This window comes from Symphodus melops (genome assembly GCF_947650265.1).
Source record: "Symphodus melops genome assembly, chromosome: 10".
NCBI classification, from domain to species: domain Eukaryota; kingdom Metazoa; phylum Chordata; class Actinopteri; order Labriformes; family Labridae; genus Symphodus; species Symphodus melops.
Window position 1 is genome coordinate 21,333,517 of NC_136700.1, and position 70,717 is coordinate 21,404,233.

General features: G+C 40.6%; 6 protein-coding genes and 1 long non-coding RNA gene across 7 annotated transcripts in view; 5 read left to right on the forward strand and 2 right to left on the reverse strand.

Moving 5' to 3' along the window:
* Positions 1–2,235, forward strand: part of LOC306830023 (alpha-2-macroglobulin-like) — a 14,853-nt gene extending 12,618 nt beyond the window's left edge. Inside the window, exons 30-34 of the mRNA XM_079353240.1 lie at positions 510–634; positions 1,160–1,250; positions 1,329–1,397; positions 1,481–1,586; positions 1,950–2,235. Coding sequence (XP_079209366.1) covers positions 510–634; positions 1,160–1,250; positions 1,329–1,397; positions 1,481–1,586; positions 1,950–2,005 — 447 coding nt within the window. The 3' untranslated portion in view covers positions 2,006–2,235. The remainder of the gene's footprint in view (positions 1–509; positions 635–1,159; positions 1,251–1,328; positions 1,398–1,480; positions 1,587–1,949) is intronic.
* Positions 2,236–13,238: 11,003 nt separating this feature from the next.
* Positions 13,239–52,423, forward strand: LOC306831086 (alpha-2-macroglobulin-like). The gene is made up of 35 exons (XM_079354975.1): positions 13,239–13,418; positions 13,524–13,704; positions 14,269–14,422; positions 14,671–14,723; positions 15,037–15,057; positions 15,379–15,544; positions 15,620–15,704; positions 15,794–15,944; positions 16,166–16,283; positions 16,361–16,470; positions 16,554–16,721; positions 41,297–41,524; positions 41,659–41,722; positions 42,339–42,484; positions 42,561–42,710; positions 42,826–42,972; positions 43,056–43,143; positions 43,257–43,383; positions 43,992–44,217; positions 44,902–45,028; positions 45,272–45,393; positions 45,813–45,864; positions 45,980–46,063; positions 46,720–46,896; positions 47,301–47,376; positions 47,776–47,932; positions 48,176–48,250; positions 49,077–49,239; positions 49,321–49,508; positions 49,822–50,034; positions 50,584–50,708; positions 51,231–51,321; positions 51,400–51,468; positions 51,552–51,657; positions 52,024–52,423. The coding sequence occupies exons 1-35, from the start codon at positions 13,333–13,335 to the stop codon at positions 52,077–52,079; spliced, it is 4,350 nt and encodes a 1,449-aa protein (XP_079211101.1). The 5' UTR covers positions 13,239–13,332; the 3' UTR covers positions 52,080–52,423.
* LOC306829916 (alpha-1-macroglobulin-like) lies at positions 16,858–27,983 on the forward strand (the record flags this gene model as incomplete). The annotated part of the gene is made up of 25 exons (XM_079353134.1): positions 16,858–16,869; positions 17,325–17,552; positions 17,689–17,752; positions 18,385–18,530; positions 18,607–18,756; positions 18,872–19,018; positions 19,109–19,155; positions 19,259–19,426; positions 20,046–20,271; positions 20,721–20,847; positions 21,104–21,225; positions 21,579–21,630; positions 21,746–21,829; positions 22,812–22,988; positions 23,390–23,465; positions 23,849–24,005; positions 24,236–24,310; positions 24,977–25,139; positions 25,221–25,408; positions 25,720–25,932; positions 26,485–26,609; positions 27,130–27,220; positions 27,299–27,367; positions 27,451–27,601; positions 27,928–27,983. 25 exons carry the CDS (start codon positions 16,858–16,860, stop codon positions 27,981–27,983), a joined length of 3,114 nt encoding a protein of 1,037 aa, XP_079209260.1.
* On the forward strand, positions 37,339–40,712 carry LOC306829917 (alpha-2-macroglobulin-like; the record flags this gene model as incomplete). Its single annotated transcript, XM_079353135.1, has 7 exons — positions 37,339–37,441; positions 37,538–37,718; positions 38,301–38,454; positions 38,705–38,757; positions 39,368–39,533; positions 40,337–40,446; positions 40,530–40,712. The coding sequence occupies exons 1-7, from the start codon at positions 37,356–37,358 to the stop codon at positions 40,710–40,712; spliced, it is 933 nt and encodes a 310-aa protein (XP_079209261.1). The 5' UTR covers positions 37,339–37,355.
* On the reverse strand, positions 51,331–56,803 carry LOC306831089. The gene is made up of 3 exons (XR_013780055.1): positions 56,734–56,803; positions 56,494–56,564; positions 51,331–51,414 (listed from the first exon to the last, which is right to left on the reverse strand). It is a non-coding gene; the product is annotated as an uncharacterized lncRNA (long non-coding RNA).
* Positions 56,804–59,725: 2,922 nt separating this feature from the next.
* Positions 59,726–62,528, reverse strand: LOC306830209 (uncharacterized protein). The gene is made up of 2 exons (XM_079353529.1): positions 59,887–62,528; positions 59,726–59,787 (listed from the first exon to the last, which is right to left on the reverse strand). Exon 1 carries the CDS (start codon positions 61,971–61,973, stop codon positions 60,390–60,392), a length of 1,584 nt encoding a protein of 527 aa, XP_079209655.1. The 5' UTR covers positions 61,974–62,528; the 3' UTR covers positions 59,726–59,787; positions 59,887–60,389.
* A 6,486-nt stretch (positions 62,529–69,014) lies between these two features.
* The window catches only part of LOC306830024 (alpha-2-macroglobulin-like), a gene marked incomplete at its 3' end in the record, with an annotated part of 4,794 nt that continues 3,091 nt past the window's right edge, over positions 69,015–70,717 (forward strand). Inside the window, exons 1-3 of the mRNA XM_079353241.1 lie at positions 69,015–69,635; positions 69,741–69,921; positions 70,498–70,651. Coding sequence (XP_079209367.1) covers positions 69,550–69,635; positions 69,741–69,921; positions 70,498–70,651 — 421 coding nt within the window. The 5' untranslated portion in view covers positions 69,015–69,549. The remainder of the gene's footprint in view (positions 69,636–69,740; positions 69,922–70,497; positions 70,652–70,717) is intronic.

A 70,717-nucleotide genomic window follows, 5' to 3' on the forward strand; every position in this document is an offset into this window, starting at 1 on the left:
AATCCTCTTGATGAACATGTGGTATGTTTTATTTCTGTCTCCACTGTGACCCATTCACACAACACTATCTGTCCTGTAAAGGGAGAAAACAAGTTTTAGGTTCACTGCTCCTGCAGCTTGGACTCTGCTGCAGGAGGATTTGTGTCTGGGGGAGCGGGTCTCTTAAATGTGTTAAAAAGTAGACTGAAGATCCATCAGGTTACAGATATTAATAATACTTTTCTGCTCTGTGACGGAGATGTTGAATGTGTTTCTGCCTGTCTTACATCAGGACACTTTCAGGAAAGACCTTCTTAATCTCAATGAGGCTTTACTGTTGAAATGAATCTGATGTCAAATTTCTTTGAGTTATTTTCTGTCTTCAAGTTTATTTAAAGTCAAATATCGCAGCAAGTTTCTCACAGTCACAGCGCCAGTACATGTTTGGCCTTTACATGCTGCAAAGAAAAAATGTACAGCTTCAAAATCAGGTGAGAAGAGTTGAAGATCGTTGTAAACTTGTTTTCCAGATTTCTCTTCACTACAACATCCCAACTCCAACTGCTGTCCGCACGTTGATGGTGAATGTCGAACCAGAAGCTGACTGTGGCAGCGCCTCTAACAGACGCAGGCTTTCCCTGAAATTCAAGAGCTTGTAAGTTAAATTTCTACACAAACTGGAACCAAATTCCAAATAACTTCATAATGGATCACTCGCATACCTACAAACCGCACACAAACACTTTAAGTGTTTGTTTGAATCAGAGGTTGTCTTTTTGACTTTTTTGCCTTTTTTATGAAGCGGGCTCAAAAGCTGTACAATCCTGATTTGTGTATCCTAGTAAAACGCCTTACTGACTACTGTAGTAAAAGGCACCTGATATTTGCAGCAGCACCCAAACGTCCCCTTTTTCCTCGCCTATCACAGGGTGTAAAATAGAATGCATACGTATACTCTGTACATGTATAAGCTGTAATGTTGAGAACAAATGAAAGGACACATCTTGTGGTCAATGACTGATTTTGACTTCCAAGAATTATCTGACAAAACCTACACTGCAGTGAAAACATCAATCTAATGATGTCTTTGTTGTCAGGCCAATAACTGTTGTATGAAGGAGCTCACAGTGCACTGAGTACAGGATAAGTCCCTGTGTAACTAATTTACTGGTGTGTACAGATACAGCGGAGCGGAGAACAATACAAACATGGTGATCCTGGATATCAAAATGCTCTCTGGATTTATCCCAGACCCAGAGTCTTTGAAGAAGGTCAGTTATACCTCATTGTTAACCTGAGAGATGATGATGTCACCATGATGGTGATAATAATTTGCTGTCTCCTCACAGCTCAAAAGCGCCCCGCTAGTGGATCGTGTGGAAGAAAAGAAAGATCATGTTATGGTTTATTTTACGGAGGTGAGATGAGTCAAAGTGAGAAATAAAAAGTAATGCTCTGCACATTAGTTTCAAACATTATTGTCTGTTTTCTTTTCTAATAGTTGCCGAAAGACACACCCATCAATCATGAGTTAGCGCTCATACAGAAGCTCTCCGTGCAGAACTTGAAGCCAGCTGTTGTCAAGATCTACGACTACTACCAGCCAAGTGAGCTAAAATTACAGTCTTTAAAGACAAAGGCTGACTGTCTCCTAAAAACCACAGCCTTTGTCTTTAAAGTACCTTTTTATTTGTAACTCTAAAAAGTCACTGCTGTTCCAGGTTGGATTGGGGAGCTCAAAGCCAGAGGTAGCCAGAGTCTCTAGCACAGCTGTCTGCATGCTAGAAGCCTACTTTTATTTGACTGTGAAGCAGAGTTGTTTAGGCCTGAGAGATAAATGGGGTCTTTTAAGAGATCAGCCAAGATTGGAACAGCCTTCCCTCAATGATCTCTAAATGCAACAAGAAAGCTATCATTTTATTTAATTGGCTCAGTAATTTGTTTTTGATCGTTTTCTTCTTTTCTCTCAGGTGACCAGGCTGAGACTCAGTACATCTACCCCTGTGTTACAGGAAAGGAAGTGTGAGAGCGGCTTGCTTTCCAAACATTAAGTCATCAGATATTTATTCTTAATTTTTAGTTGTTTTCACACATGCACTCTGAATAATTTCCTTTTTTAAGTTTACTTTTTTAAGGCAGGTTGAACCCCAAATCTTCCAGAATTGGTTGTTCACACATGCACCTGTGTGTGAGGCTATCCCTGTCTGATACATCCTCCTTTGACCCCACTGGTCTAAGGAGGCAAGATGTAATGTAAACAGCTGTCAGCTTTTTGATTGTCCTGCTGTCTTTTCATTTGCAGCCTGAACACTGATGTTGTCTTGATGCTTCCAGTAAGAGTCAAAATAAACATGAGTTTTATTCCAAGTCACATCTGCTTGAGTGTATTTATTTTGTTATAAATGTATTTCTTTTTTGACCACTTGATGGCAGCACAATATGCCGTTGTCCCAAATAAAATGAAAAATTCTTCAACTCATCTAAGCAGATTACAAGGAGAAACGTGTAATGAGACTGGTGCAGGGTTATATTTAGTAAAATTATTTGGAATAATATACACTCAACAAAAATATAAACGCAACACTTTTGTTTTTGCTCCCATTTGTCATGAGATGGACTCAAAGATCTAAAATTCATTCCAGATACACAATATTACCATTTCTCTCAAACATTGTTCATAAATCTGTCTAAATGTGTGATAGTGAGCACTTTTGCTTTGCTGAGACAATCCATCCCACCTCACAGGTGTGCCACATCAAGATGCTCATCAGACACCATGATTAGTGCATAGGTGTACCTTAGACTGTCCACAATAAAAGGCCACCCTGAAATGTGCAGTTTTTGCTTTATTGAGGGTCTGGGGACTCAGAACCAGTCAGTATCTGGTGTGACCACCATTTGCCTCATGCAGTGCAACACATCTTCTTCGCATAGAGTTTATCAGATTGTCAATTGTGGCCTGTGGAATGTTGGTCCACTCCTCTTCAATGGCTGTGCGAAGTTGCTGGATATTAGTGGGAACTGGTACGCGCTGTCGTATACGCCGGTCAAGCACATCCCAAACATGCTCAATGGGTGACATGTCCGGTGAGTATGCTGGCCATGCAAGAACTGGGACATTTTCAGCTTCCAAGAATTGTGTACAGATCCTTGCAACATGGGGCCGTGCATTATCTTGCTGAAACATGAGGTGATGTTCATGGATGTATGGCACAACAATGGGCCTCAGGATCTCATCACGGTATCTCTGTGCATTCAAAATGCCATCAATAAAATGCACCTGTGTTCTTCGTCCATAACAGATGCCTGCCCATACCATAACCCCACCACCACCATGGGCCACTCGATCCACAACATTGACATCAGCAAAGCGCTCACCCACACGACGCCACACACGCTGTCTGCCATCTGCCCTGAACAATGTAAACCGAGATTCATCCGTGAAGAGAACACCTCTCCAACGTGCCAGACGCCATCGAATGTGAGCATTTGCCCACTCAAGTCTGTTACGGCGACGATCTGGAGTCAGGTTAAGACCCCGATGAGGACGACGAGCATGCAGTTGAGCTTCCCTGAGACGGTTTCTGACAGTTTGTGCAGAAATTCTTTGGTTATGCAAACCAATTGTTTCAGCAGCTGTCTGAGTAGCTGGTCTCAGACGATCTTGGAGGTGAACCTGCTGGATGTGGAGGTCCTGGGCTGGTGTGGTTACACGTGGTCTGCGGTTGTGAGGCCGGTTGGATGTACTGCCATATTCTCTGAAACGCCTTTGGAGACGGCTTATGGTGGAGAAATGAACATTCAATGCCCGAGCAACAGATCTGGTTGACATTCCTGCTGTCAGCATGCCAATTGCACGCTCCCTCAATGCTTGCGCCATCTGTGGCATTTTGCTGTGAGACAAAACTGCACATTTCAGAGTGGCCTTTTATTGTGGGCAGTATAAGGTACACCTGTGCACTAATCATGGTGTCTGATGAGCATCTTGATGTGGCACACCTGTGAGGTGGGATGGATTATCTCAGCAAAGCAAAAGTGCTCACTATCACACATTTAGACAGATTTGTGAACAATGTTTGAGAGAAATGGTAATATTGTGTATCTGGAATGAATTTTAGATCTTTGAGTCCATCTCATGACAAATGGGAGCAAAAACAAAAGTGTTGCGTTTATATTTTTGTTGAGTGTAGCTGTAAGCAGAAATATTGTTTAAGGGTTATTAACCTGTGACCTCTTCATTCTTACTGACCTTGGATATCATCTGATTTATGGTTATGGTGGTTGATCTTACACATATTGAGCTCTCTTTTATAAATTGCCTAAATTAAACTTAATGAACGGTAAAGAAACAGTTTTCACAGAAGTGTGATCCATTTTGTCGTCGCAGCAAAAATGTTTTTGTTTGGAGATGCGTAGAAATGCTTAATTAACTTTAGAGTCTTAACCAAGCACCCGGGGGCATCATTACAGAGTGATAGAGTCCTGGCTGAACCTTGTTTTTGTGCACATGTTTAAAGTTACTACAGTCATTTCTACTCTATTTAGACAGTCAAAACAATTTTTTTTTTTAATTTTTGTCCAGGGCTTGACTATTTTTGTAATCACCCTCTATCTAGACAAAAAAAATCTGACATGAACTAATCCATTGAATATTGTCCTTCACAAATTAAAGTGGAAAGCAAATTTGAAAATGACATGGCACCAACCGAAATGCTTCATAACTTTTAGATTGTGTGTGTTTAGCTCTGGGGTGGGTACAAAGCTGGACTCACTGGTGACAGTGGTAGAGAGGAGGTCTCTCGACAAAATGCTCTCCATCATGGACAACACACAACACCCTCTGCACAGCACCTTCATCGGTCAGAGGAGCATGTTCAGTGACAGACTGCTGTCACAGTCGTGCTCCACGGACAGACTCAAGAACTCTTTTGTCCTCCTGGCCATAAGACTGTACAACACTTCACTGTCACGGCAGGGAAGAAGCACACGGTGAACCCTGGACTCTTTTTTTCCCTTTTTTTCCCACTCCTCATCTGCACTGCTGACCTCAGAGTCAGCCCCCAGTTGGACACTTTAAAGCATATTGATAGTCACTTACTGAGCACAGGTCACTTTAATGATAATCACTCTAATCATGTCTGGTTTCATCCCACTGTTGTGTTATGCTGTAATGGTAATGGTTGACATGATCACCTTAACTAGGTCAAGTTTCACTCTATTGTCTTCAACACTTAATGCTAATCTGCTCCTCAATAGTTGGGTACTTAAATGGCAATCACCCTAATCACTCCTGGTTTCACCTTATTGTTTTGGACACTTAATGCTAATCACTGCTCCTTTATGTGGCAGAGCCCAATTGCATTCCTGCATTGACTGTTTAACGACTGTACTCACACCTCTGGCATAAGCTCAAAGACCTCTGTACATACACATGTAACTAGTTTCAAGAAGGTCAGCCCGCGTTTCCAAGGCTCTTTAACTGTTTACAGGTCTCTTTTAAACAGCACACATGTTCTTCTCTCCTCACAGGTTAGGTACATTATGCTTTATAAGTTTTAAGTCTAATGCTAATGCCAACTGCACAGGCCCTCTTAGTCACATAGGAGGGCTGCTAAATCTTGTTTGGGGGATTATTGTATAGAGAGGGGAGGGGGGACAGCGGGTGTGTATTGTAACCAATGTCTTGTGTCCTGCCTGTCTGTATACTGCTACTGGATGCCCTGAATTTCCCTCTGGATCAATAAAGTATCTATCTATCTATCTATCTATCTATCTATCTATCTATCTATCTATCTATCTATCTATCTATCTATCTATCTATCTATCTATCTATCTATCTATCTATCTATCTATCTATCTATCTATCTATCTATCTATCTATCTATCTATCTATCTATCTATCTATCTATCTATCTATCTATCTATCTATCTATCTATCTATCTATCTATCTATCTATCTATCTATCTATCTATCTATCTATCTATCTATCTATCTATTTATCTATCTATTTATCTATCTTTAAAGCGCAAAGAGCATCATGAAGAACAAGGAACACACCAGGCAGGTCCGAGATACTGTTGTGGAGAAGTTTAAAGCCGGATTTGGATACAAAAAGATTTCCTAAGCTTTAAACATCCCAAGGAGCACTGTTCAAGCGATAATATTGAAATGGAAGGAGTATCACACCACTGCAAATCTACAAAGACCCGGCCGTCCCTCTAAACTTTCAGCTCATACAAGGAGAAAACTGATCAGAGATGCTGCCAAGAGGCCCATGATCACTCTGGATGAACTGCAGAAATGTACAGCTGCGGTGGGAGACTCTGTCCACAGGACAACAATCAGTCGTATACTGCACAACTCTGGCCTTTATGGAAGAGTGGCAAGAAGAAAGCCATTTCCTAAAGATATCCATAAAAAGTGTTGTGTTGTAAGCAAGCCACCTGGGACACACACCAAACATGTGGAAGAAGGTGCTCTGGTCAGATGAAACCAAAATTGAACTTTTTGGCAACAATGCAAAACGTTATGTTTGGCGTAAACGCAACACAGCTCATCACCATGAACACACCATCCCCACTGTCAAACATGGCGGTGGCAGCATCATGGTTTGGGCTTGCTTTTCTTCAGCAGGGTCAGGGAAGCTGGTTAAAATTGATGGGAAGATGGATGGAGCCAAATACAGGACCATTCTGGAAGAAAACCTGATGGAGTCTGCAAAAGACACGCCCAATTTTTCAGTTCTTTATTTGTTAAAAATGTTTGAAATATCCAATAAATTTCGTTTTTCTTCATGATTGTGTCCCACTTGTTGTTGATTCTTCACAAAAAATTACAGTTTTAAATCTTTATGTTTGAAGCCTGAAAAGTGGCAAAAGGTTGAAAAATTCAAGGGGGCCGAATACTTTCGCAAGGCACTGTATATGTTGATTTTAATATCTTGAATACTAGTTAAAGATATACTGCACCACATTGCTAAATGTATTAGGGGTCCAGGTCTGAGCTTTCTTCACACTCTACTGTTCTTAAAGTGGGGACTGGGACCCCCTGGGGGCTCATGAGACACTGAGAGGGGGGTTGCGAGATGCTTTCCATCACCAAATACAAAAGTTCAATGATCTAAAATTTCATATCTTACCCATTTTGGTGGGAAAAAAACCCCATTGAAATATTAGTTGGATTTTAACTAATGGTTCAATTTATGCTTCCCAAAAGTGAAACAATGCAGGGAGTCTGCTGCTCCCTATGAATGACATTTGACACCTACATAAACTTGAGTGTCTTTTAAGGAAATTGTGAATGTCCACACAGTCCTACTGTTTATACATTATATTATTATACAGCATTTCTTGCATTACTCTGTTGAAATAGAGACAGTGGGGTTCCCCAGTCTTTAGCACAGTTATTGTGGGGGTCCAAAGCTGAAATGTATGGTAACCGCAAGTCATACCTTTGTCATTTAGCTTACACTATGCCCCACTGACCTGAGCCAATGCAGGTTCTCTCTGAGCCCAGCCTGTCCTTTTAACTTTGTTTATGGGCTGAGCCTGACCAAAACCATACAAGGTGACTTTTATAATTTGAGTTTGCACTTTACGAATCAGATATCTTTTTAGACAAGATCTTAATAAATACAACAAAGAAGCATCTATTATATAGAAAACAGCATATTTATAAGGTTCCCTTAGAAACACGTATCAAAACACAACAACATACTATTTTTTACAAACTGTCTGCTCGTCTCCGAGTTTCTAAGCAGTAATCTAATAGTGTGAGTGTACCTGCACATTTAGCTCTGGACCACTGTGGTCCTGTGTCTCTGCTTGTGTTGTTACTATAGGCTGTAAATATGAATGGCAGAAGCCTGAGTGACGTCACATCACCTATCTGTTACTGCAGGGGGCTTTGGAAGCTGATCGTTTCTATGCTCGAAATCCTGTCTCAACCTAACTTTTAGTCAACCTAACAACAGGCTAAGAGCTGGAGTTGAGGCAGGTTTTGAGCATTTTGACACCAACTACACCACGCCTGCCTATCAATCAGGTCAGCTACACACCTTATTGTGAATAACTCTGATCCTTCATCCAATCAAAACTGATGAGTCATCAAAACATTCACCCCCCCGTACATGTGTGTGTGTGGATGGAGGCATGAGTTAATCACACCTATTTGGTTTTTGAAGCAGGCTGTAAACATACATCAAGTCTGAACAGGCTTTTTGAATGGGTGTGTATGTGACTTCCTGTGCCGCTGCAGCCAGCCTCTAGTGGACACTCGACATACTGCAAGATTTGACACTTTCACATCGGCTTAATTTTTCAACATTAGAGGTTGTTGCATAAATGCACCAGGTGCTTTGCACTTGGTGATAAACGTACCATATCTGCTCAAATCTGTTGATCAAAACAGGAGTTCTTGGTTTTAACAGTGAACTTTTTGCAAGTTACTATAGCCATTAAAGAGCTGGTATCCACATTTTCCAGTACACATATCATGTACCATCTGTTACTCTATACCTGGTGTCAGTGTGTCTTGTTTGATACAGGTTCTTATGGAAGGCGGTGGCTGAGTTAATCTCACTCGAAACTGTAACTCCAACAGATAGAGGGTGAAGCTGCAAAGCAAAGTCTCCAGGCCTATATCAAAACCTGGGACTGGAAGGTTTAGCAGAGTCTTTTGGACCTCAGTGACTATTGATGGGTGGGAGGAGTTTATGGTTATAAGCTGGTTCAAACACAGGACCCAATGGCTCCTGAGGAGCTTTAATTGTATGGAGAAAGGTGTTGAATGTACCTTGGCATGCAGAAATGGTAACGGTACAGCGTGCAAGACCTGTATCAATGATGATGTAGAGCAGAGGTTACCATACATTTCAGCTTTGGACCGCCACAATAACTGTGCTAAAGACTGGGGAACCCCACTGTCTCTATTTCAACAGAGTAATGTAAGAAATGCTGTATAATAATATAATGTATAAACAGTAGGACTGTGTGGACGTCCACAATTTCCTTAAAAGACACTCAAGTTTATGTAGGTGTCAAATGTCATTCATAGGGAGCAGCAGACACCTGCATTGTTTCACTTTTGGGAAGCATAAATTACTTTGCCACTGCTAACCATTTTTGAACCATTAGTTAAAATTCAACTAATATTTGAATGGGTTTTTTTCCACCAAAATGGGTAAGATATGAAATTTTAGATCATTCAACTTTTGTATTTGGTGATGGAAAGCATCTCGCGACCCCCCTCTCAGTGTCTCATGAGCCCCCAGGGGGTCCCAGTCCCCACTTTAAGAACAGTAGAGTGTGAAGAAAGCTCAGACCTGGACCCCAAATACATTTAGCAATGTGGTGCAGTATATTTTTTAACTAGTATTCGACATATTAAAATCAACATATAGAGCTGTCGTAAATTTACATGTAGTGGGCGTGGCCATTTCTCCACCAAGGAATGGATTTTTTTGAAAACAAATGTTTGCAATGGATTCAGAATCCTAAAGGACCCCTAGTTTGACCCTTCACAAGCTACCAGAAGCAAAGGTTAACATTTTCAAATTTTCACCAATAAGTATATAGTACCAATAAAGTACTATTCCAGGTACCCCGACTTTGAGCCGCTCTCACAGATTTTCCTATGGGAGTTGGATTAAAATGTTTTTTAATGTGTTATAAGACACCTTTATGAACACGTTTGTGAAGAAATCTATTGGTAAGGAATCTATTCCCAGATTGGCCAAATATCTGATAAAATACCATACTATCTGCGGAATGGCCTTTAAACCAAGGCAGTTTTAGGAGGCCTTTACACACTGGCTATGTGCTTTGTAGTGCTGAAAATGCCTGGATGGTTTAGTTTGGTGTACTACTTTAGATTAGCTGGGCCAAAAAAGAAGTCGTTCTGTCAGATTGTCTCTGCATTAGAATCTGTCAAAGTTGGCCTCAGAACGAAAAATGCAAAAAATGCCCTGTGTTTATTGATGTATTTGACCATCACATCAGTTTTTGCGAGCATGTCAGGAAGCCTAAGAGACAAAAAAATCTTGTCTAAGCTGCTTCTGGGTTAAATTCTGCCTTGAATTTGCCCTGTTTTTGGCCTTTCGGAGCATTAGGGTGGGCTTTGTAGGTTGGGGCTTCAAGGATCTATGGTATTTGTGCCGTGTAGTTTTTGTTGGGTATTGAAGATGTACAAAATAATGAACAGGTGTCCGAGTCCATTATTTTTAAACTTGCATGAATTTTGCTAATACATCTGTTTGGACGTCTTGAGAAATGGATAACCCAAGTTCTTCTGGTTCCTATGCAGAAAAGCGCTATTGCTGCAATCCTTTTGATCTTCCACACACAAACAGATTGATGGTAAATTTGAATGGAATTTGATGCTTTACACATTCACAAATAAACCACCCTGATTTAAAAAATGGGGAAATTAGTGAAGAGAAGAGAAGATATTAAATGAAATCCATGAGTGATTTTTTTTTTTAACGATCTGTCTAAATAAAGAAGAAGGAAGTGGAGAAGAGATGAGGTTAGTAAGTCAGAGAATTTAAATATGTCCACAAAAAAAACAAAAACCTATTTTACAAATAAGCTTGGTTTGTTTTACGCAAAGACAAAATTGGTTTAAAATGTTAAGATAATTTATTAAAAATGTTGATGCACTCAGGTCTTTGCAAAAAGTGGACAGATATATCCACCCTTATTTATAGTATTTATATAAACATCACCCTTATTACCTGTTAAATGTCTTTATTATTATTACAGTACAGCTTACTGCAATGACATTAAAATCATTTTACTCAGAACTTTTTACCTTCTATGTGATTTTTCTTCTTATAGTCAACTTAGATCAGTTCTTAAATGGATTCTTCACCCATTTAAGTTAAGCTTTGTATCATTGGAAACCTGGCACTGTTTTTGAATGGTCTTGCATCCGGCCCTCATTTTTCACTGAGATGGGAAAGCTTCATTTTTCTTTTTTGAAAAGGAGCCTCTGCTGAAAAAATATCGTCATTTTGTGTCATCGGAGGCTTCTTTGGTTAGAGGGAGTGTAACTAAATTGCTACTTCCTCATGTTTTCAACCCACTGAAGCTATAGACCTATCATAGATCAGTGGGTGGGATGTCATCTAAAAGCAACATCTGAAGCTATGCTAACAGGCTCTGTTGAGAACACTGAGAAGAACTGAGAGTGGCAGACTGCAGGTTTAAACTTCAAACTAATGTGGATGAAGGGGATTTCGAAGGTCTTATGCTCTTGGCTGTTTCTATATAGCAACGAGTGGTTGAGGCTGAATCAACGTGTCAAAGCATTCGTGTGCTTTTTAAAATGCCCTGTGGGCAGAGCCGCTGTCGAATCTGCGGCAGAAAAAGCATTAATTATGGAGGGATTATTTTTTTAAATGAAAAAAAAAAAAAATAAAGATCCAGTTACAACGTCTTCTTTTGTGAGACAGGGCTGCAGTATGTTAATGTATCAAGAGCAATGTGTTACTCTTCACTGATACAGAAGGATAATGATAAACTTTATTGATCCCCCAATGAGGGAAATTTGGTTACAGCAGCTCCAAAAAGAAAGGAAAACAGGGAATATAAACAGCATCGATAGCAAAAAAGTTTAAAAAGCTTTGAGCAAGTTTTAATCAATTAAAGGGAGAAAAAAATCTAACAGAATGAAATAATACTAGGAAATAGAATAGATAATTATTTGTTGTGAGGCCTCTTATATTTTTACACACAGAACCAAAGCAACACGTATTTTAGTGTTTTTAAAAAAATGATTCTCTAATCTCCAAGTTAAAAACTAATATTTACTGTAGATTACAGAAAAAAACTGAAAGAATGATTTAATAAGGGGATTACAGAGAGAACAACAACAGACTATTTATTTAGGCATGAATACTGAAATTAGATGTAACTTACAGTTATAGAGGGCAAAACGCAGTATTAGCAAAAAAAGGTTGTCATTTTTTAGCGGGGAAGAGGGACATGGCAAGACATTTGATTCATATATATATTTGAGTTACTGTAAAAGCAGTTTGTAAGTATTTTTAATTTGACACACTATCGACAGCCCTGCTTTTCTATTCACTTGTGTTTCAGTAAGGGGCAGGCAAAATAAGATTTTTCTCCCCCCAGCTCCTTCCTTCCTCAATATTTACACAATATGGTTCCTTCCAAAGCATGGGGTGTGAAAACATTGTGATAAGTTTTCTTTTATGATAAACTGTGAACATTTCCACGAGTGGAACAAAGACAAATAAACGAAAACAAATGGCAGAAATCTTCTCACCTGAAGAGACGCCTCCCTCGATCCGACTACTCTCACAGCTCACTGTCTTTGACTCTGTTAGGACTGTTGGCCTGTCAGAGCAATCAGAAGCAGTTTGATTAATGTTACATCCACTCACCAATGTACATATGCATTCATTTTGTGTGCAGCCAAAAGAAAATGTCATTTTTATAGAAAAAATAAATCTGTCTATAATAAAAATAAAAGTCAAGGCCTTGTGCATCGTCAGTGGTGTCTTACTCCAGAGTGGCTGCTCAGGCTGACAGATGTCTGCAGAAGAAATGCTGGCCCCTCTTTGATCAGACGTCGGGATGTGATCTGGACAGGCCAGAGAAAGGGAGGAGGACTTGGGTGGCTGTCACCACATGACACGCAAGTGCAAACAAGGTCAAAGATCACTGCTTGCCTTGTTATTTATTTACCACTATCAATAAAATTAGAACAACATGGAATCACATTCAGATTTTTAGAGAGGTGCTACCTCTGAACGGTCACAGAATAAAACACAGATCTCGATACGCATCATTTAAACTTAGGAATAAAACATTGTTCAGCAAAAAAACTTTAAAAGTAGTAATAACTCACTATTTATATCACCTAGCACTTTTCCACACAAGGCAAAAAGTGAGTCAGTTGAACCAAATTTCTGAGCTAATTCTGACTATTAATACATCTTTGCTTTTCATATAATTTAACATCTTATCATGTAGTGTTTTTGATGGCAATCTATCAAATAACAGTAGTTTTCAAATTTGAGATTGTTGGCAATGAGAAGTTGTCCTTTTCTTCAAGAGGAGAGAAAATATACTTGAAATTTATACTTTTTGTGCTCTCAGATCGTTAATATGACATATACTAAAAATTGTTGCTTAAATGCAGGCCTTCCGACATAAAAAAACAACAACAAACAAACAGGACTTACTGAACTGGCTTCATTTATGCGTAATGATTGAATAACAAGCCGCCCAGAATAAATAAGTGGGCTGTGTTATTTTCCGGGAAGGTGCGTCGATTTTTGGCAGCTATTTAACACAGGTGGTCGTTGGAGTTCATCACAGTCAGCCATGGGTCGTCCTGGGGTTCAGACGTTAACATGGACACTGTTTGTCTACCTGAGTTTGATGTGTGTGGATCAAGCAGTGGCAGGGCCGTAAGTTCACTTTTATTGTTGATAAAATTGATAAAATTCACACTTTTGTTTGATTGTAAGTTTAGTTTAAGTTTAATACTTTGATGCTCAATTTGTTGTGTGCAGGCAGTTCATGGTCACCATTCCTGCAGTCATCGAGGCTGGAGCTGAAACGCCGTTCTGTGCGAGCCTCTTGAAGCCCAATGAGACCCTGGTGATGACTGTCTCTCTGAGGTCCCTGCAGCAGAATATGATTCTCATGGAGGAAACATCCAGTCAGGAGTTTCATACCTGCATTAAGTTTACGGTCAGCTTGTTTTTGTTGCTTAAATCCTCTGTGGAATTTTTGTTGTAACTTTTAAAAACTGTCATATAATGGCTTAATACGGACTCTGAAAATGGAGAATCATAACGCAGGGTGCCAAGGAAATGATCAGCTTTCACAACTATTGAAACCCTGTGCGCAATATTCGGTTTGTGTTGTTTATTTTGGCGTCCCCTGTAGACAAAGTGGAACCTCTGATTCTGTGCCTATTCCCTGCCCTCATCAAGCGGTTACACGTTTAATATATTATCTGGAAAATGTCACATCACTTTACCCACTGGAGCTTAATTTAAAAGATTAGATTTTAATTTCCATCAATGGGAAACACTAACATGAGAAATCTTATACAAGGCAAGGAACACTGATTAAATAGACCGGGGTAATCAAACACAGACACAGGTGAGGACAATCAACAGGCAGGAGTAAAGACAACACTGGGGACTACTATAATCTAAGTAGTTTATTGGTTCTACACTACAATTGGGTTCAGTTCCCTGTTTTCATTCGCAACGAGAAGACACTAAAAAAAGTACCCTTCTTTCACAGGCTCCTTCAGTTCAAGAGGAAGTCCGGATGTTGGAGGTGCAGGTCCGCGGGGCAACGTTTAACTCAAAAGAAGTCCGAAAAGTTCTGATCAAAGCCTACCAGCCCAGCACATTCATCCAAACGGATAAACCGATCTACCTCCCAGGACAAACAGGTTGTTAGATAGTTGTCTGGCTTTCAATTCCTTAATACATAAAATAGGTGTTAATAATTTATTGAGTGGTTGACTTATTGCTTGATGATTAAACAATGTAAGGAAATTTGTGTTCCCCTTTAAATGGTACCACAACAAAGATGATATGCTAGAGACAAATGTCCTTTTTGTGCAAGGTTTAGGTGGATTGAAAGTAATACTCAGAAGATGAGGTTTTTTAACTTCATATCTCTTTGCACATTTCTCAGTGAATTTCAGAGTCGTCTCTCTGGACAGCAAGTTGAGACCTGTCAATCGCTTGGTAAGAGTGTAAACAGCCTTTTCCTGGATTATTAGATTTTATTAATCTAAAGATTGGTACTTGGGCTGATCTTATAATAGATTTACTGAAACACTTAAACGTGATGTATTGTTCTAATGTAATGTTTAGCAGTTTGGTCTTGAAACTCGCTAGAAAGCCAACCTAGGTTTATGATGGAAGCCTCAAAGAGTAAAACAAATTCAGTTTAATTGCCAGTTGAAACTTAAAATGATGAAATGCAATGATTTTCTATGGGAAATGCAACAATGACTGAATCAAAATGTCCTCTAAATACAGCTTTCTTTTTTCACAGTACACTGTCATTGAAATTAAGGTAAGAAAATATCTACTCACCTTTATGATGTATCAGGACCTGTTTCACAAAAAGACAACGCACTAACTTCTGAATTTCCCTCGGGATCAATAAAGTATCTATCTATCCATCCATCTAAGAAGTCAAATTTACAAATCATTCAAAGTGTTCCCTTGCACTGTGCTGCAGAGCGAAAAGCGTCTGAATGATTTTTTTTTTTTTTGAATGAAATGAACTTCATACTGTCATTTGGGAGAGAAGTTGGCAGTTTGGTCTGGGCTTTATTCTGTTTTGAATACACGTTTCTCCTGTATTTTAATTTTGCACCTTCGTCATATACAGGATTCAGCCAACAACAGGATTGGACAGTGGTTACAAAAACAATCCAATGGGAAAATATTGCAGCTGTTTTACTCCTTAAACTCTGAGGCTCGTGAAGGAACCTACAGTGTCATTGTGTCGATTGGGGTTAAGAAAATTGTTCACACCTTTAAGGTGGAGAAATACGGTGAGTTATTTCTCTTCATGCCTTCTATTTCAATACGTTTGTATTGAAGCAATAATAAAATGTTTTTGTCTGCAGTTTTGCCGAGATTTGAAGTCAAAATAGATGCAGCTGGTGAAGTTAGTATCGGATTAGAAGACATCAAAGTTGTAGTTTGTGCAAAGTAGGTCAAGCTTCTTTCATTCGTTCACTCTTAAACAAACTAACAGAAAATGTCTCCATTCAAACACCATGTTTAATTTGTCTATGTAGATATACATACGGGCAGCCTGTTCCAGGAAATGTTACAATTGAGATGCACCGACCTCTCAGTCACTATTATACAAGGACCTTTGACGTCACCCCTGATAATCCAGCTCGTGTCCCTGAGATAACACCCCCATCTCACATGGAGATAAAACAGGTAGAGTCTGCTGGAACCTTACATGCATTACTTGACATTCAACATCCTGCATACTTCTAAATAAGGAAGAAAGTATATAAAGTCTCCTGTTTTATCATTCCAAAACAAAGAACAGAAGATTGTTTTCCAGCATGGAAACCAGCTGGACCAAGCTTCAACAAAACTGGAGACTGAACCTCAATGTCCTTATTTTAATGAGTCTGTTAAATTAAACTTTTTAGGCGGATAAGACCGGCTGTGCAACTTTTCTTATCAAGATGTCAACTTTCACAAAACTTGACCAAAAAGTGCTTCGAGATTCACTGCAACTCAAGGCCAGCGTGGAGGAGGAGGGAACAGGCAAGTGTCAACCTTGTTTTGAAGTCTATTCATTGTTTATATCTTTATGAGCTTTAACACTGAGGCTTCTTGTACAGGTATTGCACACCATAATCAGAAGAGACTTGATGTATCCTACGTCATCGGAAAGGTTTTCTTCATTGACGCACCCAAGATTTACGACAAAGGATCAGATGTGGAGGGAAAAGTAAGTTCACGCTCACTCGTGCATCAGATCCTGAGCACAGTCTCAGCTTTTCGTTTAGTCATGCAACTTTGTGCTTTTAACAGGTCAAAGCTGTGACTTACGACAACACGCCCATCCCTGGCATGAAGGTGCACTTGTTTGAGGGAGACATGTGGTCGTCACGTCTGCTGCAGAATCTCACAACTGACAGTGAAGGTGTCGCAGCTTTCACGATCAGCACAGCTGAGTTTAAACACGACATCCAGCTTCTTGTAAGTACGATGTGAAACTGCACTAGAAACTAAGACAACATCAAAACACACAAAGGTTTAGACCTAAATGATCAATACGCTGCTACTGATCATCTCTATGCACAAATATCTGCTTCAGACTGGATTTTGGCGTCTTATGAACAGGAATGTACAGCTTTCTGTTTTGTCGGGTTGATCAATCGTGTTGGTTGGGATTTGGTTTCTTTGCAGGGAAAAAGTCAAGAACAGAATTTGTGATGTACATACTTCTGTTACACCTTTTAGGGATCTGTATGTACATATAGACACACAAAAACAAGACGTCAATCTGACATCACTACACACATACTCCCATGTTGTCATAATAAGTTGCACAGAGGGTTGTGAAGCTGTATACTGAGTTGTTTTAGACTCTGCAGCATATTATTTCATCATAGTTTTCATGAACCTGAAAACGATGTTGTTACTTTAAATGAACAGGTTTACATTATAAACCCAAAATGATGTGAAGTGAGTATTATTTCAGAGGAGAGGGTGGGAACTCAAACTGAAGTTATTCTTTGATGAACTTGGTTGAAGCTCAACACTCATAGGTTCATTTCTCAACTTCACCCCACGATCTAGGTAAGCAGCGAACCCTCAGTGACATACGATGAGCATCGATCTCCGTACTACCAAATCGGAGAACACACACTGACCTCGGTCAAAGATTTTGCTCCAGAAACTAAAACAATCAGCTCCCTGGAGGTGAAGAAAAACGATCAACCACTTGCCTGTGATACAGAAGCAGAAATCTTCATCCGTTTCATTATAGTCGGAGAAGCTCAAGGCTCTGCAGATGTCTTGTATCTGGTGGGTGAACTGTTTGGAAGTCTATTCATGTTCTTCTGACAAACAAGAAAAGCACAGTTTGTAATCTGCCGTAATAAGAATGAGGTGTCACTGTGAGAGAGCGTTACTTATTCAGTGTGTCTTTTAAACCCCACAGGTCTTATCCAGAGGAGCCATTGTATGGCAAGGATTCAAACAAGTTGAAGTCCAAGATAAATCAGGTATTAAAAGACTGCCTTGAATCAGGAACTTTCTTTCCATGAAGGCCCAGTATGTAACTGTTTGTCTCACCTCTGGTTAAAGAGTTCTTCACTGGAGAGAGAGGGAGGCAGGATTTCATATCTTTTTGTATAACCCAGAGGTTATTCACTCGACAAACACAAACTTAACTTTGTTTTGAAAGCTGCTGGAAACCTAAACGCACAAAAGCCATGTTCCTCTGTAATACAGGGTCTCCTGTGCACAAGGGGGGGGGCATCTAAAAATCTCAAAATTCCACTGTTGAGAATATTGTTAGCTTTTACTGTAGTGGTTTTATATAATGATAGCCTGGCAAAAGCAAAAGCCACAATAGCCTACAAAAACAATGCACACCACTTTTCCCTGTTTGCAACACATGGGAAATAATTTAAGGACTTTCAGGAACACAAAGAAGTTTCACCTCATTGACAACAAACTGAAAGAAACTGAACTGCTGTTCTCTCCTTCTTGCAGCTGATCTTTGATATAAGTTTTAAAAATATAGGATTTCTTATCAATGCAGCAAAAGTTTCTGCAACCATGAAAACTTGAGAAAGTATCGGCTCTGCACTGGGTATCCTGTTAACCATTTCTATATTTCTGTCTGTTTCAGTGACTGAGGGCGAGATGTCCTTCAAGTTCAGAGTGTCCCCTGAGATGTCTCCAGACGTCCAGGTTGTGGCTTACGCTGTCCTCCCCAGTGAGACGGTGATCGCCCACAGTGCTGACTTCTCCACTGAGAAGTGCTTCACTCACAAGGTCAGTGTGTTTTGTCTCACAGGCTTTGCTTCTTAAACACTTTTACTGTGTCCCACTGACAGTTTTTCTTTGTCAGGTGTCACTGGAGTTTTCTCCATCCTCGGCTGTCCCAGGAGAGGAAAACATCCTGAAGCTGACGTCCCATCCTGACTCTCTGTGTGGACTGAGTGCTGTCGACCAGAGCGTCCTCATTAAAGAGCCCGGGAAAACTCTGGACGCAGAAAAGGTAAATGCTTCAATAAACCAAGTGTCTATTAGTCTCCATCAAGAACCAGGGGACTCTCTTTAACATGACAGATTTGTCCCCTGTTGGAAACTCATTCAGCTGCCTTTCTTTTCAGATATTTAAACTGTTACCAGTCAGAAAATCTACACATATTCCATACTCAGCTGAAGACCCTTTAGAGTGCCTGACAGGGAGATCAAAAAGATCTATCATGCCACATAACCTACTGTATGCCACAGATGATGCTTACAATGTTTTCCAGGTAATTCTTATGAAATGTTTGAAATTAAAAAAAAAAAAAAAAAAGGTTTTATATAATACGTTTTCAGTGAGTTTCCTGTGTTTTATCTAGAGTGTTGGGCTGAAGATGGCAACCAATTTGCTTATTTGGACGCCAGCGTGCCTCGTCGAAGATTACCACGTACCATATGGTGACTTTTTGTCTTTCATTTATCATACTGTACTTGCTCATTGACACTCAGAAGCTGTCAAAGATTTAAAGCACAACATGTTCTGATGGAATATTTTCTGGTTTCTATACAGAAGATGAATTTCTTGACGAGGGGTTTTTTACTTTGACTAGTGAACATCCTGGCAACTCTGAGGGAGTTGTAGAGACTGTCCGCAGTTTTTTCCCTGAGACTTGGATTTGGGACCTTGTGGAAGTTGGGTGAGCTTCTATCACACACCTGGCAAAATGTCCCAAAGCATTTCTACCTTTTACACATGATTGTATGCAGTGACACCTGCAGGATTACATTTTATAGCATGCACTTCACAATAAGCACTACAAACGTTTTGATGTGATTTCAGTAGCTCATTATGTTACACCAGAGATTCCCATTGAAAGCCGTCCTTCTATGTGGTGAGTGGTCCGGCTAAAGACTGCACCTCGAAAACCTAAAGGAGAGAGGAACCAAAATTCAGTTCAGACAAAACAACATGCTGGAATGTAACTATTAAAAAACATAAATCTAAGGGCGAGCTCAGGCTGTACAGAGAAGATTTGAGCTTCTTAACAACACAGTTTAGGTCTTATTTACTGTACCAAGCAGGATCACATCAGCCAATCAAAGAAAAGAGACGAGAACTTGATAAAATTGGATTGACTTAAGAGTTGTTTGTTGATCCATCCTACACTGCTTTGATGCTGATGAACTGGTTGTAATCAGGTTTGAAAGCACTGTGCAAACTGGTAATGCTGTTATTCAGAGTGACACTTGATGTAACATTTCCTGATTTCTTCAAGTCATAATGCAGACCTGTGTTCATTATTTTTTCTGCTTCAGGGAGACTGGAACAAAGGATGTGCCCGTCACTGTCCCTGACACCATCACCACCTGGGAGACGGAGGCTTTTTGTTTGTCACCTCAGGGTTTTGGTTTAGCTCCTCGTAAAGAGCTCACCGTCTTCCAGCCTTTCTTCCTGGAGCTCAGCCTGCCTTACTCCATCATCCGAGGCGAGAACTTTGAGCTGAAGGCGACCGTCTTTAACTACCTGTCCAGCTGCATCATGGTAACCAATGTTTATAGTCAGATTATGCTGTGGCATCCCTTCTGCAGTGAGACAAACATTTTAATCTTCAAGAGCCCCCGGTCACCTGGAGTTTACCCCCGCAGCACTGAGAGGATCCTGTTTATCTTTTTACTGAGTTTAACTATAAATATAAAAAAAAAATATATGTGGTAATGTGACGGGGTTGAAGTAAATAGTTAGTTGAAAATACTCCATTAAAGCAGATATAGCTTCAGGACTACAACAACGTACTTGTGTCTCTTAACTTCCTGAAATCAGTTAAAATAATGTCAACAAAAAACTTTGACGCCCGCAGTCACATAATCAACTTTATTTTCTGGATGGAAAGCTTATCGATGTCATTATGAAGAGCTTGTTTGGATCTTTTTTTAGATCAATGGTTGTTTGCGTTTTGAACATGATAAAATACAGTTGTCTCTTTTCAACAGGTCACTGTGACTCCAGCCCCCTCCTTGGATTACACGCTCACCCCCCTCTCTGGTGACCAGTACACGTCATGTTTATGTGCCAACGAGCGCAAGACCCTCAGCTGGATCATGGATGCCACAGCTTTAGGTGATGGTCAAGTCTATTTGTGTTTGTTTTTAAACTGTTTGTTTTCACTCATGCACTCTGAAAATGTTGAGTAAATGTCAGACCAAGCCGCTCAAAAACAATTTTATACTCATCGTCACCATTCTCCTAAAAAACCCTACAAACTAGTATATAAAGTTACCTTTTTGCCGACACTGAAATGGATTTAAAAATGTTCTCATACAAGTGTAAACAGGCTGTCTGGTATTTTCTTGATAATGTTCTCCCTTTGTTTCAGGGGTTATGAACGTGTCTGTGACTGCTGAGGCTGTGGCGTCTCATATTTCATGTAACAATGAGATTGTGAGCGTGCCGGAGAGAGGTCGCGTCGACGTGGTCACAAAATCCCTCATTGTAAAGGTTTGTACCTTACAACACAATGAAAAAGGAACTCTAACTCATACAGAGAAACTTCAACTGATGTATCAGGGTGTTATTAATCGACGCACTCACCCTGCTTTTACTTGGGTCAGGTGTCTTCAACAGCATTATTTTTGTATTTGAAAAACTTGACAACTTACAGTATTCAGGTCATACTATTTTTGTGTGATCCTGCAGAGCGATCAGTCACTGTTTACGTTTATTTGAAGGATTAGTTGGTCTTTAACACTAATGAATCAGCAATGATTAGCTTTTCTTTTCTGTAGTATCCCAGTATTATCATTAGCATCTCATGCTAAATATGTGGAAGTGACATCATTTCTGCTCCTCAGGCTGAAGGAACCGAGGTGATCAAGACCCACAACTGGCTGCTCTGTCCCAAAGGTCAGTGTGGAAAAAGCAAAAGATTCTTCCCCACATCATCATGTCGGTCTTTTTGAATTTTATTCTGAGTCCTCGTTTTGTTCTTCTCTGTAAAGGATTTGTTTTGTGTTTACAGATGAGACTTTGACAGAGGAAGTCGAGATATCGCTCCCTGAGAATGTGATCCAAGGATCTGCCCGTGCTCTTGTTTCAGTCCTGGGTAAACTGGTGATTTCTCTTTGCTGCAGTGGAGTGATTGTCTTCACAGCTATTAACAGAATTCAATGTGTGGCTTTGTCCTGAAAGGATTTATGGACCTTGGTATTCATGGTGTTTATAAAGAGCGAAGTAATAAAGGTGGCGGAAAGATCAATGAACCTCAGTCACCAATCTTTCTTAGAAGACAATTCTTCTCAACTCATTGAACAGTTTTTTTTTTTTAGATAATTTTGGCATTCCCCAACATTTTCTTATCTGGGATTTGTTGCTGTAGGTAAAGACAAAATCAACAGTCAAGACTCAGAAGTTTACTTGCACACATCTAAGTGCTGAAACGTCCTTATCTAATCAAATACCCAAACATCCAGAATATAAATCTCTGTGCTATATAAGCCACAGTCTGCCACTCGGAGAGACCCCCAAAACAAATGATGACACTATCTTCCTTAGTGGTGAATCTGATAGGTCAAAGTTCACAACGTGTAGCTGTGTATCCCAGCATGCTACACTGGTTTATTGGTCACACAGGTATACAGAAAATGACGCAGCACCCTGAGATGACAAAATAGGTTTAATAGTATATTAGATAGTTCTGATTTAATACAAGTTGTATACATTTGAGTCCTGTTTGTCTAACTTACAAATGAAATGATGAATGCAAACTAAGAACTTCAGTCTAAAATGTCTTTGCTAAGTCAACAGTAAGAAGCTCCCTTCAAACACAGATATTAATATACCACTCTGCCACTCGTTCAGTCATTTAACAGGAGAAAGTTTTAGCACAGATAAACCCTCCAAATGTTTTAATTCTACCTCCATATGTTTCTAACTTCTGTCACTTTCACCCTCAGATTTCAGATGAAAGGATTTGATTTCTCTTCAACTGGCATATAAACACTCTAATGTGGTACAAGTCCTTCCGACTGTTTGTAGATTTTGTGTCCACAATTGCAGCAATGAATGAAGTCTGTGTTTTTGTTCAGGTGACATCCTGGGCCGAGCTCTGAAGAACCTGGACGGGCTGCTGCGGATGCCATATGGATGTGGCGAGCAGAACATGGCTCTTCTGGCCCCGAACATCTACATCCTCCAATACCTGAAGAACACACAGCAGCTGACCCCGGCCATCATGGAGAAGGCTGGCAACTTCCTGACCAGTGGTGTGTATCTGTTGTTTTCTTAGGAATGCAAAAAATAAAATATTCAGTCTCTTCCATCTTTCAACTAACCTCATTGTTTTTACTTACTTAGAATAAATGTTGCATGATGTGTTAAAAACAAAAGATTCCTGCAATTAGGATAGTTATACAGATGCAATAGAAGCTTGGTCTCCAAATGGTTGTCATAGTAACATCACATTTGCAACCAATAAAGAAACAAACTTAATAAAAAAAAATCTTGAATTCAAGAACTCATATACTGAGGGACGTAACGAAACGTCAGCATCACCTTGAACTTCCTCTCTGTGAATCTTCCTGAATATTTCCCGTCATGTTCTCACATCAGCTCACCTGTTGAAAGTGTTCAGTACAATCTGTTTTCATCTGTGATTGTTTAACAGGCTACCAGAGACAGCTGAACTACAAGCATCATGGAGGAGCTTACAGCACATTTGGAAGAGGATCAGGGAACACTTGGTGAGAACATTACTGAATCCTATCCACATGTTTCTATTTCTCCATTATGCATTCAGGTTGTTGTTGTGAATGTCTAATCTAAGTAAGGTTAAGATCCTTGTATGGTTGGATGTAGTGCAGAACAAACACTCTTTCAGTCTTTAAATTTCTTTAGCTGCATTATCGATCTTTTGATACTACTCAGAGACATGGAAATAAATGTTTAAGCCCCTTGTTGTTGTTACTTCTCTAGAGAGACAGGAAATGTAAGGGGATGTTGTGCACCAAACAAAGGCAGGATTGGGAGTAAAGAGGTTCATTATCCAGAATAAACTAACACCCTGCAGCCAATCAGAATCAAGTCTTCACTTAGATGTTGGTGTAACTTTGTTTCATGTTCTCAGGCTGACGGCTTTCGTGCTGAGATCCTTCGCCAAAGCACAGTTGTTCGTCTTCATCGACCCAGAAAAGATTTCAGAGTCAAAGTCTTGGCTGGTGAGCAAACAGCAGGAACATGGATGTTTCCAACAGTTGGGGAAACTCTTCCACAACAGAATGAAGGTAAACACAAACTGTCTGTGTAGAAATGACAAACCAGTCAGCTCTGTGGGTCAAATTTAAAAAAAGGCTTTATCGGCACATATTTACATTTCCAAGGTGAGACGGAAGAGCTGATTTGTTTCATATCTTATCAGCTTAGAGAAAACTGTGTGCAGAATTGTAATTTTGATTAAACTTCAGTGTTATTGTATCGTTGGACATCCCTGTCACCGTTTGCTTTCTCTCTTCAGGGCGGCGTCTCTGATGAAGTGACTCTCAGTGCGTACATCACTGCTGCCTTCTTGGAGATGAACTCGTCTGTTAATGTAAGTACAGACTTGTTCAACAGCTTTGTTGTGTGTGTTATATTATAGAGGTAAAACAACAACGTCACACTGAATTAAAAAGAGGAGTCGAGGGGTGTCGAGAATGCCCAAATTAAAATCTTAAAGAAAGTGTAGGTGACTACAGCTGATGTGTGCTGTCAATGATTTAACCAATCAGAGAGCAGTAGAGCACCAGGAGCTGCAGCATGTGCTTCACTAAAGAGACACATTCAGAACAAACAGAGGTTTGAGCTTTCTGTCAGGACAAACAGTTCCATCAAAAACACAAAAAGAAGCTCTGGACAGCCAAAGTGACAGTCAGTCAGTGAAACGGCTTTAACTGATTCTGCTGACTGTTTACCTTTTGTGCCATTCATCTCTGGAGGCTGATGTGATTTGTATCTCGCAAACTTTAATTGTTTTCTTCACTTAAACGTGAAAATAAGAGACGGACAAGTCTGGACACGTCTTCTAGGTTTTCTTTATCCAGGTCATTTCTGCATTTACCCAAATGGTACCTCATGGGCACCATTTCAGTGACGCACAGATGACTATTTATTAAAACAAGATTATTTTAAATGTCAGAGTTTTGACGTCACATTTTAATTTATTTATTACGATGATTACTTCCTTATCAGATCATGTGGCTTCTTAAACGTGTTGCAGGATCCTGTGGTGAAAAGCAGCCTGTCCTGCCTCAGGGAGTCCATCAGTGACCTCAGCAACACCTACGCCACCGCTCTGCTGGCGTACGTCTTCACCCTGGCAGGTGACATGGAGACCCGTGCTCACCTTCTGAGACACCTTGACACAGTTGCAATACAAAAAGGTGAGTCTTCCCCCTCAAGGAACCCCCTCTGGTATCGAAGCTCTGACAGTATAGCTCACCATGAGTGTGTTTGTGTTTCAGGAGGTTACCTCCACTGGTCTCAGAGCGCGACAGACACCTCCTCTCTGTCTGTGGAGATCAGCTCTTATGTGCTGCTGGCCAAACTCAGCATCTCTTCTCCCACTGCTGAAGACCTGGGATACTCCACCCGCATCGTCAGATGGCTGACCACTCAGCAGAACTATTATGGAGGCTTCTCCTCCACACAGGTAACCCTGAAATAGAGTCAAAGTGAACTTTTTTAGAAGAGAAATACACTACAAAAAATGTTCTCAGACAAGCCTGTGACTTAGCTAGAAACTCTTTTTATAAACAAAGTTAGCCAACAAATTTGATTGTACACAAATGCATCAGGAAGGGAAGAAGGAAAGTACAGTTACAAACCATCTAAAGTCTTTTGTTTTCTTTAAATGTATTTTCTATAGTTTTAGTTGTTTTTGGCATTGCTTTTGTCAGCCATCATTTCCTCCTGTAAATAAAGCCTTCATAACAAATACTACTGATCTCGTGTTTGTCGTAGGACACAGTGGTGGCTCTCCAGGCTTTGGCTCTCTACTCCACCCTGGTGTTCAGTCCAAAAGGTTCCAGCACGGTGACGATCCAGTCTCCCAGCATGCAGCTGTTCTTCGACGTGAACCAAGAAAACAAGCTGCTCTACCAGGAGCAGGTGCTGCAGGGCGGGGCCGAAAAGTACAGCCTGCAGGTGAAGGGAACGGCGTGTGCTTCAGCGCAGGTCAGTAAACGTGGAAACAAATTGTTGCTGATAACACTAATAGAATCCTCTTGATGAACATGTGGTATGTTTTATTTCTGTCTCCACTGTGACCCATTCACAAAACACTATCTGTCCTGTAAAGGGAGAAAACAAGTTTTAGGTTCACTGCTCCTGCAGCTTGGACTCTGCTGCAGGAGGATTTGTGTCTGGGGGAGCGGGTCTCTTAAATGTGTTAAAAAGTAGACTGAAGATGCATCAGGTTACAGATATTAATAATACTTTTCTGCTCTGTGACTGAGATGTTGAATGTGTTTCTGCCTGTCTTACATCAGGACACTTTCAGGAAAGACCTTCTTAATCTCAATGAGGCTTTACTGTTGAAATGAATCTGATGTCAAATTTCTTTGAGTTATTTTCTGTCTTCAAGTTTATTTAAAGTCAAATATTGCAGCAAGTTTCTCACAGTCACAGCGCCACTACATGTTTGGCCTTTACATGCTGCAAAGAAAAAATGTACAGCTTCAAAATCAGGTGAGAAGAGTTGAAGATCGTTGTAAACTTGTTTTCCAGATTTCTCTTCACTACAACATCCCAACTCCAACTGCTGTCAGCACATTGATGGTGAATGTCGAACCAGAAGCTGACTGTGGCAGCGCCTCTAACAGACGCAGGCTTTCCCTGAAATTCAAGAGCTTGTAAGTTAAATTTCTACACAAACTGGAGCCAAATTCCAAATAACTTCATAATGGATCACTCGCATACCTACAAACCGCACACAAACACTTTAAGTGTTTGTTTGAATCAGAGGTTGTCTTTTTGACTTTTTTGCGTTATGAAGCGGGCTCAAAAGCTGTACAATCCTGATTTGTGTATCATAGTAAAATGCCTTACTGACTGCTGTAGTAAAAGGCACCTGATATTTGCAGCAGCACCCAAACGTCCCCTTTTTCCTCGCCTATCACAGGGTGTAAAATAGAATGCATACGTATACTCTGTACATGTATAAGCTGTAATGTTGAGAACAAATGAAAGGACACATCTTGTGGTCAATGACTGATTTTGACTTTTTGAATTATCTGACAAAACCTACACTGCTGTGAAAACGTCAATCTAATGATGTCTTTGTTGTCAGGCCAATAACTGTTGTATGAAGGAGCTCACAGTGCACTGAGTACAGGATAAGTCCCTGTGTAACTAATTTACTGCTGTGTACAGATACAGCGGAGCGGAGAACAATACAAACATGGTGATCCTGGATATCAAAATGCTCTCTGGATTTGTCCCAGACCCAGAGTCTTTGAAGAAGGTCAGTTACACCTCATTGTTAACCTGAGAGATGATGATGTCATCATGATGGTGATAATAATTTGCTGTCTCCTCACAGCTCAAAAGCGCCCCGCTAGTGGATCGTGTGGAAGAAAAGAAAGATCATGTTATGGTTTATTTTACGGAGGTGAGAGGAGTCAAAGTGAGAAATGATAAGTAATGCTCTGCACATTAGTTTCTAACAATATTGTCTGTTTTCTTTTCTAATAGTTGCCGAAAGACACACCCATCAATCATGAGTTAGCGCTCATACAGAAGCTCTCGGTGCAGAACTTGAAGCCAGCTGTTGTCAAGATCTACGACTACTACCAAAAAAAAAAAAAAAAGCTAAAATTACATTCTTTAAAGACAAAGGCTGACTGTCTGCTAAACACCACAGCCTTTGTCTTTAAAGTACCTTGTATATGTAAATCTAAAAAGTCACTGCTGTTCCAGGTTAGATTGGGGAGCTCAAAGCCAGAGGTAGCCAGAGTCTCTAGCACAGCTGTCTGCATGCTAGAAGCCTACTTTTATTTGACTGTGAAGCAGAGTTGTTTAGGCCTGAGGGATAAATGGGGTCTTTTAAGAGATGAGCCAAGATTGGAACAGCCTTCCCTCAATGATCTCTAAATGCAACAAGAAAGCTATCATTTTATTTAATTGGCTCAGTAATTTGTTTTTGATCGTTTTCTTCTTTTTTCCTTTCAGGTGACCAGGCTGAGACTCAGTACATCTACCCCTGTGTTACAGGAAAGGAAGTGTGAGAGCGGCTTGCTTTCCAAACATTAAGTCATCAGATATTTATTCTTAATTTTTAGTTGTTTTCACACATGCACTCTGAATAATTTCCTTTTTTAAGTTTACTTTTTTAAGGCAGGTTGAACCCCAAATCTTCCAGAGTTGGTTGTTCACACATGCACCTGTGTGTGAGGCTATCCCTGTCTGATACATCCTCCTTTGACCCCACTGGTCTAAGGAGGCAAGATGTAATGTAAACAGCTGTCAGCTTTTTGATTGTCCTGCTGTCTTTTCATTTGCAGCCTGAACACTGATGTTGTCTTGATGCTTCCAGTAAGAGTCTAAAATAAACATGAGTTTTATTCCAAGTCACATCTGCTTGAGTGTATTTATTTTGTTATAAATGTATTTCTTTTTTGACCACTTGATGGCAGCACAATATGCCGTTGTCCCAAATAAAATGAAAAATTCTTCAACTCATCTAAGTGGATTACAAGGAGAAACGTGTAATGAGACTGGTGCAGGGTTATATTTAGTAAAATGATTTGGAATAATATAGCTGTAAGCAGAAATATTGTTTAAGGGTTATTAACCTGTGACCTCTTCATTCTTACTGACCTTGGATATCATCTGATTTATGGTTATGGTGGTTGATCTTACACATATTGAGCTCTCTTTTATAAATTGCCTAAATTAAACTTAATGAACGGTAAAGAAACAGTTTTCACAGAAGCGTGATCCATTTTGTCGTCGCAGCAAAAATGTTTTATTTGGAGATGCATAGAAATGCTTAATTAACTTTAGAGTCTTAACCAAGCACCCGGGGGTATCATTACTGAGTGGAGTCCTGGCTGAACCTTGTTTTTGTGCACATGTTTAAAGTTAAAAAATCCCTTTTTTTTTTTTTTTTTTTTTTTTCTGGATTCTGAAAGTTTTTTTTTTTTTTGTCCAGGGCTTGTGATTGTTTTTGTAATCACCCTCTATCTAGACAAAACAATTCTGACATGAACTAATCCATCGAATATTGTCGTTCACAAATTAAAGTGCAAAGCAAATTTGAAAATTACATGGCACCAACTGAAATGCTTCATAACTTTTAGATTGTATGTGTTTACCTAATTTGTATTTTAAGTTTTAATCTAAAATATAAATTGGTTTATTTCACACTAAACATTTTTACAAGAAAACCAGACACTTAAAGCTAAATGCATTAACAAATGTATTTTTCATTTTCAGAATATGCATGATTGAATTAAATTTAAAATGACATCACTAATCTCTGCGGTCGTCACATTGTTGCGTCAACTAGGTGAAAATGTGATCGCCTTTCTTGGTCAGTCAGTGCCAATTGGTCCAATTTTAGAGATCTATCCCACCTGACCACCTCAGATTGTGATCATTTGATCAATTCGGTATAAAAGTTGGCACTTGGCTGAAATGAAAGTGTGCAAAATTGTAGCTCTGTAGTTCCATGTATAGTTCCTCTATATCTGTTGTGACGTCTTGAGAAATGGATAACCCAAGTTCTTCTGGTTCCTATGCAGAAAAGCGCTATTGCTGCAATCCTTTTGATCTTCCACACACAAACAGATTGATGGTAGATTTGAATGTTGTCGGATGCATTACACATTCACAAATAAACCACCCTGATTAAAAAAATGGGGAAATTAGTGAATCCAGAAGAGATTAAATTAAATCCATGAGTGATTTTTTTTTAACGTTCTGTCTAAATAAAGAAGAAGGAGGTGGAGAAGAGATGAGGTTAGTAAGTCAGAGAATTTAAATATGTCCACAAAAACAAAAAAACATATTTTACAAAAAAGCTTAGTTTGTTTTACGCAAACACAAAATTGGTTTAAAATGTTAAGATAATTTATTGAAAATGTTGATGCACTCAGGTCTTTGCAAAAAGTGGACAGATATATCCACCCTTATTTACAGTATTTATATAAACATCACCCTTATTACCTGTTAAATGTCTTTAAGTAATATTACAGTACAGCTTGCTGCAAAAAAAACACCATGAAATAAAATGTTGGACTCAACATAAATCAACAAAAATAAAGCACAACATCCAATGTATTAATTCATGTTAACAGTGAAATTATGTTGTGTCTAAATAAAGAGAGTGATTACAGAAAAAATAACCCCTGGACAAAATCAATCTTGATGAACAGTGAACCAAGAAAAGAAGAAATGAATGATATATTTTTTTAAATTGCTGTCTAAATATAGAAGAACAAAGAAAGAAGACACAAACTAGTGTAGTAGGTCTAAAGAAACAAAGTTGAGCCACTCTCAGTGAACTCTCCATCACTCGGCGTAATGGTGCCACCTAGTGGTTGGTTAAGACCCTCATTTGAGTTGAGTGGCTATGTCTCAGATCAACCACAATAACCAGAATGATCTGTTCATCTGTTTTTAAAATTTTAAATCAACACACCGTCTAATAATAATAATAATAATAATGATCATAGTAATTATAATTATGTGTGTATATACAGGTCCTTCTAAAAAAATAGCATATTGTGATAAAGTTTATTCTTTTCCATAATGTAATGATAAAAATTAAACTTTCAAATATTTTAGATTCATTGCACACTGTGGTGTACTTAGCCTAAATAACGAGGCGATGCACACGTTTCTACACTTTATGCAGCGTACTTGTGGAGAGCAACGTGCACGAGAAGTAACATGGCACTTCCGGCAACAACATACACATGCGCAGTAGACAGTATCAAAACTATGGTGAGCTTGAACGGTCAAACATCCACAAATAATAACATTAATACACCACATTACCTCCCCCCTTAGTTTAAAGGTTATTTCTTCCAGTGCATTAACTTCACCATTATAAACACAAATACCACATTCTTTTATCCATTACAGGTTATCTTGTGAACAGGTTTTTACCTGGTTAATTAAAGAACCATTTCAATACTGCACATGTAACTATTAATCAACTCAACCTAACAGGTAATTAAACATCTCCCCTCACTGTCCTTATTCCCTGTAACGAGTTGGCAACCTAGTTGTGCGCCCTGAGCGTCTCAAAGTCATTGTCTCTGTGTCAGGTGGCGCAGGTTGGTCCAGCTCGGAACCTGGTGGCAAAGATGCTGCTGACTCTGGTTCACCAAAGTCACTCTCCTGCTCAGTTGACTGAGTTGCACCTTCAGGTTCAGGATCAGGAAGGTCCTGAGTGTAGCGAGGTCTCAGTTGGTCCCCATGGCGTCTGTACACTTGGTCAGTTGACCCACCTTGTACTCTGTACGATACTGGGCCAGTCTGTTGGGTCACTACTCCTGGAATCCATTTATGTTTTCCTCCTGCAGTGTTGCGCAGATACACAGGGTCATCCACTTCAAACTCTCTCACAGCAGCCCGACTATCATGCTCTTCTTTCTGTCGATACTGCCTCCTCCTCACCTTCTCTGAGATGCTAGGCTTCAGGAAGTCCAATCTGGTACGCACATGTCTCTTGAGGTGCAAGTCTGCTGGAGACTCACCGGTAGCACTGTTGGGAGTCGTGCGATACCGCAGTAGGAAATGCGAAACCATATCCTCCACACTCAAATTTTGTCCGGCAAGCTTCTTCATGCCTGCTTTGAACGTGGCAACGTACCTCTCAGCCAGGCCATTAGTAGCTGGGTGCCTGGATGCTCCAGTTGTGTGAAGAATACCATTACTTTTCACAAACTGTTGGAACTCATCTGACGTGAAAGTCGTGGCGTTGTCTGTGACGATTTGCTCTGGTATCCCATGAGATGCAAAAAGTCTCTTAAGTCTTGAAATGGTCACAGTGGATGTTATTTGAGACATTGTAAACACCTCAAGCCACTTTGAGTAGGCGTCGACCACTATCAAGAACATGTGACCCATGAACGGGCCTGCAAAGTCCATGTGAAGCCTTGTTCCACACTTCTCCAGGGAACTCCCAGGGGTGCAAAGGGACTTGGCGTGGTGTGCGCTGTTCCAGCTGGCACGTTTCACATTGTTTGCAGATCATCTCGACGTCCATGTCTACATTCGGCCACCAGACATATTGCCGTGCAATCATTTTCACAATGCCAGGGTGTCCACTGTGGATCTCACTTAGCACTGCTCTTCTCAGTTTTGAGGGCACCACAACTCTAGTTCCCCACAGGACACACCCCTGCTCCACAGATAACTCCTCCCTCTTTTTATGATAAACTTTTAAGTCTTCTGGTATTTCTTTTGGCCATCCTTCCATAACATACCTATGCAGCCTTGAGAGTTCAGGATCCTTTCGTGATGCTTTGGAAATCTGTTTCGCACACCCCGGTGCCTCATCCAGGCGCTCACATATCAGTGCATTCAGGCATGCTGTCATTGGCCCGGTTTCAGTGTCTGTGGTTTCAGGCAACGGGACCCGAGACAATCCATCTGCGTTGCCGTGCTCCTCCGACTGCCGGTAGGTTATGCAGTAATCATACGCGGACAGTATGATGGCCCACCTCTGGCTACGCGCTGCTGCCATTGTTGGAAGTCCCTTGTGTTCTCCAAACAGCGTGAGTAGAGGCTTGTGGTCGGTGACCATGTTGAACCTCCGCCCCCACAGGTATTGATGGAATTTCTTTACTCCATACACCAGGCTTAACGCTTCCTTCTCTATCTGTGAGTAGTTTTTCTCGGCTGGCGAGAGCGTTCGAGAAGCGTAGGCTATTGGATGCTCCTGTCCATCAGGTGTTGTGTGTTGGATCACAGCTCCAATTCCATACGCCGAAGCATCACATGCGAGGGACAGTGGCAGGTGCGGATCATCGTGAATTAACACCTTATCACTCGTTAAAAGTTCCTTACATTTGTTGAAAGCGCTCTGCTCTGCCTTGCTCCATCTCCATTTGGTTTGGTCCTTCAGCAGCTTATAGAGTGGTGCTAAAACAGTACTTTGCTGTGGCACAAAACGTCCATAATAGTTCACCAGTCCTAGAAAAGCTCTGAGCTCTTTGATGTTTGTGGGTGCCGGAGCGTCATGAATGGCTCTGACCTTGCTCTTGGAGGGGTAAACTCCTTTCTCATCCAGCACATGACCCAGATACTCAATCTGAGTTTTCCCAAAGTCACACTTTGACTTCTTCACTCGCAGGCCATTCTCTTGTAGCTTCTGTAGAACCCTGTCCAGGTTCATCAGGTGCTCCGCTTCATCCCGGCCCATCACCAGCAGATCGTCCAGGTAGACCACGACGTTGAGGTCCTTCATCAGGTTCTCCATGATCCTCTGGAAAATACTGACAGCAGAGTTAACACCAAAGCAGAGTCGGTTGTGCACAAACAACCCCTTGTGCGTATTTACAGTTGTGTATTTCTTTGATTCTTCGTCGAGAAGAACTTGCTGATAGGCGGCTGCTAGATCTATTTTGGAAAATATCTTCCCCCCACATAATGCAGCCAGCACCTCTTCAATTCGCGGCAGTGGGTAAGTCTCAGTGTTTGTAGCTCTGTTTACGGTTACCTTGTAATCACCACACAAGCGGAGCCCACCATCCCATTTTAGTACTGGGACCACAGGAGCAGCCCACTCGCTGTGCTTCACAGGGCTGATGATGCCATCTTTCTCCAGGCGCTCCAGTTCTTTTGCTACCTTTTCCTTCATGGCAAATGGTAGGACACGTGCTTTGTGGAATTTTGGGACTGCATCAGGCTTTACTGAGATTGTTGCTTTAATGCCCTTTAATGTTCCTAACTCGTTTTTGAAAACACTTCTTTAATTGACTTGGGCTTTGTTGTCAGTTGCACTGTGCTTTCTGTGACTTTTTTGATCATTTTCCAATTTAGTCTGATCTGGTCCAGCCATTCCCGCCCACAGAGTGATGGACCTTCTCCGGCCATTACTATTAGTGGTAAGTCAGCAGCCTGGTCTTCATAGATCACTTTCGCCATGAACTGCCCTTTTACTGGAATGGTCTCCCCTGAGTAGCCTTTGAGGGCTACGCTGCTGCCCCCTAGTGGCACATGTGAGAATGACTTTTCATACACATTCTCTGAAATAATGCTGACCCCAGCTCCCGTGTCAATTTCCATACGCACCTTCTTTCCATTTACATCAAAAATGGCATTGTATGGCCGTCGACCAGCACCACTTGCATTGAACACGGGATACATGAGAACCTCATCTTCTATTTCATCAGCCTGCACATAGCCAGTCACTTTCCCCTCTTTTCGTTCACTTTTTCTCTTCCCCCTTTTTACGTGCTTGCCTTGTGATGGTCCCCCAGTCTTGCATGCTTTCTGAATATGTCCAACTTTGGCACATTTATGGCACTTTGCATTTTTGTAGTAACAGTCATTGGCGCTATGATTTGTCCCTTTACATCTATAGCGTTCATCTTGTTTTGAAGGCGAGCGTCTGTGCTTCTCAGTTACCTTGTGAACAGAAGCGGTGACATCCTCACCCTTCCTCAACTGCTGTGCATCTCGGTGCACCGTCTCCATGTTGACAGCAAGCTCCACAGCTCTCGCAAAAGTCAGTCTGTCCTCTGAGAGCAATTTGCGTTGGCACGCCTCAGAGTTGACACCGCTGACAAAACCATCACGCAGAGCTTCATCAAGCCTGTCTCCGAAATCGCACTTTGCAGCGAGGTGACGCAGCTCAGCGGCATATTCTGTAGCCGTCTGGTTACTCTTCTGAACACACTTGCAGTACCTGAAACGCTCGGCTATGACCAATGGCTTTGGCTCATAGTAGTTCGTCAGAATGGTCACAACTTCATCAAAAGTTTTGTCCTTAGGCCTGTCCGGTTGAACCAGGTTGCGCAGAAGTCCATACGTAGCCGCTCCGACCGAACTTAACAAGATAGGGACCTTTTTATCATCGTCGACATCATGTGCTTCAAACAGCAACTCCATGCGCTCCACATAGGCTGACCACTGTTCTTGTTCTGGCTTAAACTCGTCCGGTCTTTGGGAAAAGTATGCCATTTTCACTTAGAAAAACCGATTTACTCGTCGCCAATTATGTGGTGTACTTAGCCTAAATAACGAGGCGATGCACACGTTTCTACACTTTATGCAGCGTACTTGTGGAGAGCAACATCACAACGTGCACGAGAAGTAACATGGGTTCCCGGCAACAACATACACATGCACAGTAGACAGTATCAAAACTATGGCGAGCTTGAAAGGTCAAACATCCACAAATAATAACATTAATACACCACACACACCAACTGAAATATTTCAGGTCTTTTATTGTTTTAATACTGATGATTTTGGCATACAGCTCATGAAAACCCAAAATTCCTATCTCAAAAAATTAGCATATCATGAAAAGGTTCTCTAAACGAGCTATTAACCTAATCATCTGAATCAACGAATTAACTCGAAACACCTGCAAAACATTCCTGAGGCTTTTAAAAACTCCCAGCCTGGTTCATTACTCAAAACCGCAATCATGGGTAAGACTGCCGACCTGACTGCTGTCCAGAAGGCCATCATTGACACCCTCAAGCAAGAGGGTAAGACACAGAAAGAAATTTCTGAACGAATAGGTTGTTCCCAGAGTGCCGCATCAAGGCACCTCAGTGGGAAGTCTGTGGGAAGGAAAAAGTGTGGCAGAAAACGCTGCACGACGAGAAGAGGTGACCGGACCCTGAGGAAGATTGTGGAGAAGATTCCGATTCCAGACCTTGGGGGACCTGCGGAAGCAGTGGACTGAGTCTGGAGTAGAAGCATCCAGAGCCACCGTGCACAGGCGTGTGCAGGAAATGGGCTACAGGTGCCGCATTCCCCAGGTCAAGCCACTTTTGAACCAGAAACAGCGGCAGAAGCGCCTGACCTGGGCTACAGAGAAGCAGCACTGGACTGTTGCTCAGTGGTCCAAAGTACTTTTTTCGGATGAAAGCAAAGTTTGCATGTCATTCGGAAATCAAGGTGCCAGAGTCTGGAGGAAGACTGGGGAGAAGGAAATGCCAAAATGCCTGAAGTCCAGTGTCAAGTACCCACAGTCAGTGATGGTCTGGGGTGCCATGTCAGCTGCTGGTGTTGGTCCACTGTGTTTTATCAAGGGCAGGGTCAATGCAGCTAGCTATCAGGAGATTTTGGAGCACTTCATGCTTCCATCTGCTGAAAAGCTTTATGGAGATGAAGATTTAATTTTTCAGCACGACCTGGCACCTGCTCACAGTGCCAAAACCACTGGTAAATGGTTTACTGACCATGGTATTACTGTGCTCAATTGGCCTGCCAACTCTCCTGACCTGAACCTCATAGAGAATCTGTGGGATATTGTGAAGAGACAGTTGAGAGACGCAAGACCCAACACTCTGGATGAGTTTAAGGCCGCTATCGAAGCATCCTGGGCCTCCATAAGATCTCAGCAGTGCCACAGGCTGATTGCCTCCACGCCACGCCGCATTGAAGCAGTTTTCTGCAAATGGATTCCCGACCAAGTATTGAGTGCATAACTGAACATAATTATTTGAAGGTTGACTTTTTTTGTATTAAAAACACTTTTCTTTTATTGGTCGGATGAAATATGCTAATTTGTTGAGATAGGGATTTTTGGTTTTTCTTGACTTTTTTTCCAAAATCAACAATATTAAAACAATATAAGGCTTGAACTACTTCAGTTGTGTGTAATTAATCTAAAATATATGAAAGTCTAATGTTAATCAGTACAATATAGAAAATAATGAACTTTATCACAATATTCTAATTTTCTGAGAAGGACCTGTATGTGTCTCTCTAAAAATAAAGAGATACAGTAGATCCACCCTTGTTTACAGTATGACATCACTTCTTACCTGTTAAATATCTTTGAATAATATCACAGCTTACAGCTATATTATTTTAATTGTTTCAGCTGTTTTTACAAACAGACATTTTAAGTTGTACCAATAATAACATTTTTTTTTCCCTTTTTATTAACACACTGTGTCCTCTCTGTCTTCTTCTTGGATTTGGTTGTTACTGTATGTTTCCAAAACTGTACAAACGGTTTATGACTCCATGCACACAGATTTGTAAACCATTAGAATTGGCTTTACAAGCTTTGAACCTTTCTCAAGTGGGGTACACAGATGCTCTGGGCCCATTTTACACCCGCTTGCGGACTTATCGTGAGATAACTGCGCTCCTACGTCATACCTTTCACAACGTGTGTTTGAGGCAAGAGGAGAGAAAGTATACCTGAAATGTATATTTTTTGCGCTCTCAGATCGTTAATATGACATATAGTAAAAATTGTTGCTTAAATGCAGGCCTTCCGACTTAAAAAAAAAAAACAGGACTTGATGAACTGGCTTCATTTATGCGTAATGATTGAATAACAAGCCGCCCAGAATAAATAAGTGGGCGTGTGTTATTTTCCGGAAAGGTGCGTCAATTTGTGGCAGACCTTATATAACACAGGTGGTCTTTGGAGTTCATCACAGTCAGCCATGGGTCGTCCTGGGGTTCAGACGTTAACATGGACACTGTTTGTCTACCTGAGTTTGATGTGTGTGGATCAAGCAGTGGCAGGGCCGTAAGTTCACTTTTATTGTTGATAAAATTCACACTTTTGTTTGATTGTAAGTTTAGTTTAAGTTTAATACTTTGATGCTCAATTTGTTGTGTGCAGGCAGTTCATGGTCACCATTCCTGCAGTCATCGAGGCTGGAGCTGAAACGCCGTTCTGTGCGAGCCTCTTGAAGCCCAATGAGACCCTGGTGATGACTGTATCTCTGAGGTCCCTGCAGCAGAATATGACTCTCATGGAGGAAACATCCAGTCAGGAGTTTCATACCTGCATTAAGTTTACGGTCAGCTTTTTTTGTTGCTTAAATCCTCTGTGGAATTTTTGTTGTAACTTCTAAAAACTGCCATATAATGGCTTAATACGGACTCTGAAAATGGAGAATCATAACGCAGGGTGCCAAGGAAATGATCAGCTTTCACAACTATTGAAACCCTGTGCGCAATATTCGGTTTATGTTTATTTTGGCGTCCCCTGTAGACAAAGTGGAACCTCTGATTCTGTGCCTATTCCCTGCCCTCATCAAGCGGTTACACGTTTAATATATTATCTGGAAAATGTCACATCACTTTACCCACTGGAGCTTAATTTAAAAGATTAGATTTTAATTTCCATCAATGGGAAACACTAACATGAGAAATCTTATACAAGGCAAGGAACACTGATTAAATAGACCGGGGTAATCAAACACAGACACAGGTGAGGACAATCAGGACAATCAACAGGAAGGTAAAACAGGCAGGAGTAAAGACAACACTGGGGACTACCATAATCTAAGTAGTTTATTGGTTCTATACTACAATTGGGTCCAGTTCCCTGTTTTCATTCGCAACGAGAAGACACTAAAAAAAGTACCCTTCTTTCACAGGCTCCTTCAGTTCAAGAGGAAGTCCGGATGTTGGAGGTGCAGGTCCGCGGGGCAACGTTTAACTCAAAAGAAGTCCGAAAAGTTCTGATCAAAGCCTACCAGCCCAGCACATTCATCCAAACGGATAAACCGATCTACCTCCCAGGACAAACAGGTTGTTAGATAGTTGTCTGGCTTTCAATTTCTTATGACATAAAATAGGTGTTTATAATTTATTGAGTGGTTGACTTATTGCTTGATGATTAAACAATGTAAGGAAATGTGTGTTCCCCTTTAAATGGTACCACAACAAAGAAATGATATACTAGAGACAAATGTCCTTTTTGTGCAAGGTTTAGGTGGATTGAAAGTAATACTCAGAAGATGAGGTTTTTTAACTTCATATCTCTTTGCACATTTCTCAGTGAATTTCAGAGTCGTCTCTCTGGACAGCAAGTTGAGACCTGTCAATCGCTTGGTAAGAGTGTAAACGGCCTTTTCCTGGATTATTAGATTTTATTCATCTAAAGATTGGTACTTGGGCTGATTTTATAATAGATTTACTGAAACACTTAAACGTGATGTATTGTTCTAATGTAATGTTTGGCAGTTTCGTCTTGAAACTCGCTAGAAAGCCAACCTAGGTTTATGATGGAAGCCTCAAAGAGTAAAATAAATTCAGTGTTTAATTGCCAGTTGAAACTGGAAATGATGAAACACAATGATTTTTCTATGGAAAATGAAATGTAACAAAGACACTGGCAACAATGACAGAATCAAAATGTCCTCTAATACAGCTTTCTTTTTTCACAGTACACTGTCATTGAAATAAAGGTAAGAAAATATCTACTCACCTTTTTCGATGTATCGGGACCCGTTTCACAAAAAGATGATTAATTTACAAATCATTCAAAGTGTTCCCTTGCACCCCTAACTGCGCTGCAGAGCGAAAATGATTATTTTTTTTAGAAATGAAATGAGCTTCATGCTGTCATTTGGGAGAGAAGTTGGCAGTTTGGTCTGGGCTTTATTCGGTTTTGAATACATGTTTCTCCTGTATTTTAATTTTGCACCTTCGTCATATACAGGATTCAGCCAACAACAGGATTGGACAGTGGTTACAAAAACAATCCAATGGGAAAATATTGCAGCTGTTGTACTCCTTAAACTCTGAGGCTCGTGAAGGAACCTACAGTGTCATTGTGTCGATTGGGGATGAGAAAATTGTTCACAACTTTAAGGTGGAGAAATACGGTGAGTTATTTCTCCATGCCTTCTATTTCAATACGTTTGTATTGAAGCAATAATAAAATGTTTTTGTCTGCAGTTTTGCCGAGATTTGAAGTCAAAATAGATGCAGCTGGTGAAGTTAGTATCGGACAAGAAGACATCAAAGTTGTAGTTTGTGCAAAGTAAGTCAAGCTTCTTTCATTCGTTCACTCTTAAACAAACTAACAGAAAATGTCTCCATTCAAACACCATGTTTAATTTGTCTATGTAGATATACATACGGGCAGCCTGTCCCAGGAAATGTTAAAATTGAGATGCACCGACCTCTCAGTCACTATTATACAAGGACCTTTGACGTCACCCCTGATAATCCAGCTCGTGTCCCTGAGATAACACCCCCATCTCACATGGAGATAAAACGGGTAGAGTCTGCTGGAACCTTACATGCATTACTTGACATTCAACATACTGCATACTACTAAATACAGAAGAAAGTATATAAAGGCTCCTGTCTTATCATTCCAAAACAAAGAACAGAAGATTGTTTTCCAGCTTGAACCAAGCTTCAACAAAACTGGAGACTGAACCTCAATGTCCATATTTTAATTAGTCTGTTAAATTAAACTTTTTAGGCGGATAAGACCGGCTGTGCAACTTTTCTTATCAAGATGTCAACTTTCACAAAACTTGACCAAAAAGTGCTTCGAGATGAACTGCAACTCGAGGCCAGCGTGGAGGAGGAGGGAACAGGCAAGTGTCAATCATGTTTTGAAAAATCTATTCATTGTTTATATCTTTGAGCTTAAACACTGAGGCTTCTTGTACAGGTATTTCACACCATAATCAGAAGAGACTTGATGTATCCTACGTCATCGGAAAGGTTTTCTTCATTGACACACCCAAGATTTACGACAAAGGATCAGATGTGGAGGGAAAAGTAAGTTCACGCTCACTCGTGCATCAGATCCTGAGCACAGTCTCAGCTTTTCGTTTAGTCATGCAACTTTGTGCTTTTAACAGGTCAAAGCTGTGACTTACGACAACACGCCCATCCCTGGCATGAAGGTGCACTTGTTTGAGGGAGAGAGGTGGTCGTCACGTCTGCTGCAGAATCTCACAACTGACAGTGAAGGTGTCGCAGCTTTCACGATCGGCACAGCTGAGTTTAAACACGACATCCAGCTTCTTGTAAGTACGATGTGAAACTGCACTAGAAACTAAGACAACATCAAAACACACGCAGGTTTAGACCTAAATGATCAATACGCTGCTACTGATCATCTCTATGCACAAATATCTGCTTCAGACTGGATTTTGGCGTCTTATGAACAGGAATGTACAGCTTTCTGTTTTGTCGGGTTGATCGATCGTGTTGGTTGGGATTTGGTTTCTTTGCAGGGAAAAAGTCGAGAACAGAATATGTGATGTACATACTTCTGTTACACCTTTTAGGGATCTGTATGTTCATATAGACGCAAACAAGACATCAATCTGACATCACTACACACATACTCCCATGTTGTCATAGTAAGTTGCACAGAGGGTTGTGAAGCTGTATACTGAGTTGTTTTAGACTCTGCAGCATATTATTTCATCATAGTTTTCATGAACCTGAAAACGATGTTGTTACTTTAAATGAACAGGTTTACATTATAAACCCAAAATGATGTGAAGTGAGTATTATTTCAGAGGAGAGGGTGGGAACTCAAACTGAAGTTATTCTTTGATGAACTTGGTTGAAGCTCAACACTCATAGGTTCATTTCTCAACTTCACCCCACAATCTAGGTAAGCAGCAAACCCTCAGTGAGATACGATGAGCATCGATCTCCGTACTACCAAATCGGAGAGCACACGCTGACCTCGGTCAAAGCTTTTGCTCCAGAAACTAAAACAATCAGCTCCCTGGAGGTGAAGAAAAACGATCAACCACTTGCCTGTGATACAGAAGCAGAAATCTTCATCCGTTTCGTTGTAGTCGGAGAAGCTCAAGGCTCTGCTGATGTCATGTATCTGGTGGGTGAACTGTTTGGAAGTCTATTCATGTTCTTCTGACAAACAAGAAAAGCACAGTTTGTAATCTGCCGTAATAAGAATGAGGTGTCACTGTGAGAGAGCGTTACTTATTCAGTGTCTTTTAAACCCCACAGGTCTTATCCAGAGGAGCCATTGTATGGCAAGGATTCAAACAAGTTGAAGTCCAAGATAAATCAGGTATTAAAAGACTGGCTTGAATCAGGAACTTTCTTTCCACGAAGGCCCAGTATGTAACTGTTTGTCTCACCTCTCTGGTTAAAGAGTTCTTCACTGGAAAGAGAGGGAGGCAGGATTTCATATCTTTTTGTATAACCCAGAGGTTATTCACTCGACAAACACAAACTTAACTTTGTTTTAAGGCTGCTGGAAACCTAAACGCACAAAAGCCATGTTCCTCTGTAATACAGGGTCTCCTGTGCACAAGAGGGGGGGCATCTAAAAATCTCAAAATTCCACTGTTGTGAACATTGTTAGCTTTTAATAACCCAGTGAGGACTGGAGCTGAGGTCAGGCCCAAAAAAAAGACGGGGGTGGGGGGGGGGGGCTGGTAAGGCTGAACAAAAACAATGCACACCACTTTTCCCCGTTTTCAACACATGGGAAATAATAATTTAAGGACTTTCAGGAATGCAGAAGTTTCACTTCAGTGACAACAAACTGAAATAAATGAACTGCTGTTCTCTCCTCCTTGCAGCTGATCTTTATAAGTTTTAAAAAAACCATGAGCACTTGGAGAAAGTATAGGCTCTGCACAGGGTATCCTGTTAACCATTTCTATATTTGTCTGTTTCAGTGACTGAGGGCGAGATGTCCTTCAAGTTCAGAGTGTCCCCTGAGATGTCTCCATACGTCCAGGTTGTGGCTTACGCTGTCCTCCCCAGTGAGACGGTGATCGCCCACAGTGCTGACTTCTCCACTGAGAAGTGCTTCACTCACAAGGTCAGTGTGTTTTGTCTCACAGACTTTGCTTCTTAAACACTTTTATTGTGTCCCACTGACAGTTTTTCTTTGTCAGGTGTCACTGGAGTTTTCTCCATCCTCGGCTGTCCCAGGAGAGGAAAACATCCTGAAGTTGACGTCCCATCCTGACTCTCTGTGTGGACTGAGCGCTGTCGACCAGAGCGTCCTCATTAAAGAGCCCGGGAAAACTCTGGACGCAGAAAAGGTAAATGCTTCAATAAACCAAGTGTCTATTAGTCTCCATCAAGAACCAGGGGACTCTCTTTAACATGACAGATTTGTCCCCTGTTGGAAACTCATTCAGCTGCCTTTCTTTTCAGATATTTAATCTGTTACCAGTCAGAAAATCTACACATATTCCATACTCAGCTGAAGACCCTTTAGAGTGCCTGACAGTGAGATCAAAAAGATCTATCATGCCACATCGCCCACCGCGTGCCACAGATGATGCTTACAATGTTTTCCAGGTAATTCTTATGAAATATTTAAAAAAAAAAAAAAGGTTTTATTTAATACATTTTCAGTGAGTTTCCTTTGATGTTTTATCTAGAGTGTTGGGCTGAAGATGGCAACCAATTTGTTTATTCGGACACCATCGTGCCTCATCTATAGAGGACAAGAATACCACCGGGGCTATGGTGACTTTTTGTCTTTCATTTATCATACTGTACTTGCTCATTGACACTCAGAAGCTGTCAAAAGATTTAAAGCACAACATGTTTTGATGGAATATTTTCTGGTTTCTATGCAGGATATGGATTTCATTCCAGGGAGCTTATTCCTTTGGCTAGTGCACATCCTGGCAGCTTTGAGGGAGTTGTGGAGACTGTCCGCAGTTTTTTCCCTGAGACTTGGATTTGGGACCTTGTGGAAGTTGGGTGAGCTTCTAACACACACCTGGCAAAATGTCCCAAAGCGTTTCTACCTTTTACACGATTTGTATGCAGTGACACCTGCAGGATTACATTTTATAGTATGCACTTCACAATAAGCACTACAAACGCTTTGATGTGATTTCAGTAGCTCATTATGTTACACCAGAGATTCCCATTGAAAGCCGTCCTTCTATGTGGTGAGTGGACCGGCTAAAGACTGCTCCTCGAAAACCTAAAGGAGAGAGGAACCAAAATTCAGTTCAGACAAAACAACTTGCTGGAATGTAACTATTAAAAAACATAAATCTAAGGGTGAGCTCAGGCTGTACAGAGAAGATTTGAGCTTCTTAACACAGTTTAGGTCTTATTTACTGTACCAAGCAGGATCACATCAGCCAATCAAAGAAAAGAGACGAGAACTTGAGAAAAATGGATTGACTTAAGAGTTGTTTGTTGATCCATCCTACACTGCTTTGATGCTGATGAACTGGTTGTCATCAGGTTTGAAAGCACTGTGCAAACTGGTAATGCTGTTATTCAGAGTGACACTTGATGTAACATTTCTTCAAGTCATAATGCAGACCTGTGTTCATTATTTTTTTCTGCTTCAGGGAGACTGGAACAAAGGATGTGCCCGTCACTGTCCCTGACACCATCACCACCTGGGAGACGGAGGCTTTTTGTTTGTCACCTCAGGGTTTTGGTTTAGCTCCTCGTAAAGAGCTCACCGTCTTCCAGCCTTTCTTCCTGGAGCTCAGCCTGCCTTACTCCATCATCCGAGGCGAGAACTTTGAGCTGAAGGCGACCGTCTTTAACTACCTGTCCAGCTGCATCATGGTAACCAATGTTTATAGTCGGCTTATGCTGTGGCATCCCTTCTGCAGTGAGACAAACATTTTAATCTTCAGGAGCCCCCGGGGTCACCTGGAGTTTACCCCCGCTAAACTGAGAGTATCCTGTTTTCATCTTTTTACTGAGTTTAACTGGACTCTTCTAAAGGTGTAAGGAGAATTAAGTACAGCTGGTGTGGGGCGTCGGTGGGCTGCTGGTTAGTTTGTCTGTACAGGTTGTAGTCCTTAAAGTGGACAGCCGGGGTTTGAATCAGACCTGTAGCTTGTTTCCTTTGTCATGGCTCGCTCGCGCTTTATCTCCCCCCCACCCCCGATATCCAACTCTGTCCACAGTCCTGTCTGTCAAATAAAGGCTTAAAGAGCCCCAAAATGAACCTTTAAAAAAAGGATAGGTGGTAATGTGAAGGGGTTGAAGTAAATAGTTAGTTGAAAATACTCCATTAAAGCTGATATAGCTTCAGGACTACAACAACGTACTTGTGTCTCTTAACTTCCTGAAATCAGTTAAAATAATGTCAACAAAACTTTAACGCCCGCAGTCACAATCAACTTTATTTTCTGGATGAAAAGCTTATCGATGTCATTATGAAGAGCTTGTTTGGATCTTTTTTTAGATCAATGGTTGTTTGCGTTTTGAACATGATAAAATACAGTTGTCTCTTTTCAACAGGTCACTGTGACTCCAGCCCCCTCCTTGGATTACACGCTCACCCCCCTCTCTGGTGACCAGTACACGTCATGTTTATGTGCCAACGAGCGCAAGACCCTCAGCTGGATCATGGATGCCACAGCTTTAGGTGATGGTCAAGTCTATTTGTGTTTGTTTTTAAACTGGTTGTTTTCACTCATGCACTCTGAAAATGTTGAGTTCAAGCCGCTCAAAAACAATTTTATAGTCGTCACCATTCTCCTGAAAAACCCTACAAACTAGTTTATGAAGTTACCTTTTTGCCGACACTGAAATGGATTTAAAATTGTTCTCGTACAAGTGTAAACAGGCTGTCTGGCATATTGTTGATAATGTTCTCACTTTGTTTCAGGGGTTATGAACGTGTCTGTGACTGCTGAGGCTGTGGCGTCTCACACTTCATGTAACAATGAGATTGTGAGCGTGCCAGAGAGAGGCCGCGTCGACGTGGTCACAAAATCCCTCATTGTAAAGGTTTGTACCTTACAACACAATGAAAAAGGATCTCTAACTCATACAGAGAAACTTCAACCGATGTATCAGGGTGTTATTAATCGACACACTCACCCTGCTTTTACTTGGGTCAGGTGTCTTCAACAGCATTATTTTTGTATTTGAGAAACTTGACAACTTACAGTATTCAAGTCATACTATTTTTGTGTGATCCTGCAGAGCGATCAGTCACTGTTTACATTTATTTGAAGGATTAGTTAGTCTTTAACACTAATGAATACAGTGTCTAATTTAAAGCAGCGTTTATGCATCATAGCACCAGGCTATAAAAAGAGACTGGACATGACATTGAGATCAGCTTTTCTTTTCTGTAGTATCACAGTATTATCATTAGCATCTCATGCTAAATATGTGCAAGTGACATCATTTCTGCTCCTCAGGCTGAAGGAACTGAGGTGATCAAGACCCACAACTGGCTGCTCTGTCCCAAAGGTCAGTGTGGAAAAAGCAAAAGATTCTTCCCCACATCATCATGTCGGTCTTTTTGAATTTTATTCTGAGTCCTCGTTTTGTTCTTCTCTGTAAAGGATTTGTTTTGTGTTTACAGATGAGACTTTGACAGAGGAAGTCGAGATATCGCTCCCTGAGAATGTGATCCAAGGATCTGCCCGTGCTCTTGTTTCAGTCCTGGGTAAACTGATGATTTCTCTTTGCTGCAGTGGCGTGATTGTCTTCACAGCTATTAACAGACTTTAATGTGTGGCTTTGTCCTGAAAGGATTTATGGACCTTAGTATTCATGGTGTTTAATAAGAGCTAAGTAATAAAGGTGGCGGAAAGATCAATGAACCTCAGTCACCAATCTTTCTTAGAAGACATTTCTTCTCAACTCATTGACCAGTTTTTTTTTTTTTTTTAGATAATTCTGGCATTCCCCAGCATTTTCTTTTCTGGGATTTGTTGCTGTAGGTAAAGACAAAATCAGTCAAGACTCAGAAGTTTACTTGCACACATCTAAGTGCTGACACATCCTTATCTAATCAAATACCCAAACATCCAGAATATAAATCTCTGTGCTATATAAGCCACAGTCTGCCACTCGGAGAGACCCCCAAAACAAATGATGACACTATCTTCCTTACAAGTCCTTCCGACTGTTTGGAGATTTTCTTTTTAGCTGAGGAAAAATCCCAGATAAGAAACCTTTGGTGAATGTGAAAACTGTGTAGGTGGGGTTTTTTTTTTCATGAGACCCAGTGTTGCCGATCTGCTAAACTTTTAACCATTTACAGTCAAATTGAAAGTGTCCACAATTGCAGCAATTAATGAAGTCTGTGTTTTTGTTCAGGTGACATCCTGGGCCGAGCTCTGAAGAACCTGGACGGGCTGCTGCGGATGCCATATGGATGTGGCGAGCAGAACATGGCTCTTCTGGCCCCAAACATCTACATCCTCCAATACCTGAAGAACACACAGCAGCTGACCCCGGCCATCATGGAGAAGGCTGGCAACTTCCTGACCAGTGGTGTGTATCTGTTGTTTTCTTAGGAATGCAAAAAATAAAATATTCAGTCTCTTCCATCTTTCAACTAACCTCATCGTTTTTACTTACTTAGAATAAATGTTGCATGATGTGTTAAAAACAAAAGATTCCTGCAGTTAGGATAGTTACACAGACGCAATAGAAGCTTAGTCTCCAAATGGTTGTCATAGTAACATCACATTTACAACCAATAAAGAAACAAACCTAATCAAAAAAAATCTTGAATTCAAGAAGAACTCATATACTGAGGGACATAACGAAACGTCAGCATCGCCTTGAACTTCCTCTCTGTGAAGCTTCCTGAATATTTCCCGCCGTGTTCTCACATCAGCTCACCTGTTGAAAGTGTTCAGTACAATCTGTTTTCATCTGTGATTGTTTAACAGGCTACCAGAGACAGCTGAACTACAAGCATCATGGAGGAGCTTACAGCACATTTGGAAGAGGATCAGGGAACACTTGGTGAGAACATTACTGAATCCTATCCACATGTTCTGTGTAGACAAATGTTTCTATTTCTCCATTATGCATTCAGGTTGTTGTTGTGAATGTCTAATCTAAGTAAGGTTAAGATCCTTGTATGGTTGGATGTAGTGCAGGACAAACACTCTTTCAGTCTTTAAATTTCTTTAGCTGCATTATCGATCTTTTGATACTACTCAGAGACATGGAAATAAATGTTTAAGCCCCTTGTTGTTGTTACTTCTCTAGAGAGACAGGAAATGTAAGGGGATGTCGTGCACCAAACAAAGGCAGGATTGGGAGTAAAGAGGTTCATTATCCAGAATAAACTAACACCCTGCAGCCAATCAGAATCAAGTCTTCACTTAGATGTTGGTGTAACTTGTTTCATGTTCTCAGGCTGACGGCTTTCGTGCTGAGATCCTTCGCCAAAGCACAGTTGTTCGTTTTCATCGACCCAGAAAAGATTTCAGAGTCAAAGTCTTGGCTGGTGAGCAAACAGCAGGAACATGGATGTTTCCAACAGTTGGGGAAACTCTTCAACAACAGAATGAAGGTAAACACAAACTGTCTGTGTAGAAAAGACAAACCAGTCAGCTCTGTGGGTCAAATAAAAAAAAATTATTGGCACATATTTACATTTCCAAGGTGAAAATGATTCTGTAAATAGAGACGGAAGAGCTGATTTGTTTCATATCTTATCAGCTAAGAGAAAACTGTGCAGAATTGTAATTTTGATTAAACTTCAGTGTTATTGTATCGTTGGACATCCCTGTCACCGTTTGCTTTCTCTCTTCAGGGCGGCGTCTCTGATGAAGTGACTCTCAGTGCGTACATCACTGCTGCCTTCTTGGAGATGAACTCGTCTGTTAATGTAAGTACAGACTTGTTCAACAGCTTTGTTGTGTGTTATATTATAGAGGTAAAACAACAACGTCACACTGATTTAAAAAGAGGAGTCGAGGGACGTTGAGAATGCCCAAATTAAAATCTTAAAGAAAGTGTAGGTGACTACAGCTGATGTGTGCTGTCAATGATTTAACCAATCAGAGAGCAGTAGAGCACCAGGAGCTGCAGCATGTGCTTCACTAAAGAGACACATTCAGAACAAACAGGGGTTTGAGCTTTCTGTCAGGACAAACGGTTCCATCCAAAACACAAAAAGAAGCTCTGGACAGCCAAAGTGAAAGTCAGTCAGTGAAACGGCTTTAACTGATTCTGCTGACGGTTTACCTTTTGTGCCATTAATCTCTGGAGGCTGATGTGATTTGTATCTCGCAAACTTTAATTGTTTTCTTCACTTAACCATGAAAATGATGGTGGCAATTTTAAATAAGAGATGGATAAGTCTGGACACGTCTTCTAGGTTTTCTTTACCAAGGCATTTACCCAAATCCAAGATGGTCAGTCCTTCACTGGCCAGCATGTCGTATTTTTCTGCTGTTCTACCCAATTAAAGCATTAATGCATGCTCACTGCAGTCGATGTGCAGGAGGACAGTCAGACGTGCAGATATTAGCATGTCTATAGACGGGGGCAGAAATGAGCAGTGCTCATTGGTACCATTTCAGTGACGCACAGATGACTCTTTATTAAAACAAGATTATTTTAAATGTCAGAGTTTTGACGTCACATTTTAATTTATTTATTACGATGATTACTTCCTTATCAGATCATGTGGCTTCTTAAACGTGTTGCAGGATCCTGTGGTGAAAAGCAGCCTGTCCTGCCTCAGGGAGTCAATCGATGACCTCAGCAACACCTACGCCACCGCTCTGCTGGCGTACGTCTTCACCCTGGCAGGTGACATGGAGACCCGTGCTCACCTTCTGAGACACCTTGACACAGTTGCAATACACAAAGGTGAGTCTTCCCCCTCAAGGAACCCCCTCTGGTATCGTAGCTCTGACAGTATAGCTCACCATGAGTGTGTTTGTGTTTCAGGAGGTTACCTCCACTGGTCTCAGAGCGCAACAGACACCTCCTCTCTGTCTGTGGAGATCAGCTCTTATGTGCTGCTGGCCAGACTCAGCATCTCTTCTCCCACTGCTGAAGACCTGGGATACTCCACCCGCATCGTCAGATGGCTGACCACTCAGCAGAACTATTATGGAGGCTTCTCCTCCACACAGGTAACCCTGAAATAGAGTCAAAGTGGACTTTTTTAGAAGAGAAATACACTACAAAAAATGTTCTCAGACAAGCCTGTGACTTAGCTTGAAACTCTTTTTATAAACAAAGTTAGCCAACATAAATTTGATTGTACACAAATGCATCAGGAAGGGAAGAAGGAAAGTACAGTTACAAAACATCTAAAGTCTTTTGTTTTCTTTAAATGTATTTGCTATAGTTTTAGTTGTTTCTGGCATTGCTTTTGTCAGCCATCATTTCCTCCTGTAAATAACGCCTTCATAACAAATACTACTGATCTCGTGTTTGTCGTAGGACACAGTGGTGGCTCTCCAGGCTTTGGCTCTCTACTCCACCCTGGTGTTCAGTCCAAAAGGTTCCAGCACGGTGACGATCCAGTCTCCCAGCATGCAGCTGTTCTTCGACGTGAACCAAGAAAACAAGCTGCTCTACCAGGAGCAGGTGCTGCAGGGCGGGGCCGAAAAGTACAGCCTGCAGGTGAAGGGAACGGCGTGTGCTTCAGCGCAGGTCAGTAAACGTGTAAACAAATTGTTGCTGATTACACTAATAGAATCCTCTTGATGAACATGTGGTATGTTTTATTTCTGTCTCCACTGTGACCCATTCACACAACACTATCTGTCCTGTAAAGGGAGAAAACAAGTTTTAGGTTCACTGCTCCTGCAGCTTGGACTCTGCTGCAGGAGGATTTGTGTCTGGGGGAGCGGGTCTCTTAAATGTGTTAAAAAGTAGACTGAAGATGCATCAGGTTACAGATATTAATAATACTTTTCTGCTCTGTGACTGAGATGTTGAATGTGTTTCTGCCTGTCTTACATCAGGACACTTTCAGGAAAGACTTTCTTAATCTCAATGAGGCTTTACTGTTGAAATGAATCTGTCAAATTTCTTTGAGTTATTTTCTGTCTTCAAGTTTATTTAAAGTCAAATATTGCAGCAAGTTTCTCACAGTCACAGCGCCACTACATGTTTGGCCTTTACATGCTGCAAAGAAAAAATGTACAGCTTCAAAATCAGGTGAGAAGAGTTGAAGATCGTTGTAAACTTGTTTTCCAGATTTCTCTTCACTACAACATCCCAACTCCAACTGCTGTCAGCACGTTGATGGTGAATGTCAAACCAGAAGCTGACTGTGGCAGCGCCTCTAACAGACGCAGGCTTTCCCTGAAATTCAAGAGCTTGTAAGTTAAATTTCTACACAAACTGGAGCCAAATTCCAAATAACTTCATATTGGATCACTCGCATACCTACAAACCGCACACAAACACTTTAAGCGTTTGTTTGAATCAGATGTTGTCTTTTTGACTTTTTTGCATTTATGAAGCGGGCTCAAAAGCTGTACAATCCTGATTTGTGTATCATAGTAAAATGCCTTAGAGACTGCTGTCGTAAAAGGCACCTGATATTTGCAGCAGCACCCAAACGCCCCCTTTTTCCTCGCCTATCACAGGATGTAAAATAGAATGTATACATATACTCTGTACATGTATAAGCTGTAATGTTGAGAACAAATGAAAGGACGCATCTTGTGGTCAATGACTGATTTTGACTTCCAAGAATTATCTGACAAAACCTACACTGCAGTGAAAACATCAATCTAATGATGTCTTTGTTGTCAGGCCAATAACTGTTGTATGAAGGAGCTCACAGTGCACTGAGTACAGGAAAAGTCCCTGTGTAACTAATTTACTGCTGTGTACAGATACAGTGGAGCGGAGAACAATACAAACATGGTGATCCTGGATATCAAAATGCTCTCTGGATTTATCCCAGACCCAGAGTCTTTGAAGAAGGTCAGTTAAACCTCATTGTTAACCTGAGAGATGATGATGTCATCATGATGGTGATAATAATTTGCTGTCTCCTCACAGCTCAAAAGCGCCCCGCTAGTGGATCGTGTGGAAGAAAAGAAAGATCATGTTATGGTTTATTTTACGGAGGTGAGAGGAGTCAAAGTGAGAAATGATAAGTAATGCTCTGCACACTAGCTTCAAACAATATCGTCTGTTTTCTTTTCTAATAGTTGCTGAAAGACACCCCCATCAATCATGAGTTAGCGCTCATTCAGAAGCTCTCGGTGCAGAACTTGAAGCCAGCTGTTGTCAAGATCTACGACTACTACCAGCCAAGTGAGTTAAAATTACATTCTTTAAAGACAAACCCTGACTGTCTGCTAAACACCACAGCCTTTGTCTTTAAAGTACATTAGTATATGTAAATCTAAAAAGTCACTGCTGTTCCAGGTTGGATTGGGGAGCTCAAAGCCAGAGGTAGCCAGAGTCTCTAGCACAGCTGTCTGCATGCTAGAAGCCTACTTTTATTTGACTGTGAAGCAGAGTTGTTTAGGCCTGAGGGATAAATGGGGTATTTTAAGAGATGAGCCAAGATTGGAACAGCCTTCCCTCAATGATCTCTAAATGCAACAAGAAAGCTATCATTTTATTTAATTGGCTCAGTAATTTGTTTTTGATCGTTTTCTTCTTTTTTCCTTTCAGGTGACCAGGCTGAGACTCAGTACATCTACCCCTGTGTTACAGGAAAGGAAGTGTGAGAGCGGCTTGCTTTCCAAACATTAAGTCATCAGATATATAGTCTTAATTTTTAGTTGTTTTCACACATGCACTCTGAATAATTTCCTTTTTTAAGTTGACTTTTTTTTAAGGCAGGTTGAACCCCAAATCTTCCAGAGTTGGTTGTTCACACATGCACCTGCGTGTGAGGCTATCCCCGTCTGATACATCCTCCTTTGACCCCACTGGTCTAAGGAGGCAAGATGTAATGTAAACAGCAGGACAATCAAAAAGCTGACAGCTGTCTTTTCATTTGCAGCCTGAACACTGATGTTGTCTTGATGCTTCCAGTAAGAGTCTAAAATAAACCTCAGTTTTATTCCAAGTCACGTCTGCTTGAGTGTATTTATTTTGTTATAAATGTATTTATTTTTTGACCACTTGATGGCAGCACAATATGACGTTGTCCAAATTAAAATGAAAATCAAAAATTCTTAAACTCATCTGAGCAGATTACAAGGAGGAACATGTAATGAGACTGGTGCAGGGTTATATTTGGTAAAACTATTTGAAATTATATAGCTGTAAGCAGAAACATTGTTTAAGGGCTATTAACCTGTGACCCCTTCATTCTTACTGACCTTGGATATCATCTGATTTATGGTTATGGTGGTTGATCTTACACATATTGAGCTCTCTTTTATAAATTGCCTAAATTAAACTTAATGAACGGTAAAGAAACAGTTTTCACAGAAGCGTGATCCATTTTGTCGTCGCATCAAAAATGTTTTATTTGGAGATGCATAGAAATGCTTAATTAACTTTAGAGTCTTAACCAAGCACCCGGGGGTATCATTACTGAGTGGAGTCCTGGCTGAACCTTGTTTTTGTGCACATGTTTTAAAGTTACTACACTCATTTCTACTCTTTATTTAGATGGTCAAAATCTATTTTTTTGTCCAGAGCTTGTGATTGTTTTTGTAATCACCCTCTATCTAGACAAAAAATATTCTGACATGAACTAATCCATCGAATATTGTCCTTCACAAATTAAAGTGTAAAGCAAATTTGAAAATTACATGGCACCAACCGAAATGCTTCATAATTTTTTAGATTGTATGCGTTTATCTAATTAGCATTTTAAGTTTTAATCTTAAAATATAAATTGGTTTATTTCACATTTCAACATTTTTTTTTACAAGAAAACCAAAACGACAAGGACAGTACAATAAAGAGGTAATGTAAAGGGGAGGATGGGAGTTAGTATTTGAAGAGACACTTAAAGTTAAATGCATGAAGAAATGTATTTTTCATTTTCAGAATATACATCATTGAATTAAATTTAAAATGACATCACTAATCTCAGTGGTCGTCACATTGTTACGTCAACTAGGTGAAAATGTGATCGCCTTTCTGGGTCATTCAATGCCAATTGGTCCAATTTTAGAGATCTGCCCCACCTGACCACCTCAGATTGTGATGAAATTCGGTATAAAAGTTGGCACTTGGCTGAAATGAAAGTGTGCAAAATTGTAGCTCTGTAGTTCCATGTATAGTTCCTGAAATACAGTACTCTCATTTTCACCCACAAACGGTCTGCGGAACGGCCCTTAAACAAAGGCATTTTTAGGAGGCCTTTACACACTGGCTGTGTGCTTTGTAGTGCTGAAAATGGTAAGCTGCTTCTGGGTTAAATTCTGCCTTGAATTTGCCCTGTTTTTGGCCTTTCGGAGCATTAGGTTGGGGCTTCAATTATCTAGGGTATTTGTGCTGTATAGTTTTTGTTGGGTATTGAAGATGTACAAAATAATGAACAGGTGTCTGAGTCCATTATTTTTAAACTTGCATGAATTTTGCTTCCACATCTGTTGTGACGTCTTGAGAAATGGATAACCCAAGTTCTTCTGGTTCCTATGCAGAAAAGCGCTATTGCTGCAATCCTTTTGATCTTCCACACACAAACAGATTGATGGTAGATTTTAATGTTGTCGGATGCATTACACATTCACAAATAACGCAACCTGATTTTTTTTAAAAATGGGGAAATTAGTGAATCCAGAAGAGATTAAATGAAATCCATGAGTGATTTTTTTTAACATTCTGTCTAAATAAAGAAGAAGGAAGTGGAGAAGAGATGAGGTTAGTAAGTCAGAGAATTTAAATATGTCCACAAAAACAAAAAAATATATTTGACAAAAAAGCTTGGTTTGTTTTACGCAAAGACAAAATTGGTTTAAAACATTACAATAATTTATTAAAAATGTTGATGCACTCAGGTCTTTGCAAAAAGTGGACAGATATATCCACCCTTATTTACAGTATTTATATAAACATCACCCTTATTACCTGTTAAATGTCTTTATTATTATTACAGTACAGCTTACTGCAATGACATTAAAATCATTTTACTCAGAACTTTTTACCTTCTATGTGATTTTTCTTCTTATAGTCAACTTAGATCAGTTCTTAAATGGATACTTTACCCATTTAAGTTAAGCTTTGTATCATTGGAAACCTGGCCCTCATTTTTCACTGAGACGGGAAAGCTTCATATTTCTTTTTTGAAAAGGAGCCTCTGATGATGAGAAAAGTTGTCATTTTGTGTCATCTGAGGCTTCTTTGGTTAGAGGGAGTGTAACTAAATTGCTACTTCCTCATGTTTTCAACCCACTGCAGCTATAGACCTATCATAGATCAGTGGGCGGGACGTCATCTAAAAGCAACTTCTGAAGCTATGCTAACAGGCTCTGTTGAGAACACTGAGAAGAACTGAGAGTGGCAGACAGCAGGTTTAAACTTCAAACTAATGTGGATGAAGGGGATTGTAATGGCAATTTTCCAAATTGTCCGTCCTTTTCATTGATTGCCATTAACAGGCAGGCAGGGATGAAGTTCTAACGCAGATGCAAATCATGACAGTCCAGTTGTAATTATTGTTGACTTGACGGTTTATTGTAGGGAATTGATGATGATAAAATGAGAACAAAACATACCATTTTCCATTGGTTTTTCTTAGTGCTGGTGGTAACATGAGTGCTGGTCTGACATGAGTGCTGGTCTGACTTGAGTGCTGGTCTGACATGAGTGCTGGTCTGACATGAGTGCTGGTCTGACCTGAGTGCTGGTCTGATATGAGTGCTGGTCTGACCTGAGTGCTGGTCTGACATGAGTGCTGGTCTGACCTGAGTGCTGGTCTGACATGAGTGCTGGTCTGACCTGAGTGCTGGTCTGACATGAGTGCTGGTCTGGTGAGAACTGTTTGTGCTCCCCCTACCTGTTCCCTCCCCTTCCTGTCACCTATGCTCCTATATAAACACCCCGTGCCTTCAGTGTCCCTAGTGGAAAATAATATACAAGAAATATCTAAACTAAATAACATGCCAATAACAATAAACACAAAATGGCTCCTACAGGGATTTTGAAGGTCTTATGCTCTTGGCTGTTTCTATATAGCAACGAGTGGTTGAGGCTGAATCAACGTGTCAAAGCATTCGTGTGCTTTTTAAAATGCCCTGTGGGCAGAGCCGCTGTCGAATCTGCGGCAGAAAAAGTATTAGTTATGGAGGGATTTTTTTTAAATGAAAAGAAAAAAAAAAGATCCAGTTACAATGTCTTCTTTTGTGAGACAGGGCTGCAGTATGTTAATGTATCAAGAGAAATGTGTTACTCTTCACTGATGCATAAGGATAAGGATAAACTTTATTGATCCCCCAATGAGGGAAATTTGGTTACAGCAGCTCCGAAAAGAAAGGAAAACAGGGAATATAAACAGCATTGATAGCAAAAAAAGTTTAAAAAACAGCTTTGAGCAAGTTTTAATCAATTAAAGGGAGAAAAAATCTAATAGAATGAAATAATACTAGGAAATAGAATAGATAATTATTTGTTGTGAGGCCTCTTATATTTTTACACACAGAACCAAAACAACACGTATGTTAGTGTTTTAAAAAAAATGATTCTCTAATCTCCAAGTTAAAAACAAATATTTACTGTAGATTACAGAAAAAAACTGAAAGAATGATTTAATAAGTAGATTACAGAGAGAACAACAACAGACTATTTATTTAGGCATGAATACTGAAATTAGATGTAACTTATAGTTATGTAGAGGGCAAAATGCAGTATTGGCAAAAAAAAGGTTGTCATTTTTTAGCGGGGAAGAGGGACATGGCAAGACATTTGATTTATATATATATTTAAGTTACTGTAAAAGCAGTTTGTAAGTATTTTTAATTTGACACACTATCGACAGCCCTGCTTTTCTATTCACTTGTGTTTCAGTAAGGGGCAGGCAAAATAAGATTTTCCTTCCTCAATATTTACACAATATGGTTCCTTCCAAAGCATGGGGTGTGAAAACATTGTGAATAAATTTTCTTTTATGATAAACTGTGAACATTTCCACGAGTGGAACAAAGACAAATAAACGAAAACAAATGGCGGAAAGCTTCTCACCTGAAGAGACGCCTCCCTCGATCCGACTACTCTCACAGCTCACTGTCTTTGACTCTGTTAGGACTGTTGGCCTGTCAGAGCAATCAGAAGCAGTTTGATTAATGTTACATCCACTCACCAATGTACATATGCATTCATTTTGTGTGCAGCCAAAAGAAAATGTCATTTTTATAGAAAAAATAAATCTGTCTATAATAAAGATGAAAGTCAAGGCCTTGTGCATCGTCAGTTGTGTCTTACTCCAGAGTGGCTGCTCAGGCTGACAGATGTCTGCAGAAGAAATGCTGGCCCCTCTTTGATCAGACGTCGGCATGTGATCTGGACAGGCCAGAGAAAGGGAGGAGGACTTGGGGGGCTGTCACCACATGACACGTTAGTGCAAACAAGGTCAAAGATCACTGCTTGCCTTGTTATTTATTTACCACTGTCAATAAAATTAGAACAACATGGAATCACATTCAGATTTTTAGAGAGGTGCTACCTCTGAACGGTCACAGAATAAAACACAGATCTCGATATGCATCACTTAAACTTAGGAATAAAACATTGTTCAGCAAAAAAACTTTAAAAGTAGTAATAACTCACTATTTATATCACCTAGCACTTTTCCACACAAGGCAAAAAGTGAGTCAGTTGAGCCAAATTTCTGAGAGAATTCTGACTATTAATACATCTTTGCTTTTCATATAATTTAACATCTTATCATGTAGTGTTTTTGATGGCAATCTATCAAATCAGAGTAGTTTTCAAATTTGACATTATTGACAATGACAAAATGACAATAAACGACGAGTGTAGTCTGAGAGGAAAGTCTGTTGGATAAAAATGATCGACACATCTGTAAACAAACCCAATCTAAAATTTATTTTTCAACCACAATATTTGATGAGTTGTGTTAAAAGGTATAGCCGGCCTGTTGCAATTCTTTGTCTGTCAAAAATAAATCTTTTTTGATGTTGACGCAAAGTGTTTTAAGCTCGTAAAGCAGTGACATCACTAAAGTGACAGAATTTTGAATAGACTCTGGCTTGTTCTCTTAAGTAACCCCCTGTGTAAAGAAATACCCCTTTAAAGTTTGGACATCGTATTGTTCTTTATAATAAGCATGAGCCTTTTTTTTTTTAAATTCGTAATATTTTAAAAGAAACTAAATGTATTTCAATCAGGAGAGACAAGTGATATTAAGAATGACTTTATTACAGTGAAAAAGTGATTGACAGAATGAGATTTGACAGAATGTTTTGGCGCTTGGACTCTATGGGGTGGAAGATGCGATTTAGTGATGAAGTCCTGCTCGTCATTAGGATAGATCCCCCCATGGAGTCCAGACCCTGGTGGTGGAGGACTGATGATTTGATGAGACCGAGTTGGAGAAGAATTGATGGGAGTTGACTCTGCTTCTGAAGATGGCGGTAATGGGGAGGTGGAGGGGCGCACGAAGCCAGCTTGAAAGAACTAGGGAAGAAAAAGGATCATATTTAAAAGGAGAGCTGAACGATGATAGGCCGAAAACGAAGGAGGAACGCTGCGCCATTGGTTAGATGAGGTCCGGTGACAGAACAGCTGATTAACCCACGGACGGCCCAAACTGACAGCTCGAAAATGACAGCGTGAAAAGAGTGACTGAGAAACCTGATTGTGGATCACTTAAAGTCTTCCTTACTGAACTTTCGCTAAGCTTCATATGTGGTTTACTTGGTAGAGTAAGAAAAGTACATTTGGGGAAAGTGCACCTTGTAACAGACCAACTCATTTAATAGTTGACTCCTCAACACAGTTGTTTATCAGTATTAAATTCACGGCGAACTGATACATAACTCTAAGTGACTCTTAAAATACCTTAAATTATGTTGTCCAATCCAATCCAATCCAACTTTATTTAATTAAGCACTTTAAAACAACCACAGCTGACCAAAGTGCTGGACAATAAAACAAAAGTTTAAAAAAGGCATAATACACAATACAGAATAATTTAAAAGATATAAAAATGCTATAAAATAAGTAAAATACATAAAATAAATAAAATCATCTTACTCGGTGTCAAAGGCCAGGGAGAAGAGATGGGTTTTAAGACACGATTTAAAAACAGACAGAGAAGAGGACTGTTTAAGGGGCTGAGGTAGGTCGTTCCAAAGTTTAGGAGCCGCAACAGAAAACGCACGGTCCCCTCTGAGCTTCCGTTTAGTTTTGGGCACCCTCAGGAGCAGCTGATCAGCTGACCTGAGGGTGCGGGTCGGTGTGTAAGAGTGTAGAAGCTCAGAGAGGTAGGGTGGGGCAAGACCATTTAGGGATTTAAAAGCAAATAAAAGAATTTTAAAATGGATCCTAAAATGCACAGGCAACCAGTGGAGGGAGGCTAAAATGGGGGTAATGTGGTCATATTTACGAGTGCCAGTTAAAAGACGTGCAGCCGCATTTTGTACCATCTGGAGACGGGGCGATGGAGGACCCACTAACCCCCACATACAAAGCATTACAGTAATCCAGCCGAGTGGTCACAAAGGCGTGGATTACTGTCTCGAAGTGCTGCCTCGGAAGAATGGGCTTTATTTTGGCCAGCTGCCTTAAGTGAAAGAAGCTTGACTTGACAACAGCCTTGATCTGATTGTCAAGCTTTAGCTCAGGGTCCATTTTAACCCCTAGGTTTGTGATGGACTGCTTGGAATACTGGGCCAAGGAACCCAGATCCACATGAGGGGCCCCAGAGGTACCACCAAAAACCATCACTTCGGTTTTATTGTCATTAAAATTTAAAAAATTAAGAGCCATCCAGGCTTTTATGTCCTCAAGACACTCGAATAATACTCGAAGAGAGTATTCACTGTTCTTTTTAAGTGGAACATAAATCTGACTGTCATCTGCGTAACAATGGAAAGAAATGCCATGTTTCCTGAGTATAGAACCGAGTGGGAGCAGATAGAGAGAGAAAAGGAGGGGGCCAAGAACTGAGCCCTGTGGGACTCCACATGTGAGAGGAGCAGAGGAGGAAGAAGAGTCACCAAGGCTAACACAGAAGGTTCGATCAGACAGGTATGACCTGAACCAATCCAGTGCTGTGCCCCTGATGCCCACCCAATTCTCCAAACGAGAGATCAGGATCTCATGATCCACAGTGTCAAAAGCAGCAGTCAAGTCTAAAAGAACAAGGATAACACAGTCACCGGAGTCTGTAGCTAAAAAGACATCATTGTAGCTACTCTGGCCAGCTCAAAAAAGGACTTCACGTTTCGACTGATGTCCACAGACGTTTATTTATCTTCTTTATATCTTTGAAGTCAAGGAACACCGTGAAAACTAAAATAAAAAAGACAAATACCGTTTTAAACTCTTCATGTCATTATTTACATAAATTACAAATTCAGTTAAACAAAGCACTACAAAATAAAACTTTACCGTGTGCGCCTGTATGACCAGCAGTAGAGTAGGAATCGTTGTTGTCTTATTTCACTGTTTTTTACGACCTTATTACCCTTTTTTCTGACTCCGTTCCTTTAGTTTCTCTCGTCTTCTCCCGCTGTCCTTTACACATTTCCGCTTCTCGTCATATCCGCTCAAGGTATTTTCTTGCAAAAACTACTAAACATATAAAACAAACTAAACATAAACTATGATGCCACGCTATTTACCCAGACAACTGTGCACTTATCAAAAAGATAAAATAAAACGGAAAGAAATCTCGCACTTGTCGTCATGGCAACCCATACACAACTCTGTAGCGCCAGCTACACTCCCACCAAATTACCTTTGATATACAATGAAGATGTTACACTTTACACTTCACACAAATAAATCAATGGTAATTTCTAAATAAACAACTTCCTCTAACCTTACACATTCAGAAAATAAACAATATGGGTATTTAGTAACATCAGTACACTAACAGTATGTTATACCCTTTAACTGCTTTCCACAAGAACAACCAACTTTTGAATGGGTCTTTCAATAATGGATGGCTTATGTAAGCGTTCACCCTTCTGTCCAAGTTTCCTGTCTCCAACTTGTAGTGTCACTTTTCTAACCAGTCCGTCATCGCCCTTGTGTACATTTACAACTCTGCCAAGTGTCCATTCATTACGAGGGATATTTTCATCTTTGACGATTACAATATCTCCAACGTTCATGTTGCGTCTTGGGGCATGCCATCTCTGTCTAAGAGTAATGTTAGCGAGATACTCTCTTTTCCACCTTTTCCAAAACTGCTCTGACAGATATTGGACTCTTCTCCAACGTTTTGTGGCATACACATCTTCTTGAACAAACTTGCCAGGAGGGGGCAGTGGTACAGCACATTTCATGGTGATAAGGTGGTTAGGTGTTAAAGGCTCTAAACTTGTGGGATCACTGATGCTATCAACAGTAAGAGGACGACTGTTTACAATGTACATAGCTTCATACAGAAAAGTCCTTAAGGATGCATCATCCAGCCTTCCAGCACTTTGGGCAAGAACTTTACTCAGCACACTCCTTACCGTCCTGATTTGACGCTCCCATGCGCCTCCTGCATGGCTTGAGCTTGGTGCATTCATGAGGAAGTCGCACTGCTTATTTGCCAAGTATAATGTTACTTTCTCCTTGTCGATTTCTTGTAGAGCCTTTGCCATTTCATTTTTTGCTCCCTTGAAGTTTGATCCCTGATCTGATCTGATTTGTCTGACAGCTCCACGAATAGCCATAAAACAGCGTAAGGCATTAATAAACGCATCTGTTGTCATGTCCTCCAGCATCTCTAAATGAATCGCTCTAGAGCTGAGACACGTGAAGAGAAGGGCATAGCGTTTGTACACCTTGCGGCCTTGTTTGGTATTAAAGGGGCCAAAGCAGTCCATACCTACGTAGGTGAATGGTGGGGAAGGGTCCGTGCGCTCATCGGGCAGGTCTGCCATTCTTTGTTCCTCTGGTGGTGCACGAGCTCTCCTGCACCACACACATTGTCTGATGTACTTAGCTACTGCTTTACCTCCACCAACAATCCAAAATCCGTTAGCTTTGATCTCATTCAAGGTTCGTCCTTGGCCTTGATGCTGCGTCTTGTCATGATAGTGTGCAATAATGAGCTGTGTAATAGCGCCATCTTTAGGGAGTATTACGGGATGCTTTAGCTCATAATGCGTGGATGCCTTTCTCAACCTACCTCCAACTCTAATTACACCATCCTGGAGGAATGGATCAAGTTGATAGAGTCTGTTGTTACATGCCAACTTTTGCGCCTTTTGTTTGAGTGTGTTCAGCTCTTCCTGAAAGGCCTTTTGTTGAGCAAGTTTGACAAGGGTTAATGTGGCTCGTCTCCTTTGTTCCACATCTGGAGACTCTGATGTCTTTATTCTCTTCGTCATGCGTTGGATACGTGCAACAACATTAACTGCAGTAGTCCACTTTGAGAACCGTACCAAATGTTCTGTAATGTCACATTGTTGTGTAGCCTCAGTATTCAGCACTTGTACAGTCTTCACCTCTGGGTCTCCCACCAACAGTTCTGGCATGCTTTGCTCTGTTACTACCTCTGTCCCATAAGAATTTGGGACCTGTGAGCCAGTTCGAATTGGTGAGGTCAGATACCGTTAATCCACGCGAGGCGTGGTCAGCTGGGTTTTCTGCTGTGTCAATGTAGTACCATTGTTCTGGGTTTGTAGTTTGACGAATTCTTTGGACACGGTTGGCTACAAAAACATGAAATCTTTTGGCCTCATTGTTAATATAGCCTAGGACGACTTGTGAATCTGTCCAAAAGTATTCTTTGTCGACTTTGAGCTCTAGTTCTCTTTTTAGCATGCAGCTCACAGCAGCTGAGGTCACGGCCGCTGTCAGCTCTAACCTAGGAATAGTGACTATTCTGGTTGGTGCAACCCGTGCTTTACCCATGACTAAAGTGCAGTGTACTTGATGTTCACTCACCAATCTGAGGTATGAGCACTGGCCATACCCATGACTGCTTGCATCAGAGAAGTGGTGAAGTTCAACTCTCAGGACTTCACCGATGTTCGTGGGCTTGAAGCACCTAGGGATCTGAATCATTTTGAGATTTTCTAAATCTTTCATCCAACTCCCACCTTAGCTTCAGTTCAGTAGGTAGCGGATCATCCCACCCAATGCCTTTCTGACACATTTCCTGCAACACTCTCTTTCCTTCTAAAATGAAAGGGGCAAGGAAACCCAAGGGATCGTAGAGAGATGCTACAACAGAGAGAACGCCACGGCGTGTCATTGGTTTCTCATCGAGTGTCACTTGGAAGAAGAAGCTGTCATTTTCTATGTTCCATCTGATACCTAGTACTCGCTGCACTGGAAGGTCAGTGTAGTTGAGGTCAATGTCCTTTATCTCAGCTGCACGTTCTGTTACATCAATTGAGTCTAGAACGTCTCTGCTGTTGGAAAGAAATTTGTGGAGGTGCAGCTTCCCTCTGGCACATAAAGCTTGAGCCTCCTTTACAAGCTCAATTGCCTCTCTAACAGTTTCCACACTTGCGAGGCCATCATCCACATAAAAATGCCTTTTGACAAAGTTAGCTGCCAACGGGTACACTTTCTCATTTTCATTGGCCAGATACTTCATGCCATAATTAGCGCAGCCTGGGGAGGAGGATGCCCCGAAAAGGTGGACTTTCATGCGGTATTCTGCGGGCTCTAAGTCTGTGTTCCCATTTTCCCACCAGAGAAACCTTAAATAGTCTCTGTCTGCTGAGCTGACGTGGAACCTATGAAACATCTTCTCTACATCACACATAACTGCAATAGGGTGCTCACGGAAACGGCATAACACTCCTGTCAGGCCATTTGTGAGATCAGGCCCCGTCAACAAGTGATCGTTTAAAGCTGTCCCTTCAAATTTTGCAGAGCAGTCAAATACCACCCTTATCTTGTCTGGCTTTCGAGGGTGGTAGACGCCTTGGTGTGGTATATACCAGACATTTCCTTTTGTTGACTCTGAGTCTGCTTTTTCAGCATCACCGTCTCTGAGAACTCCTTCCATGAACTTGACATAGTCATTTTTAAACTTCGGATCTTTGTTAAGTTTCCTTTTGAGGTGCTTTAAACGGACTAGAGCAAGACTTTTGTTGTTTGGGAGCTGGGGGCGTGCTTTAAAGGGAAGAGGCATTTCAAGATGACCATGCTCATTTTCATGAATTTCTTCTTTGAGGATTTGGAGGAACCGGATATCCTCTTGTGATATATCACTGTCACTTGTTTTGGTGTCTGCAAAATCTGACTCCAGTACCTTAATAATGGCAGATGGAGTTATGGGGGGTATCTCTTTCACAGTCACACGATGACATAGGCCAGTTACATCCCTTGCATTGATAGACTGTGGTGCCCCTCCTACGATACTCCATCCTAGGTCTGTTTTAACAGCATAGGGCTCGTTGTCATTTCCTGTGATGACCTCTCTGGGAGCTAGGGCTCTGGAGCAATCATAGCCTATCAACAGTCCAACTGTACAGTCCATTAAAGGAGGAATTTCTTGAGCAATGTTTGCAAGATGCTTCCATTTGCTGGCTGTATGACAGGTAGGAATGTGCGTGCGCTCGAGTGGAATAAAGTCTCTTGTGTAAGCTGGAGGTAGGTCAATGCGCGTACTGGAGAAGAATCCTCTGACTTTAAGTCCTTGTGCTCTTTGACTCTTCACAATACTGTCTCTTTTGACCATGGTTGCGAGCTTTAGTTTTACTGGCTCTGAGACTACCTGCAGCCTTTCACACACTTCCTGATCAACAAACGTGTGGGTGCTTTGTGTGTCTAATAAAGCATACACCAAGGTTTCAGTGTCGGGAGAATTAGTTGTTGAAACCCACACTGGCACAATCATTGAGGTGCTCCCATTCTCTCCTCCTTCCACTGAGCAAGAGAGTGCGGACACATTTTCTTCTGCCTTGCTTTGTGCAGGTTCGTCTCTTGGAGAGCGGTCGTCGTGCAGGGGAGTTGGGTGGCTCCTTCTGCAGATGCTGCAAGTAGCTCTGTTCTTACAGTCTTTTGAGTTATGACCTTTCCTTAGGCATGCAAAACACAGTTTGTTTTCATGGACATATTTTTTCTTATCATCTGCAGACATGTCAGTTAACCTTGGACACTTATGTATGGTGTGGTTTTCTCCACAGCAAGTACACTTGATTGTGCTTGAGTTCTGTGGTGGTAGGTCTCTTTTCCTTTTCTCATCAATGACTCTTGGCATGGTTTCCTCTACGTTGAGCTTAGTTGCGAAGGTTGAGGCGTCTGAAGCTCTTACATTGGTGACAAAGGCGTTTGCTTTTGTGCGTTTTGTTTCTCTTACTGGTATTTCTGCAGGTGTCTTTAAAGCGTGTAAAGATGACACTGGATTACAAGCTATGCGCGCCTCTTTAGAGATAAAGGCAGTGAAGTCTTTGAAGCTTGGGTAATCCTTGCCTTCATCCAGCTGTGCTGTTACATATCGATTCCAACTGGACGTTATCCAATCTGGAAGTTTGACCAATAGCTTCTGGTTCTCCTCACAATCATCTAGCACTTGTAGACCCTTTATATATGGCATTGCATCGCTACATGTTTGAAGGAAATCACTGAATTCTCTCAATTTGACATACTCTTTACCACCAATTTTCGGCCATTTGTTGAGTTTCTCTCTAAAGGCGCGTTGCACTACAAATGAATGTCCATATCTTGAGTTTAGCCTATCCCATGCTTGCTTATAGGCTTCTTCATCTTTGCGATAGAAGCTGCCTTCGAGAGTAGATTTAGCCTCTCCTGCTATGTATTTTTGCAGGTAAAATAGTCTTTCTGCAGGGTTTGAGCATCTCCCCTCTATAAGAGCCTTAAAGCTTGTGCTCCACTCTATAAACTTTAAAGGGTCACCATAAAACACAGTAGGCTCTGGAACTGGTAACCTAGTGAGAGCTATTGACTCTTGAACTGCTTGCACAATGGCTGACTCACTTTTTGTGACTGGCTGATCATCACATTCAATGTAAGAGTCAGATAGGGAAGAATTCACTTTGCTGTGTACAACTCTTTCACTTTTTTCCTTAATCTCTTCTTCAGTGTAGACTTTCAGTTTTGCTTGCATCACTTCGATATCTCTTTGATTTTCAAGTTTTTTCAGTTGCTGACGTTGAGCTTCGATAGTTTCTTCCATTTCTATTTCAGCTTTCTTTGCAGCTAGTTGAGCAGCTGTCTCTGCTCTCTTGTTTGAGATGCTAGGTGAGTCTGAAAGACGGTCAGAACGAGGGTTGCTTGCAATTACTCGGCTGGCAGTAGATCCATATATTGATCTGGCATATTCATTCTCAAGGAGCATGCGTAATCTTGCTTTTTCTGCGACAGCATTAAACTCACTTTCTTCTTCTGTTAGCCGTACTCTCATTAACCGCAACAAGTCCAACGTTACAGCAGAGCATGCATCAACTTTTCTCCTGATTTCTTGACATGGGACTATTTGTTTTCTTATATTGTCATAAATTTCCTTCAAGTCAGAATCTAGTATTTCAACATCATCCATCATGCTGTATAAGTCTTTTTCTGGACATGCTTCCTTTAATCTTGTGCGAATGTCTCTTACTTTAATTTTCCACTTGTCGTAGAGTGATTGGAACTTTCTTTCCCTTTGAGCTAACTCTTGCTCTTTCAGTTCCTGCATTTTGGGAGTAAAATGTCTTTCACGGGAGGATTTCCTTATTTCTGTTTCAGAGTGATCAGTTACGGCATACTTTCCATTTTCTTTTGGTCTTACATCTGCCTCTTTACAGACCTCTCTTTGTTCTTGAAGCTCAATCTCGATTTGATCATCATTTTGTAACAAGGGGTTATCATAGGAAGTCATTTTGTTACTTATTTGAGTCTTTAATTATCCATCAGTAGCTGAGGCCTTATGCAGTTTTCTCAATCTGACCTTGGGTTGCGCATTTCGACTTGGTCTTGCTCTGAAGCGTGTAGCTTGCTGCAGGATGCGAAGAACTCTGGCGCCACCTTGTGGATACAGGACGAGGCAGCCTCAGTGTGATGGATCAGGTCACGTTTTCACTGTGGCTACTCTGGCCAGCTCAAAAAAGGACTTCACGTTTCGACTGATGTCCACAGACGTTTATTTATCTTCTTTATATCTTTGAAGTCAAGGAACACCGTGAAAACTAAAATAAAAAGACAAATACCGTTTTAAACTCTTCATGTCATTATTTACATAAATTACAAATTCAGTTAAACAAAGCACTACAAAATAAAACTTTACCGTGTGCGCCTGTATGACCAGCAGTAGCGTAGGAATCGTTGTTGTCTTATTTCACTGTTTTTTACGACCTTATTACCCTTTTTTCTGATTCCGTTCCTTTAGTTTCTCTCGTCTTCTCCCGCTGTCCTTTATACATTTCCGCTTCTCGTCATATCCGCTCAAGGTATTTTCTTGCAAAAACTACTAAACATATAAAACAAACTAAACATAAACTATGATGCCACGCTATTTACCCAGACAACTGTGCACTTATCAAAAAGATAAAATAAAACGGAAAGAAATCTCGCACTTGTCGTCATGGCAACCCATACACAACTCTGTAGCGCCAGCTACAATCATTAAAAACTCTGATAAGAGCTGATTCAGTGCTGTGCAGGGGTTTAAAACCGGATTGGAAAACCTCTAAAATATTATTCTGCTCCTCCAGAAATGCCATCAATTGAACGTGAACTACCTTTTCTAGGGTTTTAGAAAGAAAAGGCAGTTTGGAGATCGGCCTAAAGTTAACAAGAACTGCAGGATCCAGACCAGGTTTTTTAATCAGAGGTTGTACTACTGCATGTTTAAACAGTTCAGGGACAACACCTGAGGACAGACTGCTATTAATGACTGCAGTAACAGATGGTCCTACAGTGGGGAAAACTTCTTTAAGTAGCCGAGGAGGAAGAGGATCATTTGGGGAACCTGAGGGTTTCAACTGACCAACAATTTCCTGTAAGGAAGTCAAAGTCACAGGCTCAAACTGGTCAAAGACAGCAGAGCAAGGGACGGAGATTGAAGGGTCATAAGCAGGGACTGAGATTTGAGCCCTAGCACAAGCGACTTTATCAATAAAAAAGTGAAGAAAGTTTTCACAGACAGCAGGAGAGGCTTCCATGCCAACAGTCTGTGGGGCATTAAGAATCCTGTCAATAGTGCTAAACAAAACACGACGCTTGTGACAGTTTGACAGAATAATATCTGAGATCACGTCTGTTGTCACTTCCTGCATGGGTCCATACCATGTCCATACATCGCAGTCACCTCTAAAGTGATAGGTTGTTAAAAGAAATGTTGCTTCTCCTTGTGTTGCCAATCGCCCTTGAAAATAAAGACGTTTTAGATGTAAGCACTTATAAGCACATGTACACATCTAGAAGAGAAAAAAACGTGATGTTCTGCGATACAGCAAGACGATATTATTAATACGGCAGATTCCTTTTACAAAAATCAATAGTTAATAAAACAGAACTACGACTTTTCTATATTAATTCCTATCAAAAGCTCCCATAAATTCACGTCATAATGAAGGAAACTGGAAGATCCAACAACAGGCAAACAGATTGTAAAAGTTGATATTTCATTGCCATTAATTAAAATTATTTTCGGGAATTGACACCGAACTACTCATGTAGTATTGGAAAATACAAATAAGGTCTGACATTGATGTTGTTAAGATAAAAATAGCCTGATGAGGGAAACATAAGAAATGATTGACACATTTTTAAACAGAGTCTGGCTTGTTTAGTTTTTTTTTTAGGGTACAAAGCTTACCCTGCACACACAGTACAAAAAAGAGCCACCACAAATACGATCTGTACTTGACCATCTTCCTTGACCTGTCTATTCAAAGCTATGTGTGTAGTAAAAAATGCCAGATTAAAAAAAAGTAAATAAAAAAAACACCATGAAATAAAATGTTGGACTCAACATAAATCAACAAAAATAAAGCACAACATCCAATGTATTAATCCATGTTAACAGTGAAATTATGTTGCGTCTAAATAAAGAGAGTGATTACAAAAAAAATAACCCCTGGACAAAATCAATCTTGATGAACAGTGAACCAAGAAAAGAAGAAATGAATGATATATTTTTTAAATGTCTGTCTAAATATAGAAGAACAAAGAAAGAAGACACAAACTCGTTTAGTAGGTCTAAAGAGCGACTTTAAAAATGTCCTCAAAAACAAAGTTGAGCCACTCTCAGTGACCTCTCCATCACTCGGCGTAATGGTGCCACCTAGTGGTTGGTTAAGACCCTAATTTGAGTTGAGTGGCTATGTCTCAGATCAACCACAATAACCAAAATTATCTGTTCATCTGTTTTTAAAATTTTAAATCAACACACCGTCTAATAATAACAATAATAAGTATAATAATAATTACATGTGTGTATATATGTGTCTCTCTAAAAATAAAGAGATACAGTAGATCCACCCTTATTTACAGTATGACATCACTTCTTACCTGTTAAATATCTTTAAATAATATCACAGCTTACAGCTATATTATTTTAATTGTTTCAGCTGTTTTTACAAACAGACATTTTAAGCTGTACCAATAATAACATATTTTTTTCCTTTTTATTAACACACTGTGTCCTCTCTGTCTTCTTCTTGGATTTGGTTGTTACTGTATGTTTCCAAAACTGTACAAACGGTTTATGACTCCATGCACACAGATTTGTAAACCATTAGAATTGGCTTTACAAGCTTTGAACCTTTCTCAAGTGGGGTACACAGATGCTCTGGGCCCATTTTACACCCGCTTGCGGACTTATCGTGAGATAACTGCGCCCCTACGGCATACCTTTCACAACGTGTGTGAGGCGAGAGGAGAGAAAGTATACTTGAAATGTATACTTTTTGTGCTCTCAGATCGTTAATATGACATATAGTAAAAATTGTTGCTTAAATGCAGGCCTTCCGACTTAAAAAACCCAACAACAAACAAACAGGACTTGTTGAACTGGCTTCATTCATGAGTAATGATTGAATAACAAGCCGCCCAGAATAAATAAGTGGGCTGTGTTATTTTCCGGGAAGGTGCGTCGATTTTTGGCAGCTATTTAACACAGGTGGTCTTTGGAGTTTATCACAGTCAGCCATGGGTCGTCCTGGGGTTCAGACGTTGACATGGACACTGTTTGTCTACCTGAGTTTGATGTGTGTGGATCAAGCAGTGGCAGGGCCGTAAGTTCCCTTTTATTGTTGATAAATTTGATAAAATTCACACTTTTGTTTGATTGTAAGTTTAATTTAAGTTTAATACTTCGATGCTCAATTTGTTGTGTGCAGGCAGTTCATGGTCACCATTCCTGCAGTCATCGAGGCTGGAGCTGAAACGCCGTTCTGTGCGAGCCTCTTGAAGCCCAATGAGACCCTGGTGATGACTGTCTCTCTGAGGTCCCTGCAGCAGAATATGATTCTCATGGAGGAAACATCCAGTCAGGAGTTTCATACCTGCATTAAGTTTACGGTCAGCTTTTTGTTTTGCTTAAATCCTCTGTGGAAATGTTGTTGTAACTTTTAAAAACTGTCATATAATGGCTTAATACGGACACTGAAAATGGAGAATCATAACGCAGGGTGCCAAGGAAATGATCAGCTTTCACAACTATTGAAACCCTGTGCGCAATATTCGGTTTGTGTTGTTTATTTTGGCGTCCCCTGTAGACAAAGTGGAACCTCTGCTTCTGTGCCTATTCCCTGCCCTCATCAAGCGGTTACACGTTTAATATATTATCTGGAAAATGTCACATCACTTTACCCACTGGAGCTTAATTTAAAAGATTAGATTTTAATTTCCATCAATGGGAAACACTAACATGAGAAATCTTATACAAGGCAAGGAACACTGATTAAATAGACCGGGGTAATCAAACACAGACACAGGTGAGGACAATCAACAGGAAGGTAAAACAGGCAGGAGTAAAGACAACACTGGGGACTACTATAATCTAAGCAGTTTATTGGTTCTACACTACAATTGGGTCCAGTTCCCTGTTTTCATTCGCAACGAGAAGACACTAAAAAAAGTACCCTTCTTTCACAGGCTCCTTCAGTTCAAGAGGAAGTCCGGATGTTGGAGGTGCAGGTCCGCGGGGCAACGTTTAACTCAAAAGAAGTCCGAAAAGTTCTGATCAAAGCCTACCAGCCCAGCACATTCATCCAAACGGATAAACCGATCTACCTCCCAGGACAAACAGGTTGTTAGATAGTTGTCTGGCTTTCAATTTCTTATTACATAAAATAGGTGTTTATAATTTATTGAG

Bases quoted from the DNA above. Each gene is read 5' to 3' on its own strand.
- LOC306830209 (XM_079353529.1), bottom strand. From the start codon at position 61,973: ATGCCAGAACTGTTGGTGGGAGACCCAGAGGTGAAGACTGTACAAGTG.
- LOC306831086 (XM_079354975.1), top strand. From the start codon at position 13,333: ATGGGTCGTCCTGGGGTTCAGACGTTAACATGGACACTGTTTGTCTAC. The intron at 41,723-42,338 runs GTATTAAAAGAC...TGTCTGTTTCAG, and splicing joins TGAAGTCCAAGATAAATCAG to TGACTGAGGGCGAGATGTCC. The intron at 50,709-51,230 runs GTAAGTTAAATT...TGCTGTGTACAG, and splicing joins TCCCTGAAATTCAAGAGCTT to ATACAGTGGAGCGGAGAACA.